We start from the raw sequence: 66,802 nt of genomic DNA, 5'->3' as shown, positions 1-66,802 counted from the left end.
TGAATACTGGGAATAATTATTACCCCCAACAATTGTTCATAATCCCTGTGGGATGTTCGAGATGATGAGGGGGCCGAGATGACTTTGGGAATGCCTGTTGTACGGAATTGTACGTCCAAAACTGGACTCAGGGACAAGGGACAAAACCACATTTCAAAGCCATGTTTCACAAATTGAAAATAATAATAGAGCCTTGACAAATGTCCTCAGCTCACCTAACTGAGGCAAATTTTGGAAATGAAAAACATATGAATACTCTTTCAGTTTTTGCTATTTCTGCTGTGGGCACACAGGAGAACATTTCTGCATTAAAACTGGGCTCATCATCATCATCATGTAGTAATCATCATCTGGAGAAGTGAGTCCTCAACTGAATCATGTTGGAACATTGTATGTTTCTTAATTCTTTGTCAATCCATTCAGTTGCTTATGAAATGTTCAGGAAAGATCTGTACGGGCAGGGTTAAAATGGTCATGTTGTGAACGTTGTGTGTGTGTGTGTGTGTGTGTGTGTGTGTGTGTGTGTGTGTGTGTGTGTGTGTGTGTGTGTGTGTGTGTGTGTGCGTGCGTGCGTGCGTGTGTGTGCGCGTGTGCGTGCGTACGTGTGTGTGTGTGTGTGTGTGTGTGTGTGCGTGTGTGTGCGTGCGTGTGTGCATGTGTGTGTGTGTGTATGTGTGTGTGTGTGTGTGTGCGTGTGTGTGTGCGCGCGTGTGTGTGTGTGTGTGTGCGTGGGGGTTCCTCTTGAGTAATGCCTTGCTGCTGTGGAAAAAAACATTTCCAAACATGAGTGAATACAGCTGTAGTTCTGACTTTGTCTTAGTCAGCAGCTTTGAAGAAGTTCATGACACCCATTGGGTGACACTGTTTCCAGCATCCTGAGGGAAAGTGAATGAGGGAAAAGGCACTAGTTCGCTGTGGCCTGGAGAGAGAGCCCTCAGAGAGAGTACTCAAAACTACACAGCTGACTCACGGTCAAAATATGCACACCATTGTCCCTGGCATGTTATTAGCTTTGGGGTTCAGCATTATTGTGTTTACTTGCTAGTCTTTCAATGTTAAGGTGTAACCTTTTCAGGTACTCCCACACATGTTTCCTAAATAAAAAGAGAAACATAGTAACCATGTGGTTACTCTACTGTTGTCACAAGAATGAGTTTAGAAAATCTTCAGATTTTTCGGAGAGTGAATTCATTTCTGAATCTACAGAATATGACGGACACATTGGTCACAGCATTTGTCCGTGCTTGGTTCCCGGTGGTGGGCCTCTAGGATATGACTGAACACACAAAGCTCCTGTGGTCTTACATAATAGGTGGAGGAATGCTGGAGCGGAGCCCTGTAATTCTGGACCATCTCACTTAAACACAGACAGCCTGCGGTATTAAGACTTTCCACAGTGTTATTGGTGCAAAGTGTCTTTTTCTAAACAGAATGCCAAGTTAAGTGAACTTCAGTAAACATTTATTTTGTTTATTTGTAATAAATTATTATTCAGTCATACAGCTTTATCACAAAACACATACATGTACCATTTTGTATCCATTACAGACACAACCGTGCCGTGAAGCAGTAACCAAGGACAACATGTCCATCTGTCATCTTTAAGAGGTGACCCTAAGAACAGGTTCCACCAATGGTGGTGTATTAGCCATAAACAGAGTGATGTTGAGAAGTGTTATGGTAACAAAACAAAGTCTTTTAGCAGCCTTCATAATATAGTGATAAAGACACAACATGAATCCAATCAGAACCGTAGCAACACATAGCCTACATATTAACACTTCTATTTGTATGTACATTTATTACAATACACGTGTGACTTCAAACTGTCTTATTAGATCTGAGGCATTACAATATTTCACTTTGGAATACTGACATCAAACCATGCAGCAGTGTTATTATACATTTCAGATATTGCACAAAATCCTTTTGAACTCAGATTAAACATTTGGCTGGCTCCATTCAAAAACAGTCCATTGTGGTCTAGGCGTAAGAGGCCACCACTACCAGGACCTGTACGGCCATCAGCAGGCAGGAGATCAGACCAATGCTGTAGCTGACGGACCGTGTGGGGGCCTTCAGGCCAAACAGGTAAGCTGCACTGTGAACCAGCCGCGCTAAAAAGAAGACCAGGAAGTGAAGGCGAGCCACAAATAATGAAGGTCCAGTCAGGGAATACACTGCACCAATGAACAGGAAGGGGCAGATGTTCTCCACATCATTCAGGTGAGCCCTGGAAAACATCAGGTCTGGAGGTTAAGACAGGAACACAACAGTGTACACATTGAGCTAATATTAGATTTATGTTGTTTTTTTTGAAAACCTGGATTTTCAAATATGTTTACTTTATACAAAAAGCCTCAATATTATTATATATATATATTTTTTTTTATAACACTCGCGTGTTCACAACAGAGGTTTTTCCCCCCTTGTCTTTCTGTTACGACAACCTGACAAGTTCTGACATAACCTCACGTGAGGCTATTCTTCAGGCAAGTTAAAACTGTAGCGTAATGATAGTCACCTCCGAGCCCTCTCCACGTCTGGGTCCTGTCTCACAAACTGCAGACCTCCATGTCTGAGTGCGTCTTCGGGGTTTGAAAAAGCCTGAAGGAAAGTTCAAGTTTAGTCTGCGGTCTTTCTAAACCATAGTTTTGACACTTCTTTTTAGCCGTACTCACTTTTCTGCGCAGCCGAAGTTGTCCCACTATGATCGAAATGATGAACATTTTTAACACAAGCAGCAACGCGTAAAACACAAAACAGGAAAAGACTTCGTTGTTCAACATCGTCTCGGTGAAAATCTCAGGTTCGAGCGTGCGTAACGAGCAGATGGTTTGGGAATGATGCGTGCGTAAAGGCTGAGGAGAGGGCGCCCAAGGAGAAGGTTTTGTATTGCACAGCCTCCGCCCACTCATGATCAGACTCTTAGTGAATTTCCAACTTTCCAATGTGGCTGCAACTCGGGGAAAAAAAGAAAAGAAAAACTTGTCAAAGGGAACAGTTTTGTTGTGCAATCTCGGGCGTTTTGTGATGGCCAGAGGTTCTGTTCACGCAGCCATAAGGCTCTTATATCGTATGTACCTCCAAACTACAAACACTGTACATATCATTCCAATGTATATAGGTACAAGTTATTACAGATTGTTACATAGTATTAAAGGGGTGGAAGCAGGGAAAGGCCTGGTGGATAAAACTGTTCTTCAGTCGACTGGACCTGGCTTGTGGATTCCGCTGTCTCCTCCCTGAAGGCCTGACCTTGAAGAGACTGCGGGATGGGTACGTAGGGTCCCTGGTGATTCTCACGGCTTTGCAGGAGAGACGGGTGGAGCACATGTCCCTTATAGAGGAGAGGGGCTCCACAGGAGGCAGCATTGGGCTGTACCATCCAGTGATGCGGCTGGTCAGGGCTCTCTATAGTCCCTATAGTCAGAGCTCTCTATAGTCAGGGCTCTCTATAGTCCCTATAGTCAGGGCTCTCTATAGTCCCTAAAGTCAGGGCTCTCTATAGTCCCTAGTCAGGGCTCTCTATAGTCCCTAGTCAGGGCTCTCTATAGTCCCTATAGTCAGGGCTCTCTATAGTCCCTATAGTGAGGGCTCTCTATAGTCCCTAAAGTCAGGGCTCTCTATAGTCCCTAGTCAGGGCTCTCTATAGTCCCTATAGTCAGGGCTCTCTATAGTCCCTATAGTCAGGGCTCTCTATAGTCCCTATAGTCAGGGCTCTCTCTAGACCCTATAGTCAGGGCTCTCTATAGTCCCTAGTCAGGGCTCTCTATAGTCCCTATAGTCAGGGCTCTCTATAGTGAGGGCTCTCTATAGTCCCTAAAGTCAGGGCTCTCTATAGTCCCTATAGTCAGGGCTCTCTATAGTCCCTATAGTCAGGGCTCTCTATAGTCCCTATAGTCAGGGCTCTCTATAGTACCTAGTCAGGGCTCTCTATAGTACCTAGTCAGGGCTCTCTATAGTCTCTATAGTCAGGGCTCTCTCTAGACCCTATAGTCAGGGCTCTCTATAGTCCCTAAAGTCAGGGCTCTCTATAGTCCCTAGTCAGGGCTCTCTATAGTCTCTATAGTCAGGGCTCTCTATAGTCCCTATAGTCCCTATAGTCAGGGCTCTCTATAGTCCCTATAGTCAGGGCTCTCTCTAGACCCTATAGTCAGGGCTCTCTATAGTCTCTATAGTCTCTATAGTCAGGGCTCTCTATAGTCCCTATAGTCAGGGCTCTCTATAGTCTCTATAGTCCCTAAAGTCAGGGCTGTCTATAGTCAGGGCTGTCTATAGTCCCTATAGTCAGGGCTCTCTATAGTCTCTATAGTCCCTATAGTCAGGGCTCTCTATAGTCCCTATAGTCAGGGCTCTCTCTAGACCCTATAGTCCCTAAAGTCAGGGCTGTCTATAGTCAGGGCTCTCTATAGTCTCTATAGTCCCTATAGTCAGGGCTCTCTATAGTCTCTATAGTCCCTATAGTCAGGGCTCTCTATAGTCCCTATAGTCAGGGCTCTCTCTAGACCCTATAGTCCCTAAAGTCAGGGCTGTCTATAGTCAGGGCTCTCTATAGTACCTAGTCAGGGCTCTCTATAGTCTCTATAGTCAGGGCTCTCTCTAGACCCTATAGTCAGGGCTCTCTATAGTCCCTAAAGTCAGGGCTCTCTATAGTCCCTAGTCAGGGCTCTCTATAGTCTCTATAGTCAGGGCTCTCTATAGTCCCTATAGTCCCTATAGTCAGGGCTCTCTATAGTCCCTATAGTCAGGGCTCTCTCTAGACCCTATAGTCAGGGCTCTCTATAGTCTCTATAGTCTCTATAGTCAGGGCTCTCTATAGTCCCTATAGTCAGGGCTCTCTATAGTCTCTATAGTCCCTAAAGTCAGGGCTGTCTATAGTCAGGGCTGTCTATAGTCCCTATAGTCAGGGCTCTCTATAGTCTCTATAGTCCCTATAGTCAGGGCTCTCTATAGTCCCTATAGTCAGGGCTCTCTATAGTCTCTATAGTCCCTAAAGTCAGGGCTGTCTATAGTCAGGGCTCTCTATAGTCTCTATAGTCAGGGCTCTCTATAGTCCCTATAGTCAGGGCTCTCTATAGTCTCTATAGTCCCTAAAGTCAGGGCTGTCTATAGTCAGGGCTGTCTATAGTCCCTATAGTCAGGGCTCTCTATAGTCCCTATAGTCAGGGCTGTCTATAGTCAGGGCTCTCTATAGTCCCTATAGTCAGGGCTCTCTATAGTCCCTATAGTCAGGGCTCTCTATAGTACCTATAGTCAGGGCTCTCTATAGTACCTATAGTCAGGGCTCTCTATAGTCCCTATAGTCAGGGCTCTCTATAGTCTCTATAGTCAGGGCTCTCTATAGTCAGGGCTCTCTATAGTCTCTATAGTCAGGGCTGTCTATAGTCAGGGCTGTCTATAGTCCCTATAGTCAGGGCTCTCTATAGTCCCTATAGTCAGGGCTCTCTATAGTCCCTATAGTCAGGGCTGTCTATAGTCAGGGCTCTCTATAGTCCCTATAGTCAGGGCTCTCTATAGTACCTATAGTCAGGGCTCTCTATAGTCTCTATAGTCAGGGCTCTCTATAGTACCTATAGTCAGGGCTCTCTATAGTACCTATAGTCAGGGCTCTCTATAGTACCTATAGTCAGGGCTCTCTATAGTACCTATAGTCAGGGCTCTCTATAGTACCTATAGTCAGGGCTCTCTATAGTACCTATAGTCAGGGCTCTCTATAGTACCTATAGTCAGGGTTCTCTATAGTCTCTATAGTCAGGGCTCTCTATAGTCTCTATAGTCAGGGCTCTCTATAGTCCCTATAGTCAGGGCTCTCTATAGTACCTATAGTCAGGGCTCTCTATAGTACCTATAGTCAGGGCTCTCTATAGTCTCTATAGTCAGGGCTCTCTATAGTACCTATAGTCAGGGCTCTCTATAGTCCCTATAGTCAGGGCTCTCTATAGTCTCTATAGTCAGGGCTCTCTATAGTACCTATAGTCAGGGCTCTCTATAGTCTCTATAGTCAGGGCTCTCTATAGTACCTATAGTCAGGGCTCTCTATAGTACCTATAGTCAGGGCTCTCTATAGTACCTATAGTCAGGGCTCTCTATAGTACCTATAGTCAGGGCTCTCTATAGTACCTATAGTCAGGGCTCTCTATAGTCCCTATAGTCAGGGCTCTCTATAGTCTCTATAGTCAGGGCTCTCTATAGTACCTATAGTCAGGGCTCTCTATAGTACCTATCGTCAGGGCTCTATAGTCACTATAGTCAGGGTTCTCTATAGTCACTATAGTCAGGGTTCTCTATAGTCCCTATAGTCAGGGCTCTCTATAGTACCTATAGTCAGGGCTCTCTATAGTCCCTATAGTCAGGGCTCTCTATAGTCTCTATAGTCAGGGCTCTCTATAGTCTCTATAGTCAGGGCTCTCTATAGTCTCTATAGTCAGGGCTCTCTATAGTCTCTATAGTGAGGGCTCTCTATAGTCTCTATAGTCAGGGCTCTCTATAGTCTCTATAGTCAGGGCTCTCTATAGTCTCTATAGTCAGGGCTCTCTATAGTCACTATAGTCAGGGTTCTCTATAGTCCCTATAGTCAGGGCTCTCTATAGTACCTATAGTCAGGGCTCTCTATAGTCTCTATAGTCAGGGCTCTCTATAGTACCTATAGTCAGGGCTCTCTATAGTCTCTATAGTCAGGGCTCTCTATAGTCTCTATAGTCAGGGCTCTCTATAGTCACTATAGTCAGGGCTCTCTATAGTACCTATAGTCAGGGCTCTCTATAGTCTCTATAGTCAGGGCTCTCTATAGTCTCTATAGTCAGGGCTCTCTATAGTCTCTATAGTCAGGGCTCTCTATAGTCACTATAGTCAGGGCTCTCTATAGTCACTATAGTCAGGGTTCTCTATAGTACCTATAGTCAGGGCTCTCTATAGTACCTATAGTCAGGGCTCTCTATAGTCTCTATAGTCAGGGCTCTCTATAGTCACTATAGTCAGGGTTCTCTATAGTACCTATAGTCAGGGCTCTCTATAGTACCTATAGTCAGGGCTCTCTATAGTACCTATAGTCAGGGCTCTCTATAGTACCTATAGTCAGGGCTCTCTATAGTCCCTATAGTCAGGGCTCTCTATAGTCTCTATAGTCAGGGCTCTCTATAGTACCTATAGTCAGGGCTCTCTATAGTACCTATCGTCAGGGCTCTATAGTCACTATAGTCAGGGTTCTCTATAGTCACTATAGTCAGGGTTCTCTATAGTCCCTATAGTCAGGGCTCTCTATAGTACCTATAGTCAGGGCTCTCTATAGTCCCTATAGTCAGGGCTCTCTATAGTCTCTATAGTCAGGGCTCTCTATAGTCTCTATAGTCAGGGCTCTCTATAGTCTCTATAGTCAGGGCTCTCTATAGTCTCTATAGTGAGGGCTCTCTATAGTCTCTATAGTCAGGGCTCTCTATAGTCTCTATAGTCAGGGCTCTCTATAGTCTCTATAGTCAGGGCTCTCTATAGTCACTATAGTCAGGGTTCTCTATAGTCCCTATAGTCAGGGCTCTCTATAGTACCTATAGTCAGGGCTCTCTATAGTCTCTATAGTCAGGGCTCTCTATAGTACCTATAGTCAGGGCTCTCTATAGTCTCTATAGTCAGGGCTCTCTATAGTCTCTATAGTCAGGGCTCTCTATAGTCACTATAGTCAGGGCTCTCTATAGTACCTATAGTCAGGGCTCTCTATAGTCTCTATAGTCAGGGCTCTCTATAGTACCTATAGTCAGGGCTCTCTATAGTCTCTATAGTCAGGGCTCTCTATAGTCTCTATAGTCAGGGCTCTCTATAGTCACTATAGTCAGGGCTCTCTATAGTCACTATAGTCAGGGTTCTCTATAGTACCTATAGTCAGGGCTCTCTATAGTACCTATAGTCAGGGCTCTCTATAGTCTCTATAGTCAGGGCTCTCTATAGTCACTATAGTCAGGGTTCTCTATAGTACCTATAGTCAGGGCTCTCTATAGTACCTATAGTCAGGGCTCTCTATAGTCTCTATAGTCAGGGCTCTCTATAGTACCTATAGTCAGGGCTCTCTATAGTCTCTATAGTCAGGGCTCTCTATAGTCTCTATAGTCAGGGCTCTCTATAGTCACTATAGTCAGGGTTCTCTATAGTCCCTATAGTCAGGGCTCTCTATAGTCTCTATAGTCAGGGCTCTCTATAGTCTCTATAGTCAGGGCTCTCTATAGTCTCTATAGTCAGGGCTCTCTATAGTCACTATAGTCAGGGTTCTCTATAGTCCCTATAGTCAGGGCTCTCTATAGTACCTATAGTCAGGGCTCTCTATAGTACCTATAGTCAGGGCTCTCTATAGTCTCTATAGTCAGGGCTCTCTATAGTCTCTATAGTCAGGGCTCTCTATAGTCTCTATAGTCAGGGCTCTCTATAGTCCCTATAGTCAGGGCTCTCTATAGTCTCTATAGTCAGGGCTCTCTATAGTCCCTATAGTCAGGGCTCTCTATAGTCTCTATAGTCAGGGCTCTCTATAGTACCTATCGTCAGGGCTCTATAGTCACTATAGTCAGGGTTCTCTATAGTCCCTATAGTCAGGGTTCTCTATAGTCACTATAGTCAGGGTTCTCTATAGTCCCTATAGTCAGGGCTCTCTATAGTCACTATAGTCAGGGCTCTCTATAGTACCTATAGTCAGGGCTCTCTATAGTCACTATAGTCAGGGTTCTCTATAGTCCCTATAGTCAGGGCTCTCTATTGTACCTATAGTCAGGGCTCTCTATAGTCTCTATAGTCAGGGCTCTCTATAGTCTCTATAGTCAGGGCTCTCTATAGTCACTATAGTCAGGGTTCTCTATAGTCACTATAGTCAAGGTTCTCTATAGTCCCTATAGTCAGGGTTCTCTATAGTCCCTATAGTCAGGGTTCTCTATAGTCCCTATAGTCAGGGTTCTCTATAGTCCCTATAGTCAGGGCTCTCTATAGTCCCTATAGTCAGGGTTCTCTATAGTCCCTATAGTCAGGGCTCTCTATAGTCCCTATAGTCAGGGCTCTCTATAGTCTCTATAGTCAGGGCTCTCTATAGTCCCTATAGTCAGGGTTCTCTATAGTCCCTATAGTCAGGGCTCTCTATAGTCTCTATAGTCAGGGCTCTCTATAGTCCCTAGTCAGGGCTCTCTATAGTCCCTAGTCAGGGCTCTCTATAGTCACTATAGTCAGGGCTCTCTATAGTCCCTATAGTCAGGGCTCTCTATAGTCACTATAGTCAGGGCTCTCTATAGTCACTATAGTCAGGGCTCTCTATAGTCACTATAGTCAGGGCTCTCTATAGTCCCTAGTCAGGGCTCTCTATAGTCACTATAGTCAGGGCTCTCTATAGTCCCTATAGTCAGGGCTCTCTATAGTCTCTATAGTCAGGGCTCTCTATAGTCCCTATAGTCAGGGTTCTCTATAGTCACTATAGTCAGGGTTCTCTATAGTCCCTATAGTCAGGGTTCTCTATAGTCACTATAGTCAGGGTTCTCTATAGTCCCTATAGTCAGGGCTCTCTATAGTCACTATAGTCAGGGCTCTCTATAGTACCTATAGTCAGGGCTCTCTATAGTCACTATAGTCAGGGTTCTCTATAGTCCCTATAGTCAGGGCTCTCTATTGTACCTATAGTCAGGGCTCTCTATAGTCTCTATAGTCAGGGCTCTCTATAGTCTCTATAGTCAGGGCTCTCTATAGTCACTATAGTCAGGGTTCTCTATAGTCACTATAGTCAAGGTTCTCTATAGTCCCTATAGTCAGGGTTCTCTATAGTCCCTATAGTCAGGGTTCTCTATAGTCCCTATAGTCAGGGCTCTCTATAGTCTCTATAGTCAGGGCTCTCTATAGTCCCTATAGTCAGGGTTCTCTATAGTCCCTATAGTCAGGGCTCTCTATAGTCTCTATAGTCAGGGCTCTCTATAGTCCCTAGTCAGGGCTCTCTATAGTCCCTAGTCAGGGCTCTCTATAGTCACTATAGTCAGGGCTCTCTATAGTCCCTATAGTCAGGGCTCTCTATAGTCACTATAGTCAGGGCTCTCTATAGTCACTATAGTCAGGGCTCTCTATAGTCACTATAGTCAGGGCTCTCTATAGTCCCTAGTCAGGGCTCTCTATAGTCACTATAGTCAGGGCTCTCTATAGTCCCTATAGTCAGGGCTCTCTATAGTCTCTATAGTCAGGGCTCTCTATAGTCCCTATAGTCAGGGTTCTCTATAGTCACTATAGTCAGGGTTCTCTATAGTCCCTATAGTCAGGGTTCTCTATAGTCACTATAGTCAGGGTTCTCTATAGTCCCTATAGTCAGGGCTCTCTATAGTCACTATAGTCAGGGCTCTCTATAGTACCTATAGTCAGGGCTCTCTATAGTCACTATAGTCAGGGTTCTCTATAGTCCCTATAGTCAGGGCTCTCTATTGTACCTATAGTCAGGGCTCTCTATAGTCTCTATAGTCAGGGCTCTCTATAGTCTCTATAGTCAGGGCTCTCTATAGTCACTATAGTCAGGGTTCTCTATAGTCACTATAGTCAAGGTTCTCTATAGTCCCTATAGTCAGGGTTCTCTATAGTCCCTATAGTCAGGGTTCTCTATAGTCCCTATAGTCAGGGTTCTCTATAGTCCCTATAGTCAGGGCTCTCTATAGTCTCTATAGTCAGGGCTCTCTATAGTCCCTATAGTCAGGGTTCTCTATAGTCCCTATAGTCAGGGCTCTCTATAGTCTCTATAGTCAGGGCTCTCTATAGTCCCTAGTCAGGGCTCTCTATAGTCCCTAGTCAGGGCTCTCTATAGTCACTATAGTCAGGGCTCTCTATAGTCCCTATAGTCAGGGCTCTCTATAGTCACTATAGTCAGGGCTCTCTATAGTCACTATAGTCAGGGCTCTCTATAGTCACTATAGTCAGGGCTCTCTATAGTCCCTAGTCAGGGCTCTCTATAGTCACTATAGTCAGGGCTCTCTATAGTCCCTATAGTCAGGGCTCTCTATAGTCTCTATAGTCAGGGCTCTCTATAGTCTCTATAGTCTCTATAGTCAGGGTTCTCTATAGTCCCTATAGTCAGGGCTCTCTATAGTCTCTATAGTCAGGGCTCTCTATAGTCTCTATAGTCAGGGCTCTCTATAGTCTCTATAGTCAGGGCTCTCTATAGTCTCTATAGTCAGGGCTCTCTATAGTCCCTATAGTCAGGGCTCTCTATAGTCCCTATAGTCAGGGCTCTCTATAGTCTCTATAGTCAGGGCTCTCTATAGTCACTATAGTCAGGGCTCTCTATAGTCCCTATAGTCAGGGCTCTCTATAGTCCCTATAGTCAGGGCTCTCTATAGTCCCTATAGTCAGGGCTCTCTATAGTCCCTATAGTCAGGGCTCTCTATAGTCTCTATAGTCATGGCTCTCTATAGTCTCTATAGTCTCTATAGTCAGGGTTCTCTATAGTCTCTATAGTCAGGGCTCTCTATAGTCTCTATAGTCAGGGCTCTCTATAGTCCCTATAGTCAGGGCTCTCTATAGTCTCTATAGTCAGGGCTCTCTATAGTCCCTATAGTCAGGGCTCTCTATAGTCTCTATAGTCTCTATAGTCAGGGCTCTCTATAGTCTCTATAGTCAGGGCTCTCTATAGTCCCTATAGTCAGGGCTCTCTATAGTCTCTATAGTCAGGGCTCTCTATAGTCCCTATAGTCAGGGCTCTCTATAGTCTCTATAGTCAGGGCTCTCTATAGTCTCTATAGTCAGGGCTCTCTATAGTCCCTATAGTCAGGGCTCTCTATTTGATGACATGAGACGACAAGTAGAACATTTAAATGTAAAGTTCATAAAGATCAGTACGAGCTACACCACTACTCAACTGAGGAAGGAAAATAACTCATGTAGTTGTTTCCCAATAGTTCTGCCTCCCAGTGAGTTATTGTCTATATTCCTATCAAACTGATCCAGCTCATGGAGGGTTACCAACATTTTACAGGTCACGGCCTGGAGACATCTCTCCCAATGTGTTCTTCATGTGGAACAGCTGCTCCTCCCAGACACCACTTACCGTAAATATTTACTCTGTACCATCATTTTGCAAATGCATGGGATTAGATTTATTTTATTTTCAAAATCATGTGGTGTTCCAGTTTTCTCTGCCATTGGCTCTTAGCTTGTGAAAAGAAACAGACAAATGCAATGTATGGTTCATTTTACGGGCTGTCAGTTGTCACATTATGTAAGTCTATATACTACAAATTCATACTGCCACCTTTTCACAACAGATACTTCTCAACTTAACAATTAAATCTTAATAGTGTGGTACATGGTTTCAACAGACAGAGAATAACCAATTTGGACATACAGTCTTCACTTCACTTTTTCCACATTTTGCTATGTTACAGCCTTATTCCAAAATATATAGAAAGAAAATTGTCCTCGCCGATATACACACAATACCCCATAAACAAAGTGAAAAAGTGTTTCCTTGTATTAAATCTTTGCAAATTAAGTTTTCACACCCTTTGCTATGACACAAAACTCAGGAGCATCCTGTTTCGACGGATTGTACTTGAGATGTTTCTACAACTGTTTATTTATTTTCTGGACTGGACTTGGAAAGGCACACACCTGCTAAATGCTAATAATAATAATCCATTGGCTTATATAGCGGACACTTTACATTGCATTATTCATTCACATCATACTTAGCCACAGCTGACCTGGGAAGTGGAAGTGAGGCTGCCAATCTGCGCCGCTCACACACTATTCACAAAGGCTTCCTGGTGTTCCCAATCCATAGAGGCGTAGCATGCCATTAGGCAAGGCAGGTAGCTGCTTGGGGCCCCCAGGCCAGCAGGAGCCCCTAGAGGGCACCTTCTGCTCGCTTCTCCCAGTTTGTGTTAATGACTACGTTCAACAGGGAATCCATGTTGAACTTACAGACTCCTCCTACCCAGCTCCGACCGAGCATGTTCCTAAAAAGGGCTTAAGGGCGGGATCTTTACTGTAAACTCAGCCCTCGCGGGGCGTGTAGTGCAGTCGTAACCACGCCTTTAGCTCTAATGCTAACGGCCTGTCACCCAAAGTTGACAGGTATAGTGTAAAGAGCAATGCTTTCCAGTCGAAAACTAACTTCTCTGCAGCCACTAGATACTGCAGCAATGTCGGGTAATGGCGGCCCCTGTGTCATAGTCACGAAACTGTGCAACCCCGTGGTCATTGGTCACTACAAACTACACAGCAGTGTAGTGAACAGTGCAATGTCACATATTCACTTTCAAGAGCCCCATGAGCCAAACTCGCCCCTCCCTCACCTGCCTCAGAGAGCGAGAGAGACCCCTCAGCACTAACCCACGTGATGCAACGCGTCTCCTCTCCTCCAAAAAAAATGAAGAAGTTATGCTTCTGGCATCAAAAAAATGTCCCCTCATAGGGAAGTTCTGGGCACTAGAAAATAGAAAAGACTAGTGCAGATGCAGCTGAAAACAAGACAAAGGGACAAACTGTCTACTGTAGTAAAAAATTGTAAGAAAAATAAGTGCAGACTTGTACAATGTGGTAAATAAACAGAAAACTTGGACCATCCAACCGACCACGGGCAGAGAGTTCATACATGTTGTAATCCAGAGCAGCAGATGTAAGATACTGAGAGAATAATTGATTGTGTCTCGTAGGAGAGGAGGGGAGGTAAGGACAGGCCGGCCTGGTGACCCGTCTGTGCTCTTCCACAATGGACATAAGGCCAGTCCGCCCCCAAATAAGTGAGTACTGAATGAATAGTTTCATACAAGGCATTTTATTTGCCAACATGAGTAATTACATCTATACAAACAGTAACACATCGTAATTCTGTGTGATCAAAACATCAATAATGTTAGACCACCACAGCCCTCTCACTGTTTTTTACTGTGGAGCTCACATGTACAATGACAGCCTCACAGGCAACTGCAGCATACAGAAGCAAGCACAGACCGGTGTTTTATTCAACCGGAGCATTTCACATTTTCTTCACACAAAAGGTGCCATAAGAATTACATGTTGTTTCATTGCACTTAACGCCCAAAGCCACTCATACGGACCATAATAGTAGGAGAAATATGTGTCTGTTCACTTTACTATATCAAAAGAAAGTCATTCAGTTGAATAGTATAGAGTAGTGATGGGCAGAGGACACATCATTGTCTCACACTGTATCACAGTGTTGGTGACTAATTTCTGACGGCGCGACCGGGTGATGAAAAAGCATTAGACCAGTGAGGCTGACTAAAGTTAACTCAACACTGACAGCTCATTTATTCTGGCTAATTTAATCGTCATGAATGAGCTGTTTAACAGCAGAGTGATCAGTAAAAGGAAAACTGCTCAGGATAATGAAAATAGAAACATATAAATTAGAAGTATCAGTGATACTGTCACGGCCCTGGCCCGTGTTCTGTGGGTTTTGAGAGGGGGCCTTGCTTTCCCCTATGATTGCTCCTCCCTCTGCCTTTTTGTCCAGGTGCGCTGGCTGCTCTGCTTTTTGGCGACAACACTAGGGGCCGCCATTGCTGTAGTCCCTCCATATCGCCGCTAGTCTCCCATTGAAATGCATTGGACTTTAGACACGTTAAAAACAACTTTAACTTAAAGGAATAGGCCACCGTTTTTATATACTAAGATATGTTCTTACCTCACTTTAGTCGAGTTAATATATCCCCGTCTGGTCATTGTCCGCGCGCTCTGTCACGCAAACGGAGCACATACGCAGCCTCTCCCATATGTGACATAGCTCCGAAAAAGCTCACGATAGAAGCTACCAAGCTCTTCCACGTGTTCCCTATTTAAATAAAGTTACGTGAAGTGTTTTCATGCGAAGTATATTTACACAGAAATGTAACGTGTCGATTTTATAAGCAAATAAAAAGGGGGACTATATTGTGAGGCGTAATGATACGAGGAGCACAGCGTCCGCGTAGTAACTCCTAAAGACTTCCCCCCGCTCACTTCCGTCAATAACCTTTAGGAGTTACTGCGCGGACGTTTTACTCCTCGTATCATTACGCCTCACAATATAGTCCCCCTTTTTATTTGCTTATAAAATCGACACGTTACATTTCTGTGTAAATATACTTCGCATGAAAACACTTCACGTAACTTTATTTAAATAGGGAACACGTGGAAGAGCTTGGTAGCTTCTATCGTGAGCTTTTTCGGAGCTATGTCACATATGGGAGAGGCTGCGTATGTGCTCCGTTTGCGTGACAGAGCGCGCGGACAATGACCAGACGGGGATATATTAACTCGACTAAAGTGAGGTAAGAACATATCTTAGTATATAAAAACGGTGGCCTATTCCTTTAAACTTTCTACAGCTGAAATTCTTCCTGTGATAACGTTGGGTTAGTTACATTTAAAGGGACCAGGCTGGTTTTCGTAAGAAATAATTTCGAAATCTCGTACTAATGAGGGTTGGACTGTTGGCATTGGAGCAGCGCGAACTACACGTCACGTATGGGCGAAGTCTACAGTGAAGATCCCGCCCTTATGCCCTTTTTAGGAACATCACCCACTGATTCACATGGAGCGAAAATACTTTGCTTTCTTTCGCTCAGCTTCTTCTACTTCATTCCTTTGTGCAGGAGCACAATGAGGCGGGGTTTAAGATGCAGCTGAAGTGTGTAAGCCAATTACGCACAGGCATCTGTCAGATCTTGTTCTGTGGTTGTGAACTGCTCTGCATTTGTATAGAGTTGGATTAATTTACACTCTAGGCAAATGCTGTCACCACTCCGGTCGCCCGTGTATTTCCGGTAGTCACTTTCCAGTTGCCAGCCAGCATAGGGAATGAATGGGAGCTGGTCGATCTTTTTGCTCCCACAGCTGTTGGTGTGAGTGCTCTGTTTGTCATATTGTATCATGTCATATCACACACGAGCAACAACAGACTCATTTTGTCATTTGGATTTATTATAATTTACTCAATTACTGTCATAAGCAGAAGCATACAGTGGGAGGAAAAAGTGTGTGAACCCTTTGGAATTTCTTACATTTCTGCCTAAATTGGTCATAATAAGTGGTCTGATCTTTACTAAAATCCCACGAATGGGTAAACCTTGTCTGCTTAAATCAATACCACCCAAACAATTACATGTTGTCATATTTTTATATGTAAATATTCACAGGACAGGGAGGATAAAGTAAGTGAACTCTTGGATTCAATGATGGTTGACCCTCCTTTGGCAGCGATAACTTCATCCAGACGTTTCCTGTAGTTACAGATTAGACGTGCACAACCATCAGGATGAATCTTGGACCTTTTCTCTTTACAAAACTTTCAGATATAGTTCAATGAGGTTCCTGGGATGTCTGGTGTGAATGACTTTCTTGAGGTCATGCCGCAGCATCTCAATCGTGTTTAGATCAGGACTTTGACGGGCTTTATTCTTCTGAAATCATTCTGAAGGGGCTTTTCTTTTGTGCTTTGGGTCATTGTCTTGTTGCAGCACCTTCCTCTTTTTAACTTCAGCGGTTGGACAGATGGCCTCAAGCTTTTCTGCAAAATATCTTGATAAACTTGTGATAAACATTTTTCCATATGACATCACATTGTCCAGGTCCTGAGGCAACAAAACAGCCCCGCACTATGATGCTCCTGCACCATATTCACAGTGAGGATAAGGTCTTGATGTTGATGTGCTTTTCCATGTTTCCCACACATGACACTGTGTGTTCCTCCCAAACAATTCAACTTTGGTTTTACCAGTCCACAGAATATTGGTTTTCTATCCATTTCCAGCTTTATACAAATCAATCATTCTTGATTGAGGCATGGTGCAAGGCAGACAATGCTTCTCAACAAGAGACAATTGTTAAGTTTTTTTGTTTAGTTTTTCAGTGAACAGGGCAGCTTTAAGCCACACATCAGTGATTGGACTTCAGGTTGGCTCACACCTGACTCTAAATGTCTGCATAAATTTGTCAGATTAGTTCTTGATCCTTACCCAGACGGTGTACTCACTTATTCTTCCCTGTCCTGTGAATGTCTACAGGTTATGGCCAATAAAAATATGATAAAATGTAAATGTTTGGGTTGTATTAGTTTAAGCAGACACTGTTTACTTATACCTGTGATTTAAATAAAGATCAGATCACATTTTATGACCAACTTAGGCAGAAATGTCAGAAATTCCAAAGGGTCATTTTCCTCCCACTGGATCTTGTTCCGTGTCTTCCTTTTGAGATCACTGAATCACTGATTCTTTAGTATAAGCTCATTCATTTGTTCCTATTCTCAAAATCCTGCAGTCAACCTCTCACTGAATCATCACTTTATTAGAATCTGATTAAACAAGCTTATTCATGAAAATTTGTGAGAATTCATGACAATGAATGAGGTCAGCCAGTGGTACGTTTTTTTTTGCGATTGGTGTCATGCATTTCCCACCACCAAACAGCGCCAATGCAATGTAGTACAAACACTGTGTGTGTGATATAATGTAGAACTGTGTCACACACACAACATGAGATATCATCTGCCTTTACAACTGTATACACGGCTTTATGTGTGATAAAACAACACGCCTGGGGTCCTTTTTGTGATGAACATTAGGGAATATGGAAGCCTGTAACCTGTTTGTCTCCTCTCATAAACAGGGAAATACAGTATATTGAGATGTAATAATGAAGAATATACACACGTGTAGGTTATCCCTCACATTTACTTAATACCTCATGGAGATTTGGGACTGATTAAGGTTTAAATTACCACAGTAAAATCAAAATAAACACTTTAATAAATCTGACCTCTGTCCAAATGAAAAGACATTTTAAGGGGCAGCTGAGACGAGAATTGTGATAGTGCTTAAAGGCACTGTAATAGTTCACTTGACAGTAACAGGAGTTAATTTATGTGGTAGACAGATTAGGTGCTAACAAATGTGTCTGTGCACAGAAAAACTAGAGTGCAAGTTTAAATTCTCTCTTCTCCTCTTCAAGATTGGTAGAATCATTAGTGAAGGCTAAGTGAAGCCATGTGACAGTTCCAAGGCTTTCCTTGCTTCAGAGCTGCTTCATTCTGTATGAACATTGACATCTTGTTGATGAACTTTACAACTGCAACTTCTTATAAACACCACTGAAGCACCAACTCGATCAAATCGATGTGTGCAATAGAGCAGGGGTCCCCAACCAAAACCAGGCCATAGGCTACCAGGCAACAAACCCACCCAGCCACCCATTCACGTTCTGTCCTAACCATTACCAGGGCGCATGAGCCCAACGGGAAATCACCCGTGCCGGTATCAAGGTGCTGCTCTCCATGCTTCAGGAACTTCACCCTTAGCCTAATAAAGCATGTTTCTCTAAGGGGCCGCCCTTCCCCGCAGACCGAGCCGTGGAAAGGTTTCAGGTCCGATACCGGCCCCTTGTAAGCCAAAGGTTGGGGAGCACTGAAATAGAGTATGATACGAGTAAATACTACTGTAATGTGGTTCTACGCTTTACGAAGCTCCAGTGGGCTGGGCCAACTCAGTCACCTGCCGCTCGGCTACTCCGAGGCAGGACATTATTGCGCAATCTTTTATTTTAATCAGTCAGAGCTAGTTTGCGCTCCTTACGTTTTTCCCCCGGCCAAATCAGAAGACTTGCACCACATGAACAGGGCTGAATGTAAAACCTGGAGGAAATGCAGCACATTTACGTGTCACTTATGGTTTACATCGCTAAAGGATGGACCAGAAAACATCAATGGTTTAGCGCCTCGCTGCTCAACGCTATCAACAACTGAAACGCTCTAAGCTAACGAGCAGCTCGCTGAGTGAAGCACTTTTCAAGACTTTAGTCACATGACCAGCTGTAGTGAAACAGCGTAGTGCTTCAGGAGGAGTGATACAACCTGCAGAGTGCCTGTATTTTACTGAAAATGTATTTAATTTATAAGATGTGGAAAATAGACCTAATCTTGAAGTAGTAGTAGTACAGCTTAATTGTTTTATGCAAGACCCTGTGCCCTTAAATTTTATTCCATGTTCCACATATCAAGTATCAGATGCACTTAGAGGGGTGTGAGTGTGCATGCCCCTGGAATTACCTTGACCTAATCTGAGTTTGTGCAAAGACAGAGTAAAAAATCTCAAAGCATTACTGTAAAACTTTTTTCTAAGACTTCCATGCTTTTTTTTCCTTTTAAATCTAGTTTGAAAATCTTTTTTTAATTTTTTTTTTTATGCATGTACATGTTGAGGAATATATGTCTATTTTCTAAGCCTCATGAAACAAACAGCCTTTTGATTCCTGAGGGTTTGCAAACTATTTAAGGTTTTGAGGTGCACAGCTTTAAATACAATCACTCCCAAGTAGCAATTAATTCATAGTTACATGACAATATGACGTCAAGTACATCTTTATAAATTTGATTTTATTCTCTCTGTGTTACTGCTGTACTTGGCAGCTGACTAAAAAGATTTTAATCATGTGACACTTTGTGGACCTGTATTGTCAATAAATAGTAATTTTATAATGCTCTACAATACATTGCTACATGAACAAGTGCTTACAACACAGCTTCGTCAAGAAGGTGCAAATTCCTCAGCGTCTTGTCAGGACAGGGGTGGAAAGCAAGCCAAGCAACCTAAGATCTGAAAAGAATTCATGTCATTCTAACATTTTACACCGTATACATGTATTACTTGGTAAAGCAGACAAAGCCCAAACCTCCTGCTCTCTCAGAGCGCTCTGGTCTCAGCCTCAATCTTCCTCTCCCCATGAAGACTCTCATTGTCAACTGGTGGGGCCACTGTCTGTCTGACGGCAATCTCAGGACCTCCACCATAAATACACAACAAATACTGCCAAGTCTCCTCTGAAATCTGACCATAGTCTGCCCCTAAGAAAAGACAAAATGCTGAGCATCTTTTTTCAAACAATTTAAACTTTATAGTCTACCTTGCTTGAGTTGTATGTGTCCTCCTTTCATGACACCAATTTTACTGTTGTCGATGGGACCAGGTGGCTCTGAAACATACAGTTGATATTTAGGGAAATTATACATAAATAAAAATAGCCCATTTCTTCTTGAATGTTTTTTTTTTTCTTTTGTTTGCATTTACAAGGGTGGATCATTTCCCAAAATGTCCTCAAAGTAATGTTGATTATAACTGTCCCGCCCCCCCCACCCCTATTTTCTTTTTAATGTGGATACAAATATAATTCACAACAGGATTTTGTTTAAATTAATCTTTCTTGACAGTTGTTGTCTCTTTCTTTCCAACTATTCAATACCACTTGCAGTATTTCACAGAACTAGCCTATATTTTGCAAGTCTCCAGAACTGTGCGTTTTCATCATTTGTCCTGATAGCCTGTGGTCTTAAGTGTGCTGCCGGCTTTATTATAACTCATTATAATTAACCTATGTCCTCTTTACGCTTGCAGAGGCCTACCGTTGTCTTTGCCTTTCACAAAGCTCTCCCACTCTCTAAACCACTGCATGCTGATGCACAAGATCACAGTCGGAGCCTCCTCAGCTTGGAACTCTTTGTTCAGCTGCAAACAAGAAAAAGATATGCACCGTCAGGGTCTGATGTGGAGAAAGTGCATACTCATAATATCGAGCTGTGCTGTATTACAGGGTGAAAGCAAAGTCACCTAAAGATGAAAAGTGGAACCCTATGATATTAATACAAGAAAATCCACTTAGGCACGTGATCCAGAACTAACTTTAAAAATAAAAGAGCAAACACAATGCTTACAATACAAGGATGACAAAATGTCCAAAATGTTACCTTAATGAAAGTGTCTATTTCTGTTTTTCTGCGTTTAGCCAAAGCTTCGATCTCAACTTGGCAAATGGCACACATGTACAAATGGTTTACAGCAGGGCCTCCACCAAAACTACAAATTAAAGAGTTAGGACCGTTAAACAGGCAAGTAAAAAGTCAACTAGGATTATAAGAATATTACCTTTTATAAACATATTCCCAAACATTCTGCGGGACTATAACCACCAGGTCATCAATGTAGTTGTATTTATGCGGGGGAATTCCTGCAATGATGAGAAAAAAGGCCTTGTTTCAGGTACACAAAATAGCCACAGCCAGACTCGACCAATAAAGTTTCTTAACCAACAGTAAAGGGATATTTCAGGATTTTTGACATAGGGCCTCATTTCCTATTAATCCATAATGTTGTTGATTTCTGGAGATTTTTTTTAATTTTTTTAAATTCATGCAGTCCTTATATTTGAGTTTAGTGGTGCGAGGCTAGTGCTAGGCTAGTGCTAGGCTAGTGCTAGGCTAGTGCTAGGCTAGTGCATGTCTATGGTAACTAGTAGCCTGCATTAGTCTGACCCAAGCACAGTGCACCTGAGGCAAATCACTTATAACGTCAGACTACCCACATAAATGTCTGTATTGACTGAATTATTTAAATATACATTTTTAAATATAACCATTTTGCATTTAAAAGAACTTTTGAGCAGCATCAGCTTCCTGCTTGTAGCTACGCAGCGGCGGAGTGATCTGCTAGTTTACCAGATCTACAGTAGTTTGTTTACCTGCGGCCGCCATTACTACACGTGGAATTCACAAAGGAGCTTTCTACAAATCAGATATGGCAACGTTTGGAGGACGACCCTATGATTTTGAAGAGGTTTGTAATGCAGGCTACTAGTTACCATAGACATGCGCTAGCCTAGCACTAGCCTAGCACTAGCCTAGCACCACTAAACTCTTCAAATATATGGACTGCATGAATAAAAAAATATACATATATATATCTCCAGAAATCAACAACACTCTGGATAACTAGGAAATGAGGCCCTATGTCAAAAATCCTGAAATATCCCTTTAAGCCTGAAGATAAAGCTCTAGTCCAGTGGTTCTCAAACTTTTAACTGAAACAACCCAGTTTTGAGTCTGCACTGGGTGTAAAACTTAGGTGTATTAAGTCTAAACCAGGTCTAGAATTGGGCTAAACTAAAAGTATCTCTAAACAAGGACTAAGACGAAAGAGGACCTCCTATTTAAACGAATCAATCATAATTTATTCCAGAAATGCAACGTGAAGCTGCCCTCATGCCACCAGTGGTCTCTGTCCCATAGTTCACATCTCTAGTCTGTTCGCCTCTTTACGTACCTCCGTGGTGGCAAAGGAATGTGTGGTTGCTGATTGGGCCAGGTTCAGCAAAAGTGTTGAACTTGTTAAGCCACTCTCTGGAGATGTAGAACTGGAGAAGACTTGGCTCCTTCATATTGGCCAGTGCCACCACCTTCTGCCGCTCTCTAATGGACTCTTCACTACTTTTCCTGTGACACAAGTCCATAAAAGAGCATTAATCATTGATTTGTAATGATTGTCTTTCGTATGGTTTCTGGTTGTGCTGCTCGTTTACCTATAAAACAACACATAGGCCTCTGCATTTTGTACCACAGTCTCATGGACCTCTGTCACATACTGATCATCAAACTCATACCATTGGCCATTGATCACATTCTGACAGTATGCTATGTAGTGTCCACCTGCAACAAACCAAATGCAAAAAGTTACAGTCTACGTTTGTGTAACAACAGGATTTGTCTGTGTTAATGGTAAATAACGTCATTCGTACTTCCTGCAGTGCCATGGTGACAGATAACTGACAGCAGATCATAAGTGCTGACTTGGGACGGACTCTCTTTGGCCAAGAAGGGACGCATGTCGAGCCCCTCCAATGGGAATGATACATGATTACCGATCTTATATGAATACATGACCTCGTGCCGGAAACGTTTGAGATGAATGCACAAAATCTACAAAAACAAAGAAGCAAAAAGCACATTTGTAATAGTGCAACAAATTGGAACAATAATAATAAAGACAGATATGTACCTCTGGAAGTTTGAGCACTTTGCAGTACTTAACTCCATTTCGCAACCTGGAGACAAACAAAATGCTATAAAAGGTTTGCACATTTAACATAGAAAAAGTATATGTTTGGTAAACTCCTACTTTTTACATCTTTCACAGCTGTACATGTTGTCTCCTAAAGAAAACACAAGTGTAAGGCATTAATTTGTCCACAGATGAAAAGCATGGAGTGATTAAATATGTTTACCTTTAAGCTCATCCGCAGCAAAAAAGGCAGCAAGGCAATCCTCAAGAGTTACCATAGGCCCCCAGAACCAAGTAGGAATGCACGACACTACAAATCTATTTAAGAAAAAGGTTTAGTTGATTGATCCACCACATTGCATATTGATGCAGATGTGTAAACTGCAGAATCCATCTTACAAAGTATACTATTCCTCCTGGTAACATGTGTCATATGAACATACACATTTGATTTCATACAATAACACAAACACAAACCTGCGTATGGAGTCCATTATGTAGGATATCCAGCCCTGGGACCCGTAGGTTTCGGGACACACTCCAGTCTTTACTGGCAGGTTTTGATGAATGGAAGAATGGAGCTTGGCCAAGTCTTCTTTGCCAGGAATAGGGAGGGACAGGTCCTGAAAAGTCTCCACTGTGGTTGAGACCTGATAGACCATATAAGAGAAGGAATATATATATATTAACTAAGTGTAGATTTTGGACAGACTAACATTTTACTTTACAGGGATTTAAATCTCCTGCATTGGCGAAACTTGCACAACATCAGTCACTTCAATTCAAACAAGAGGAACTTTACATCTCATGAACTCATGGCTAAAATGTATTTGTCTCCTTTATATTTGTCCAGCTGAATGTGCACTCTCTTTTGGCACAGTTGTCCAAGCAAAAGATGTAAGAATTCCTCTTTTAAAGAAGAACTAAGTAACTTGTAGACCTTAATAAATCCTTTTCGTAGTCCCTCTGGAGGTAAAACAAGTATTAATGGGATGATTGGGGGGTCTTTCATCTCCCCCTGGTGTCTTTGGCCAGAAAACCACAGTTTGTACATGTAATCACAAAGAAGAGGCAGAACAGGCTAACGGGAAAAGCTAACTGCAGGCTAGCACCACTTTAAAAGTAGCTACAGCCAAGTTTGAGTGAAAAAAATATCTCCATTATGTAATTGGATGTACAATATCCCTCTGTCCCTTTGTCTTTTCTGTCAGCGTAGTATTTACTCTCACGGATACTATGACACCTGCTGTGGCACTTATGGCCTCTAAGGGCATGAGTTACTTAGCACTGCTTTAAAGACTTTACTGGGACTTACCCGGTCACAGGTCAGACACTGGACCAGACTTAGAATGGAACCGTCGAAGATGTCAGAGATCACGCTGCGATAATGGGACTGTTTCCTTTTTCTGGAACTGAGCAGCAATTGGGCTGAAAGACATTGTGACAACGCGGTTATAAACATTTACCACTGAAAAGTCACAACAAGCCAAAATCATTAAAAGCATCAGTACCTCTTTTGAATGAATAGGCAGGTCCTACAGAGCGAACAGGGCTGGATCGGGGGGGACTACATGACAGTTTGGGATGCAGCTCTTGAATGGTTCGCACAGGGGTGCAGGGGATCGACTGTGGCTGCGTCATTGCAACTTCATTATCTGGCTCTGGAACACAGTAAAATACATGATGCATAATGTGGGACAGAGAAAAATTGGGATAAATATTTATAGAATGTTAATAAATACCAGATGTGATGTTGCTCTGGCTCAGCCCCTGTGCAGTATTTGACATTTGGTCGTTTTCTTCATTTTGGACCTCAGTGTTCGGGTTTGAAGTCGCCCCCTCTGTGTCCTCTCTGTCAGGAGTGTCATCCTCAGCTGCTGTATTAACATCTGCATCTTCATCCATCTCCTGAGAGCCTCCACGAAGAGGAGAGCCAGAAACCCTCCTCTCCTTCAGCCTCTCCTTCTCAGAGATCTCACCAGTCGGACTGAGAGCTACAGTGGGTGTTCTTACGCCATCACAGTCGTCCTGCAAAAGTGGTTCTCCATCGCACGCGCCCCCACATTCACCCCGGTCACTGCTGGAACCAGAGTCGCATGACAGGAACTCATCCTCAGACGGGGAGCGGTCTCCATCTCGTCTGTCTTCTACGTCACTGCTGTCTCCAATCAAGGTGCACTCCGTTAGCGGCTCCTTCAACTCTTCGTGTAGCTGATCCATCAAACAGCGCAAGAACTCTTGAGTGTCCTAGGGCAAAACATGACGGAAATGCTTTTTGACCCACAAAGACTAATGCTGTAGTAGCGAAGAATTTTCTTGGACATATACCTGCTGAGCGTAGCCACGAAACATGGGATTTACCAATTTTATTCCATGAGAGAGACTTGTAGGGACAACATAACTGAGCCTAAAAAATGTGCATTATGTGTACAAAAATAATAGGTTGTTTATTACTTAATTAAATGCAATTTGTAATGTTAAACAATTGCTTCAATTATGAATTACCGTTTTTTATGCCAAAGTTCGGAGATGAGTTTATGGTAGCTTTTGCAAAGAGCTGGCTTTTTATCTGTCCGCACTAAACCACTGCAGTCTATGAAAAACTGTGTGAGGGGTGGACTAAAAAGGAATAAAAAGAAAGCGTATTACAAACAAGCTCTTGAACATCTTATTAAAATCATGTGAATATAAAAGCCCTAAACTGAATTGCAGCTCTAGCAGAAATTTACCAGTTTGACAGAGCTTGAAGGGCCGCATTCATATAACAGGAGTTTCCAATGTTTTTCATTCCCGTGAGTCCTGCAAACAGAAGCAGCTCATTTCAACTGTTACATTGTGTTTTTATGTTTGTAATGTATTAAAAGTAATTCACCCCTGGGTTTAAGCTCATCCTCCTCTGATTCAGAACCTTCTTCTTCTGCCACGGCGATCGGTACAGCCTTTAGCGGATGACCGGCTGGATGATGTGCGGACTGCTGGAAACATTCAGATTGAAGCTATAACTAGTTTGCAGAGAATATAATGTTTTAACCATGAGTCTGTGACAACTGCATGATGCTACTAATACCAGAATACATTACTGCGGTGGAGTTACTCTACCTGTTCTGAAGCTTTACAGTGATGAGGGACCACTGGCACTGGCACCAAGGCAGGCCTCTGATCCAGAAACACCTCTCGTTCACACACATAACACCATATTCTGAACGTTGTCAGATTCACTGTCAGGTTGTGTTTCTTTGCCTGGAACGGGTTAGTCAGTCAACAGGTGAAAATGATTATTTTTTACATATTTATAGTTGTGACTAGTCAATCGCAAAACTAGAATGGACAGCATTGGAGCGTGGCAATATTTCACCTGGGCATGCAAAGTACTGTGATCAGAGAAGGATTCTCCACATCCAATATAGGAACAGTCATTCTGCAGAGGAAATAAAACAAAATGAGCGTTTAATTTGCAACAGCCCTGACAGTAAAAGAATGAATCAAATTGAATCAACCACAATGGCCATACCTGTAGACAAGCCCACAGATTTGGGCCACCTGCTCCACATGACTGGCACGTACCCTGAAGTAAAAAAAAATAAGGAGCATAGCACAGTCTTTAACACAACATTGTGGTTATTTTAAAATTAATAGGAAAAATATATGGAGAATAGTTGTCTGACACAAAAATAACTTTAAAACACGTGTTTTGTGTACATTTATTTTACATTGTTTGTTTCTGTATTTATTTACAATTATCATTATTATCTCCTCTAACAATAACAACCTTAGATTTCTGAAGAAGGTCATCCCTCGTCACCTCTCCAATGCAGTCCAGATGAGGGCAAACGTCCTGTTCAGCCATGGCTACTCGGTTTTTACTGTTTGTGCACTGTTAAGGCAAGAAGAGTGATGTACATCCCAAGCTAAGGCAGGCGGCTAACGCTAGCAAGAGGGTCTTTTGGTTACAAACTGGAAATGGGAACTGTGTTTGTATTTCATTTAGGGAAAATCACAAATTGACCAGCTGTTTTCACAGAGTAGATTCAACGTAACACCTTGAGAAATGATACAATAGAAGACCACTAAGTAGCTAAAATATTAACTAAAATGCAAATGAATAATGTGTTTTACCCGCAAACGGAGAGGTCACGTTGATTCTGCCATTCTCCATTCTGACACAGTAAATCTCACATATTGGAGAAGAATGAGCCTGATAGCAGGTTAATAAATAAAAAGGCAAAGGCAAAGACAGACGGTTTACATCAGCGGCCCGTCATCCCAAACAAACCCGCCCCTCCCCTCCCCATGCAAACACAGTCACGTCAAGCAAAACGCATGGCACGCAAATCTAACAAGATTTTTTTTTTTATTGCATTATTTGTTTACAAGATGAAGAATATACTGGGCAGACTGGATTTTGATAATAGTCACAACATATATTTGGTGTTTATTGAAGCCAAACTGATCCTGTGTCTGTTTCACACGTTTAACAACAGAGGGATTCCGCGGAATAAGCGCGGCAAGATCTGATCTCAGATCAGTTCCGGGCAACTTGGCACCTCCGGTTTGTCGAGTCTCGCGGTATTTTACGTGAGCCCCGGTGTACAGGACTTCCTTTCTGCCTGATCCGACATGGTGGGTGCATAGCGTTTTCTTACTGAGAGGTTTAAATCTAAAGTAATCTAATCTACTGTACCTTGTGTAATGGTTTAGAGTTTAACATGCAGTGTTATAAAGTCTGAACTGTTTTATCATGCGATTATTTTTGGCGTAAGTGGATTGATTGCCGAGAAAATAGTGATTTTTAAAGTGGTCGTTAGCCGGCATTGGACACCATAGTTGGTGAGTGAATTAAAGCTAACGCTGGACGGCCCTTACAATTGTATTATTCACTTAACTGTCTCTTCTTGGCAAACCAGAAACATTGCCTTTATTTTAAAGCATCATTTTGTAAAATGTATGGGTTTGGTATCGGTGGCGTATGGCCTGAAGTTGGTCTGTATACGAACGGCTAATGCTAACCCGTAGCAGGATGGCAAGTGGACGCCTGCATGTCTTTGGTATTAGCTGTTGAATGTGAATGAGTTCCTGTGACTCGTCATTAAAATAAGTTCTTTTTTTCCCTTTATAGCCTAAGGGAAAAAAGGCAAAGGGGAAGAAGGTGGCTCCTGCCCCTTCGGTGGCTAAAAAACATGAGGCCAAGAAGGTGGTGAACCCCCTGTTCGAGAAGAGGCCTAAGAACTACAGCATTGGTAGGTAAACAAAACACATTCATTATTTTATATTTTGTCGTGCAGATGATGACACTGAATATTTGCTATCTAAAACACACTGTTGACAATTTCCCACCAAGATCGCTGATTGCACCATTCATACCTTCAACCAATCTTTTTATACGCTTTTCATTTGCTAATAGTTATCAATTATTTTCCACAGGCCAGGATATTCAGCCAAAGCGTGATTTGACACGTTTTGTGAAATGGCCTCGCTACATTCGCCTGCAGAGGCAACGTTCAATCCTCTACAAGCGTCTGAAGGTCCCTCCTGCAATCAACCAGTTCACCCAAGCTCTGGACCGCCAAACTGGTACGTATCACATTGGTGCACCTAGATGATGGTATGTCTGGAGCGCTGATGTAATTCTTTGCTCTTAAACAGCCACACAGTTGTTTAAACTGGCCCACAAATACAGACCGGAAACAAAGCAGGAGAAGAGGCAGAGGCTACTGGCCCGTGCTGAGCAGAAGGCAGCTGGAAAGGGTGATACTCCAACCAAAAGGCCCCCTGTGCTCCGCGCTGGTAAGATTTGAAATGTGAAAATGGCATTTTAGACCTTGTTTTCCTATGGTCTTATGCAGTGATGACCTGAATTTCTTCACCTGACATATTGTGATGCTTTATGAGCTTTTTAACCCTGAGCAAAGACCAAAACATATTATTAATCTTTTCATTGCTCTTATGTATTGCTTATAAATGTAATGCTTTTACAGGCGTCAACACTGTCACTTCTCTGGTCGAGAGCAAGAAGGCCCAGCTTGTTGTGATTGCTCATGATGTGGATCCAATTGAGGTATGGTTGGATTAAGATGGAAACAAGAACTGGTCTTTAGCAATGATGCCTGAATTTCTTCACCTGAAAGTCTGTGTTGATTCAAATAGAGCTTTTTAACTCTGAGCAAAGACCATATGTGTAGCTTTTACTAGTGGCCTGTTAACTATACTGTTCTACTTCACTACTTTTTCATACTATTTTAATTTTTTTTTTTTTAGTTGGTCGTCTTTCTCCCAGCTCTTTGCCGCAAAATGGGAGTTCCATATTGCATTGTCAAGGGCAAGGCTAGACTGGGCAGACTGGTGCACAGAAAGACTTGCACTTCAGTCGCTTTCACACAGATAAACCCGTAAGTTACATTTTGTATCTTTGTTTTCAAACGCCTGTCAATTTTGTATTTTTTTTTTTTCCTTTTTGACCATTCACTAATTGCAACCTTCTTTCCCTCAAGTGAGGACAAGGGTGCACTTGCGAAACTTGTAGAAGCCATCAAGACAAACTACAATGACAGATATGAAGAGGTGAGTCACTTGTTTATTTACATCCCACTTGAAGTAAACGAATGGCTAATTTTTGCCCTCCTTTTCAGATCCGTCGCCACTGGGGTGGTGGAATTATGGGACCCAAGTCTACAGCCCGTATTGCGAAATTGGAGAAGGCAAAGGCCAAGGAGCTTGCTACAAAGCTTGGTTAAACTGATTTTCAATAAAGTGTATGTCCTTATTGGTACTTCTGCTTTGTGTTGTGTTTAAAGAAATGGGCTTGTACACCAGAGTTGGTATGTTATCCAGTCCATCTTACATTTTTATGCAGCTAATGGTCCTTAATACATGCAAATAATTTTCTTTTAAACCTTCTAAAAGAGGTCAATTTGACACCCCCTCAAAGGGTTCGCCATAGGCTTCTGGATAACCCTAGCTGCAGGTGACATGTTAGGTTTAGGCACATCGCTTGGAGTTGAATCAGAATACTTCCACATGGGAAATACATCGGTTGCTGCTGCTTTCCAATAAACACCATACAAACCCATGATTAATGAAAGCCAAAAAGTGCTACTGGGACCGTATACGTTTAAAAGGATAATTGAGTTGATGTGTTAATAGTTCATGGTATCAGGAGTTGTACATTCTAATAGCTGTTGGAAAGAGCTTTAGTGCATTTGGGCAGGAATGGTCTGTCGCTGAATGTGCTCCTCAGACCATTCATCTTGCTGTGAAGTGATTTCCCCAGGATCCTCCTATCCCTCAGTTTTAAGAGTCCATCTCCTCCCCCACATCAATGGCCTTCCAAATAAGTTTATTGAGCCCGTTCTGCTTCCTTCAACTTACTCCCCCAGCATGTGACAGCATACAGTAGAGCACTGGTAACGACTGACTCAAACATTTGGAGCATGGTCCTGCAAATGTTAAGAGCACAGTCTCGTCAGGAGATACAGCCGGCTTTGACCTATTTTTTTAATATAGTTTGTATTTGTCTAGCCCAGTTTATTGTCAATGTGCACCCCCAAATATTTGTAGTCCTGCACCACCTCCGCGTCCACCCCGAGAATGTTCACAGGAGTCCCTGGGACTTTCTTCCTCCACGACCAGCTCTTTCGTTTGTCACATTTAGCTGCAGATGTTTTTTCAGACACCATGTGACAAGATTTTCCACCACTGACCTGAATTCAGCCATGTCCCTATTCTTGATGTACCGGACTACAGCAGGATCGTCCAAAAAATGTGTGTAAAAGTGATGGAGAAAATCTGAGATTAAACAAATTTGGGTCATGCTGCCACTGGCTGCTGAAAGCAAGTTTTAATAAGGTCGGACCTGTGTTCTGCATCACGCCTTTCATACTGCAAGCGCCTCAGAAGTGTACATGATTTTGCTATGACGTGAAGGATTCATTGACAAACTGCTGGATCATATCCAAACAGCCTGAAGGTTTAAATTGAGTAGCTGCAGAAATAGACCCAATCACACAAGAGCTGATAATGAGTTGGCTTGGGTTTCCTGCTTGAGCTGTACTGGCTAATCCCTCATAAATCATCCCAGTGTGACCGTAATGTACAGAAGTAAATATGTGAATGAATGTAATTTTGAATTAAGTTGCACAGAGAATACATAACATATACATTGTGCTTCAGAAATCAAGTCCCAGCATTACTATAATGACAATTTTAATTTATATTACTTTACACAAGCTATATTTTAATCTTCTTCACAAACTTGGCATACCACATGTAAGATGTTGCTGCACAGAGGCCATACCTAAATAGGTGTAGAAGAAGAACATTGTTAAGGGTCCTGCAGAACAGACATAAAGGACATTTAGGTTTCTACCTACCATGTCATGATATATTGCATATGCTCGTTTCGAAGTGTTACTCTCGTCTGCCCTCCGATTGGTCCTCCAGGAATAGTACTGGCTGCAATATAAGTTTGCACACTGTAAAAATTAATTCCCAGAAACTGAGGAAGTGATTATGTTGTAAACAAATATTACCAAAGTCTGCATCAATGAAGATTGGCTCAGCACCAGTAATCTGAGCCATTGCATCCAAGTCGCGATAATGCCATCTGTTATTCTGGGTATCATTATTTGGGACAAAAGGTTTGCGGTTCTCGGTCTGTCTGACTATTCCAACCACCTCAACCTCCCCATCCACCTGCACACAAACAGTTCAAACTCTGTCCAGCAAGCTTTCAGCTCTTTTTTGCAAGAGTGTGTTATACCTGTCCCTTCATCCTGGTCTCTGGTTTCATCTTCTGCCTTGGGACATATCCACGGTTAACGAGGATTGTGATGCTAAACAAACAAAAGTATAAAATTAGCAATACAGTTTGCAGACAACAATGTCGGACGTTGGTAGAATGTCTTACCCAAGATCAACGCAGTGGAATGGGGTGATAACATTTGCACCAATCTCTCCACTGGACGATAAACTGCCTGCCTCTCTGGCTTCCCTCTCTGGGTCAACTGGTGACCGTGGCATGATGTACAACTCTCGAGAGTGGTCATAACGTCCACGAACCTTTACCCTTCTATACTCCAAAGTGTTCAGCTCATGGGGACTGTGGAAAGTGTAGGGGGAAAACTGATTTTCATCATGAAATATAATTTCTGAGCATACATTTGTTCATATGTCAAACATTTTGTCTATTTGTAATGGTCCATACAGTAAGTAAGTTATGATGGTATGATTATGCACTCACTCTGTAGGTAAAGCAACAGGCTCAGCAGTAGTCAGTCTTCTTAGGTCATCAATTAACTCTAATTTCCATTGACGTCGCTTAACCTTTGAGAAATATACCCCAAATGTCATTCATACATAACAATACCCTGCTTGTGCCACTTTGCAAAGTACTGGTTAACACTAGGAGGATAAACTTCTCTCTTCCTACCTGCCATGTACCAAGACCAAAGGTAGCGACAGGAATGAGTGTCAGAAACCATTTGAAAAAAGAGTCCTCTCCTTTTTCTGCTCCTGCTGCTGCGGAACTAGACTGTCGACCAGCGTTCACCAGCTTTCCTAATAACAGAGTTAAAAATACATAAATTAAATAAAGTAGAAAAGCTAATCCAGATTCAGAGTCATTCATCAGTGCATAACATGTACCTCCTGTATGCTGGAAGAACTGAAGTCTGGACAGTGCATGGGACCTTCTGATGCAGACAGCATAAACCTGCAACACAAGTGTTCAATAAACTGGAGCAGTAACACGTAAACAAACTCTGGCACATTAGGACTTACGTGTTGTTTTAGAGAGATGACTGTCTTACTGTAGAAAACAAACAGAGACTTCATACCTGCGTCAGAAAATGTAGTCGTACATCTACAACACCGTAGGAGGTTCACATACATAACAAGCCAAGAACACAAGGGGGAGTGAGTTTGCTGTTACTACTTCCGGTGCACGTTCTCCGCTGTTTTTCTCCCCACGTGTGCTTTCCGTGGGATTTAGGTGTATTCATAATTTTAATCTATAGCTGAGCCGTGTCGCTTTACTGGAACAGACATGGATCTTGTCTCTAAGGATTTATATTTTCAGAAAATTGCTAGTCAAGTGTTTACCCAGCGACCCCAACAGGAGCCGAGGAAGAGACCCTCTGGTAAAAATGCGTCGTATGCTCTTACGTTTTATGATATTACAGATTAATCTATTACAGTCTTTTTGAATAACATCTAATTTTTCTGAGGAAAAAATGCGTGTTTTGAATGATTGATGATGATTGTAAATATCGCAATGTGTTACGTGGCCTACAACTTTTGTTTGGAAAGTTGTATTCTGCATATTTTATATTACATCAAATCAAACCGCGTGTCTTCTATTACAGGGAATTTGAAGGGGACAACAGATAATGACTTCCTGAAGAAGAGGAAAAAGTTAAATAATAAACATGTGAATGGAAACAAAACAAGAAAACAGAAAACAAGTACTAAGCCCCAACAGACGTCTGCAGCCAGTCCTGCATCACAGAAGGGTCTCTCCAAAGCAGCACCTGATGACATTAAAGCTAAGGCCAAAGGTCCAGCGCTATTAAACAAAGGTGTGTATTGTGTAATATGCTCCTATAGTGTCTCACAAAATGATTCTATGACTAATCACTTCTGTGTGTTGTTTCTCATAGATAAGGTGGAAATAAAGTTTTCTGGAGTAGATCTGCTGCGTAAGAGACTTCATGAAAAGATTGAGGAGTCCCGGGGTCAGGTGCGGCTTTTACCAGTGCAACACACACATGTGTCTGTTCTTTAGTTTATTTATCTAATTGATATCCTCAAGTACATCATTGCAGATACCCAAACGGTGTAATTGTAATTATGCACTTCTCAGTCACATTGAGGTTTTTTTTTTAACCACATTTGACTTGGGGCTGACAGTCAAACCCAGGCTACCTAGCAATCTACAGATTTATGCAACAAGCAAGTGAGTCAAGTGTCTTTCCTAGATAAACAATGACGGTACAAACAGCATAAATTCGAGCTAATAACCAAGATATGACTGCATTACGTTGTCCAACCAACTCCCCAGAGCTGAACCCTTAAAGGAACAGGCCACCGTTTTTACATACTGAGATATGTTCTTACCTTAGCTTTGACGAGTTCTTTAGGACCTGTCTGATCTTCACCCGTGCCTTCAGTCACGTAAACACAGCGCAGACGGCGTTAGCATTTAGCCTCTCCCTCTCTCCACTATAGCTCCAAAACAGGTCAAGATAGAAGCTACCGAGCTCTTCCACGTTTAACAATGTGGATTTTCTAAGCAGATAAAAGGGGGAACTATATTGTAAGGCGTAATAATACCAGGAGTAATTCGAAATCAGCGCCGTAATCTTCACTTTACTGTGCGGATGCCAAACTACTCCTGGTATTACTACGCCTTACATTATAGTTCCCCCTTTTATCCACTTAGAAAATCCACATTGTTTAATTTTGTGTAATTATACTTTGTAGTGTAACACTTCACGTAACCATATTTAAATAGGGAAAACGTGGAAGAGGTTGGTAGCTTCTATCTTGACCTGTTTTGGAGCTATAGAGGAGAGAGGGAGAGGCTAAATGCTAACGCCGTCTGCGCTGTGTTTACGTGACTGAAGGCACGAGTGAAAACCAGACAGGTCCTAAAGAACTCGTCAAAGCTAAGGTAAGAACATATCTCAGTATTTAAAAACGGTGGCCTATTCCTTTAAGAGAATCTATGGATATCTATCTATTTACACTCACAGATGGGCTACAAGCAATTATCATAGCAACTTGAGCCAATAAAAGAGAAAGAAAATGCACGCTCAAAACAAATCAAAAATACTTGTCATAAACGTAATAAGCGGCTTTGTGAAATTTTATTTTAGATACTAGAATTTTGGTATTTTTTAAACATTGTATCCACACTCATTTTCACAATAGTGACACTAACCTTTTTGACTTATTCTTTTGAGTCGCACCTGTAATATTTCAAAATCCCAGCTAAATACTCAGTGTTTAACAAATACTTTCTTTGCCTTCAAGGGTCCCCCAAAGGATGCGTTGTCTCCCGAAGTACAAGCGAAGAGGGCGAAGCGAAAGCTGGAGCGGGAGCGCAAAAAAAGGAAGAGAAAAGAGATTCGGATGAAAAAACTGGCCGAAAAAAGTGAGCAAAAAGCAACACCAGAGATTAAACAGGAGGTTGACATTGCCCCGTCTGCCAGTAAGAGGGATGAAACTGCTATTGTATTTAACAAAGTAGAGACGGTAGACGAGGGATACGAGGACAAGATGATTGAAAAGAAAAACAAAAAGAAGAGCTTGAAGGGCCAGATCACACCACTAACTGGGAAGAACTACAAGCAGCTACTGAGTCGTGTGGAAGCTCGCAAAGCTAAACTGGAGCAGCTGAGAGAGACGGATGCAGACAAGGCGCAAGAGATGGAGAAAAAGATAAAATGGACGAACTTATTATACAAAGCTGAGGGTATTAAGATCAAAGATGATGAAAATATGCTGCGTGTGGCATTAAAAAGGAAGGAGAAAAAGCGAACTCAACGGAAGAAGAAGTGGGACCAGCGCAGTGAGAATGTGATCGAAAAAATGCAACATAGGCAGGACAAGAGAAAGAAAAACATCCAAAGGCGCAAGAATGTCAAATTGGAGAAGAAGAAAAACAAGGCACGCAAAAGAGGCAGAGTGCTTCCAGAGGACTTAAAAAAGGCTGGCATTTAGAGTGATTGTAAGTGTTCTTTATATCTATCTGTACATAAAGCTTGAAAGAAATTAAAAATGTGATTTAATCTAATCATTTGTCATACATTATTGGGCAACAAGATGAATCACTCCCCAGTGATTGATCTCAATGTTGAATTAAGTATATTATTTTTGAATCATACATGTATTCATATGGTTAGTGACATATAGAGACAGTGGTGGAAGAAGTACTCAATATTCCTAAGTAAAAGTACAGATACAGGGCCAAAAATGTACATAAGTAAAAGTATCTGATAAAATGTTTACTTAAGCAAAAGGATATATTGTACAATGTAATTTATAAGTTAAAAGTTTAACGTGCAAGATTTTTTTTTTAATAATTTGAATCAAACCAGGTCTTAAAGAGTAAACGACTAACTCGGGTCAAACACAGGAACTAAATCAGTTCTTAACCCAGACTAAGCTAGATCTAAACCAGGTCTTAACCAGAGCTAAACAAGGTCTAAAGGAGTAAACCACAAAACCAAGTCTAAACTGGGACTAAACCACTTCATCATAGAGAGGTCAATCTGAAAATAAAATACTTTTAACCCAATTTAAAAATGTAGTGGAGTAGAAAGTACAGATACAGGCTCATAAAATGTAGTGAAGTAACAGTAAAAAAGTATTCATCATAAAATGTACTTAAGTAAAAGTACCTATAATTTGTACTTTTTACTTGTACTTTTTATTTACTTTCCACCACTGATGCCTCAAATTAAACCTCATCTTAAACACAAAGTAGTTTTTCCAAAGTCCATTCTAAACAATAAGCTGTTACTGCCACAGGATAACTTGTCTTCCTACTCGTCCAATCATCTCTCTCGCTCCGCCCATACCGGAAGTAGATGTGTTTGGAGTTTGGAGTTTTATGGTTTTATTATTGGCCTCCACAGCCGCCAGTCAAATCAAATCTGCTAATGCAATTGTTTAAGTTGACCTTTACCACTTGAACGCGGTTGTCGATATATAGTTGTGCTATAATGAGCGCAGGAACTAAAATCGATGGGAATTCCGCGGAATATATTGCAGCTTTGGAGTGTTGTTCGCCCGAGACCCCCCACAGCATTTAATAATAATACGGTTCGTACTTATTTTTCTTCTGTCACTCCGTGCACGCTCTCAAAAACACAACACATCAAATTGTACTTTTATTTTAGATCATGTCTCGACAAATCCACGCTCGCAGAGTCGAAGGTGTGGATAAAAATGTGTGGTAAGTTATTTCGGTTCTAAACAAGGTTGTGGGCTGGAGTTGATCAATTGTGATTTCATGATTGGAGACGTGTTTATTATGACATGGACTAAACATCTTGTAACTGCAATGACAGGGTTGAATTCACGCAACTGGCTGCAGAATACAAAGCCGTGAACCTTGGCCAGGGGTTTCCTGACTTCTCTCCCCCTAAGTTCGTCCAAGAGGCTTTCTGTGCAGCCGTGATGGGAGGACCCTCAATGCACCAGTACACCCGTGCATTTGTAAGTGACTGGCAAAACATAAATGCAGAGATTTTTCTAAGTTAATGCATCTGTTTGTTTGGTCTTTTCTCTTTTCGCTCTATAGGGACACCCCCATCTGGTTAAAAGCTTAGCCACATTCTTTAGTAGGATTGTGGGTCTTGAAATCAACCCTTTTGAAGACATCCTGGTCACAGTCGGAGCTTATCAGGCACTTTTTTGTGCATTTCAAGCACTGATAGATGAAGGCGATGAAGTAAGAGCCACATTATTTTACAATGATAAACATTCAGTTGTAACGATATATTATTTAACATTTTTTAAGGTCATCATTGTTGAGCCATTCTTTGATTGCTATCAGCCAATGGTCCACATGGCTGGTGGAAAACCTGTGTATGTACCTCTGCGGCCCGTAAGTCGTTTGCAAATATTCAACTTTTTTTTTAACCTTTGAACATTTTTTAACTAGCATAATGTTTGTGCACAGAGGAATAAAGATGGAGTGTTTTCCAGTGGGGATTGGGTTCTTTCAGCTGAAGAACTAGCAAGTAAAATTACTCCACGTACAAAAGCCATTGTTATTAATACACCCAATAATCCTCTGGGAAAGGTAAGACTTTATTTATATGCTGCATCAAAGAAACTGTCTCTAAATCCGTTATGATGATCCTTTGATGTTTCGAAAACAGGTGTATAAGACTGAGGAGCTCCAGGTCATTGCTGACCTTTGCATCAAAAATGACCTTTTGTGTATTAGTGATGAGGTGTATGAGTGGCTGACGTATGATGGAGCTAAGCATGTAAAGATTGGTAAGTTGGTACAGTATTTTAAAAATGTAAAATCAAGTGTTAAACCATCATTATGTTTTTAATAGCTAGTCTTCCCGGTATGTGGGAAAGGACTATTACTGTGGGCAGTGCTGGAAAAACATTCAGTGCAACAGGGTGGAAGGTACATGTTTATGTTCAACAAAAGAGGAGAAGCTTCTGACTTGCCTGGAGCTTAAATACACGGTTTTCATGACACTTTTCGTGTACAGGTTGGGTGGGCTATTAGTTCAAGTCGTATCATCAAACACATGCAAACTCTGCATCAGAACTCTGTTTATCACTGTGCCACTGCTGCCCAGGTAAATGCCATCGATTTATTTCAAGTTTTTCTTAAAGTTATCACAGAAAATTGACACCAAAATAAAATGTATTTATAAAAACATGATAATCTGATGTGTGAAATGCTTATACGCTTGTTCCAGGAGGCTGTAGCTTGTGGATTTGACAGAGAATACGATGTCTTTGGGACCGCAGAAAGCTATTTTCAGCAGCTGCCTGCAATGCTGCATCACAAGAGACAAAAGATGGCCACATACCTTGAGAGTGTGGGTTTGAAGCCGATCATGCCAGAGGGAGGTTACTTTATGGTGGTTGACATTTCTACTCTTAGTAAGTGAACTCGTCTATTCATTGGCTAATAACATTATCCTACTACAAAACACATCTGGTTTCATTAGTTTGTCTAATTTCTTGCTCATTAGCACTAACACACACAAACACTGAGGCCTAAGGACAGCAGTATGCATGGTCATCATCGCCACTGCCAAACTTACAACTAATATTGACTCTGTGTTCATTGTTTAGGTGTAGACTTCAAGGATCAAGACACAAAAGATGAAGAATATGACTTTAAATTTGTCAAATGGTTAATACGAGAAAAGGTAATCATATTTTTGTACATGTGTTGTTATTGCAATGCATCATAATACAAGCTACAGCTATTTCAGATTGGAAGTATACCAAAGTGATATCATTCTTTCTTTTTAGGGTTTAGCTACAATCCCTGTGTCAGCATTTTACAGCCCAGAACATCAAAAAGACTTCAACAAATATATACGATTTTGTTTTGTCAAGGTAAAAATCATTGCGCGTATATGTGAACCACTGTGTTCTATTTGATGTGTTGTTATTGTTCTTTTAGGAGGATTTGACTCTAGACGCAGCAGGAGATATCTTGAGAAAGTGGAGCGCTGAAAGTAAATGATTTGATTTGTTCTTATAAAATGGAAGTCGATGTTCTCTAAATCGAAACATTGTGGATCATGTTTTCAACTCGTATTCTGTATAAATAATTAATAAAGGTAAAAGATTGTTTTTTTGCACAATTTTTAAAAACGTTATATTTTTGATGAGAAATGTGCTGCTCTGTACTGTGAACAAATTAAAGTAAAGGAATTTATTTAGGTCCTGTATGTGTATGCTGCAGAAAGCTATTACTGGATTGTTAAATTGTAAAAAATAAAATGAAAAAAAATAAAAATAAAAAAATCATCGTGGGGCCTGGGCGCTTTTATTTTGAATGGCGATAACCTGGAAGTGAAAGAATCTCACGTTGTGTTGTGATCGAAAAATGTCGACTTCCAAAAAACCCTCTCCAAATCAGGTATGCATTGATCTGATTTAGTAGAATGTAGAGTTGATTTTGTTTAACACATGTTTCTCTCCTCGTGCTGCTTTGCGCAGCGGGACGGCCACGTGGACTGGAAGAAACGAAAAACTGAACGTGAGTAAGGCGAACATGGCCCCATAGTAGTTCACATGTAAATATCAGAGGGGGAAAGATTGAATGACTACTGAAATACTTTTAATTGGAGAAACTAAACAAAGCGATGACCTTGTGGGTATTTGTAACTGATAACTGTAGTAGTGCTCAGGTGTATTTGCTCAAGCATAGGCTATTCGACTATTTTTTAAGTCTTCGAGTGGTTAAACACAGTTCCGTACTTGAGTAATATTATTTGGTTTCTCTTTTCTCTGAGTAAATCAACTTATCTTACGAATTCCCATTATCGATATGTATTTGTTTTGTGACGTCATATCGCTAAGAATCATGGGATTAGCAGCAATGATAAACTAATGGTTTTAAAAAATATAAAATACTGGGGTAATTGTTCTCTTTAAAACACCACAGTGTGTTAATGACTCGGCAGATAACGGAGTTGCTCCACGGCTTTTTTCTTTCTTCTTTTCTTACTGTTTTTAACAGCTGCAAACATGGCGGATCTCCATGGTAACAGTGGATTTTCCCAAACTCTATTACTTTAACTATAAAATCTAAAATAAACTCGAGTAGTATTTTCCCTATTTTATTATGTGTATTTACACTATTGCTGTATTACTGCATAGTAAATTATATATTTTTTTATATTTTAATTTTAATGTTTTTCAATTAGGCCTTAGCATTATCAGGGCTGGCGAAGAGGCTCTTACGTTGTCTACATGTAAACACAGTACAGGCCATTCTCAGGACTTTTGGTTGGTATAACGCTGTTTGGAACTGCTTGGAACCTCAAATGAATGGACAAATCAAATAACAGACACTCTGTAGTGGTGGGCGGAGGTCCAATCAGCTGATTGCCAGCCAAAATGACAGAGACTGGATTGCAGACCAATTACAAAGTTAATTTTCTCAAATACACACAAGCAGATCGAGCTCTCATTAACGCACTCCTCGCTATGCACGTCACATGCATGTAATGCAAAAATCAACATTGTAGTTGTACAGAGCCCATAAAAGTCAATGGCGACAGAGACCCAGGGCCCATACCGTGATTTAGGTTTCCGAAAATGTATAGTTTATGGTGCTTGTTTTCGTAAGGAATCACTCACTGTGTCAAACAGTAACCATGTGGTATGGGCCCCATATACATGTTATTGCAGGAAAATGTATGGGAGTTTATGGAGGATGACCAGCGCAAAGCGGGCGTGTCAACACACCCTCTGTAAGGTGGTGTTGACAGTGTTCATGGAGGTACGTTAGGGCTGTTCAGTGCTGCTTGTGAAATAAAAAAGATCTTGGGCGCAATAGTGCCCTCTGCAGTGAAACAAATACTTGGACCATGGGAAGAATAGTGACAGTTTGCCTGTCACATAAACATACATACATGGAGAGGCTAAAATGACGTTTTGATGATTACTAAGAAGGGTATAATGCGCACACCGGCAATAAAAAAATTATTTTGTGTCATTTCTATCCATTGTAGTTAAAGATGCTCTCAAACTAAAGAAACAGGCCAAGATTATTAAGAAGTTGGAGAAGGAACAACAGAAAGAAGTTCAAAAAGAAAGCTCTGAGCAGAACCAGAACAAAGGTAACATTTTTTGCTTAGCAGTTTGTGAATGTATGCCATGGATGCAGAAGTCATACAAGTATGTCATGTGTCTTTGATAGGTCGGGAATACACTGTGAGTGTAGCCTTGCCTGGATCGGTTCTAGACAATGCACAGTCTACAGAGCTGCGCACGTATCTGGCCGGACAGATTGCTCGGGCCTGTGTGGTCTTTTGTGTGGATGAAATAGTTGTCTTTGATGAACAAGGGGAAGATGTAAAGTAAGTAGTCAGACAGAAAATAAAGAATGATTCTTAAATACCAATGACCGCTCCTTTTTCAGAAGTGTGGAAGGTGAATTTAAAGGTGTTGGGAAGAAAGGACATGCCTGTATTCAGCTTGCCAGAATACTTCAGTACCTGGAATGCCCTCAGTAAGGATCCAGTCTATTTACTCATTATATTATTTAATTAATTTTGACCACAAATGCTTAATTTTGGTCCCTTGCAGATACCTTCGTAAGTGGTTCTTTCCAAAACACCAAGATTTACAGTATGCAGGTAATTCATGACGTCACTGAGCTCTTAAACCTGGAAAGTTGCTCTGTTATTCCCCAATTCAGAAATATTGTTCTTGCAATTGCTAGGTTTACTTAACCCTCTCGACAGCCCTCACCACATGAGGATAGATGAAGAATCTGAATACAGGGAAGGAATAGTTCTTGACCGACCAACCAAACCAGGAAAGGGCTCATTCGTTAACTGTGGAATGAGAAAAGTAAGTGTACAGGTCACGTTTGAGTATCTATAGATGGGTTGCAGGTTCTAGAATATGATGATGTCACTGGATCCAGCGGGGGGGGCAGGAGCCAGTTTGTCCTACTAGCAACATTACATTTTCACAAGTCGTAGCTAAAAAGAAAATATATGAATTTAAAAAAATATATATATATCCGTCACTGGGTCCATGATCTCTCTGTACAAGACCAAAAATTTCCTCAAAACCAAAATAATTTTCCTCTATATAATAGTATAGGCCTTTAGAACACTGTGATGTCACCTGCAACCCAGCAATTTAACTTGAAAAATGTGAAAGTGATCAATTATGTATTTTATAGGATGTTCGTATTGATAAACCACTGCAGTCAGGTCTTCGAGTTACAGTGCAGCTCAACAAAACCCAGAGTGATGGTAATTGTCGCAAATTTTCCTCTAAACATTAACTGTACTGTATAATTAAATGTTTGTTACCCTTTGTTAGACAGCAAAGTGTGTAAAGGCATAGTGGTGGCTCCTCATGTGCCAAGGACAAAAGGAGGACTCTACTGGGGATATACAGTTCGTCTTGCATCTTGTCTGAGTAAGTGGCATGTCGGCTTATTAGGTACAGTGAAATTTGCCTTGACTCACTTTTTTCTTTTGGTCCATACAGGTGCTGTATTTACAGAGAGTCCATATAAGGATGGATATGATCGTACTATTGGTACATCGGAAAAAGGCTGTAACTTGGATCAGACATCGATAACACCTTTCAAGTATGTTCACTGCAGCGTAAGTGTTTATTTTTAGTTGTACATATTTTTAATTCTTCCACTGCTGGTACGATTTCCAGACATCTTTTGGTAGTTTTTGGTGGCCTACAAGGATTAGAAGCAAGTTTAGATGCTGACCAGAACTTAGAAGTGACTGACCCCAGTGTTTTATTTGATCTATACCTCAACACATGTCCCGGTCAGGGCAGCAGGACCATTCGAACAGAGGTGAGTATGGAGAAATGGAAACTAAGCCAGCATGCTCTAAATATGTGTATGAATTGTTTTGTTGTCAACAGGAGGCTATGTTGATTTCAATGGCAGGTCTGAGACCGAAGATAATTGCAGCTTTTGTTTCTAATGATTCATAATGTTACATAGACAAATGAAAACCCATTGCACATTCATGTTTTTCATCCAAAAAATGATTATTCATGTTTATTAGTACATTATTAAATTTTGACACAAACTTGAACAAATTAAATGAGTGATTAATTTGCTGTAATGTTTTTTTTTATTGGGTATGACATGTTTTTTTTTTATCAGCGACTTGATTTGGTGAGCATATCTGTTTTAACTCTTGTATGTTTTAATCAAACTGTGTGAACAGTCAACAATACATTCTATGACTGCTTTGAGATTCATGTGTGCAGAAATTTGCAAGTGTAATAACATTCCATTTCACTCGTGCATTCGAAATTTATGAGTAATTGGAATACATACATTAATAGGGTTAATTGACTGGCAACATGCATTAGACAAAAAAGATAAACAATACATATTTTATTATGTACATTGCATCTTGCCCATAATATATAATTCTTGTTAAGTTGGGTTTTGCTTCTGTTGATTTATTTTTGAGTGAGTATACTAAATTTTACATATTACATTGCGCTGTGGTGAAAGTGCCTGAGGAGATTGATAATCATACATCATCTTAAAGCTGAGACAATTGTATTAAATGTCTGGCTGGTAAAATAAATTTAAAAAAAGAAAGAAAAAAACAAGTAAGGAATAGGCCCCCAATGTAGAGCAACAGGAGCCACTAAAAACAATTTCCATGTTGATGAGAGCTGCTTCATGTATGTCACAAAAACCTTAATTATTTTCAATCCAACTTTTTTACAGAGGTTACATGCAAATAAAATACTATTAACATTCATAAAAATCATTTAAAATGTATCTTCGTATTTACAATAAACCCTTGAAACAGAAGTCCACTTGACAGAAGTGTGAGGAACAAAGCATAATGTAGGATCCATAATCTAAACAATTAAAAGCAGAAAGCATCCTCTAAAAGTTATGCCGGTTCATACTTTTGTTACAGTCTAAAAGTTGGAATTCATGTTTAGCTTTTGTGACATTGTGACATTATTGTTTTATTAAAAAGAAAAGGTTTAGAGTCCCACTTCCTTCTCTGTAAACGTCTTCTCACCAGGTTGGATGATTGAAGCTGATGTTGTAACGCTTTGCCCAACGTGCAAATACCTGTTTCTCTGTAATAAAGCGATGGTGGTTGCCTCTTTTGCCACTTTCATTCTGTACATAAGTTACACATTCATCTGGTCCACGGGGTTTGTAGTAATGATAGGGCATCTTTTTGGATCCTGGTTTCTTCCTAGAAAATAAATATTCAGTAAACGATAATGCTACCAATTTATATGGCTTAATTCACACCCTACACTTACCCACAATGACTGGGTGAAACCATTCCATAAACTTCGATATTATCACATATTTCTATAGCTATGACCATGGTAAACCAGCCAGTGCTCAACCACGAATGAGATTTTTGCCTGAGAGGTAAAGAACAGCGTAGTGTAGAAGCAATAGATTTAGGAAAGACAGTTTATTATTCATGTAGCAATTTACTCACCTGTCCCGTCCAGTTTCTCTGAGAAAAAGGCTATCAAATTTTCGCATTTTACTTGGTGCAATACTAAAGCAAGAAAGGTTTCTGTATGTCATGCTGACTCTCTGGATCAATCTATATAAGGTTCCCTTGGAATCTTTCCCAAGCTTGTTTGGTGGCCCCCAGAAAATGATCATAGGATTGCTGTCGGCATGATGTAGGAACTCGTTAGGCCTTCGGATCACCCTGAAAACACTAGAGTGAGCCACCACCCTCAGTGTGGTCCGATTCCCCACATCCTCGTCATATCCCAGTGTGGGAGCATCATTCATGCGGATTACACACTCAGTGTGGTCAATGTCATGTCCTGCCTTTTTTCCCAATACATGACTTGAGCTGGTTACCAGGGCACACGTATGGCAATGAAGGTTCATGGTCTGAAAAATAGGGAACAAAAGATGCATTATAGCCTACTACACGGAACAGTTAGTACAACAAAATGGTGTTCAATGTAGTAGGAGGCTACACAATACATTGTTGGGCAATCGATTGAAACTGTCATCATCTGTCTCATGGTAACGGAGGATGCTGTTGCCAAACTAGTTCAGATTTTCCAGTATGTGCACGATGTGTTCATGAATTGAGAAAGCTTCAGCAAGCTTAACATATTTCAGCCCCTTGACCACCTCCTCATCCCCCTGCACAGTTCTGTTTAGTCATGCTGTCAAATCCAGTTTCTTTCACCTCAGATCCATCGCAAAACAAAAGCCAACTTTAACCTAAAGGATAACCTTGAAATTGTGATTCATTCACAAACTGACTGGATTACTGTAACTCCCTTTACACTGGACTTCTACAGTAACGCATCACAACAGTAGCATTTTGCAAACTACCAGTTGCACTAGTTGAAACTCCATTTAACATGATTAAATGTAGAATTTATGTAAAAATGTGACTGTTTTTATAATGGCCCTTGCTCCAGTACGTCACTGATCTGATATTATCTCGCTTGCTCACGTCCTCCCGGTGTTTAATTCTTCCTCCATCGCACCTCAAAAATCAAAGGCGATTGGGCCTTTTCTGTTGCTGCCCCGAAAACACAAAGATCCTCCCAGCTCATATTAAGACCTCCTCCTCCATTGAACAATTCAGATCTCGTTCAAAAACAAGTTTTCAACTTGGCTTTTATCAGAACGTTCTTTATTATGTTCTACTTAGACTTGTTCTCGCTTCTTTCATTGGAGGAGGAAATCTTTCTTGTAAAGCGCTTTTCACGTGACACTAGTCACCCACTCCAGAGCCAGTGGTGGTCGGTACCGTATCCACAGTTTCCCTTTAGGGAGGCTGGACACATCTGCGCCAATGGACCCTCTGACCACCACCAACCACTCACACCTGCTTCTTGGTATTTCCCACCAGTCTTCCATCAGGTACTAACCAGGCCCTGCTTCACTTCTAATATCTGACAGGAACAGGCCAAGGCGGTATGGCCAAGTTAATATAGATTGTTTCTTTTCTTGTGACTCAGTATTTGTTTAAAAGTGTGACTTTGTGACATATGTATAACTTTTTTTCTTTGGTGTATTTTGATCTGGTATCCCTAATCACCTAAATGCTTTTGAAGAAGCCTCAATGGTTTTAAACGTAGAGTGTGTTATCTTGAGGACCACACCTCATGTACGTCCTTTCAGTTTCCGCCCTATAAATACCTCCTGGCCCTCTCCTCAATGTTTCCTGTTTACGTGCTCCCTCCCACCCTTTTTTCACACTTTTCATGGTTTCTGTCTTTTAGGTCAGTGTGGATAAAAGCCCAAGAGCTCGTCGTTGTCTCCTGCCCCAAAACGGCAACATAACATTTTTCGCCTTCGTCATCTGGCTTGTTCAGTAAAGTTGTGTCTCTTTAATTTGAGGTTGTGGTCCTTGTGAGTGAGATTTTGATGCCCAAACATACAAAAATATACATGTACCTTGTTTCCATAAAAAGGCACATAACCCTCTCTCCCTGCCCATTTCTTCAAATCTGCAGTCTTGAGAGCTTGATGTGTTGACACATGGAAATGAGAGTAACCAGCATCGTTGACATTATTGGAGCCATACAGAATGAGGAGAGTCATCAGGACAAGGACAGCTGCACAGATGACCATTCTGTGGCTCTGAGCTCTACTCTGTTGAGGCAATCATATAGACTTACAAGAACATGGTCACACTTATGGCTAATTGTGGCCGGAACTTTCTTACCTTGGTAGTGAGCCCCATACTGTTGGATTTGGCTTTGGATGAGGTCGTTTGGCATCATACCTGAAAGGACACAATATTAAGAACCATTTTAGCTGTCCACGAGACTAAAAAGACAAAGCAACGCAGTCTGGGCTCAGTGTTAAACATTTACTCTGTGTAACCTAGAGCAGTGGTTCTCAACATCAGGGCGCAAGAGATTGCAGGGGGTCCCCAGAACTGTCTGCAGGGAGGGTGTCAGTAGGGTACCCACCTGCCCCTCTTTAGGTTGCACTGCACAGCCATAGAGCTTTGTCCCACTTCTTTAGATACTGTCACACTTTTTCAATAATTCATTTAGAGAACTACAAATGATAAACCAGCGTTTTCTGAGTCATTAAAGGAATTGTGCCAAAATGAGGCTTTAAATGTTAGTGAAAAGCATCATCGTTGTTTCCACTACTTGATCTTTTATGCCACAACAACACAACAAGATTGGTTCTACAATTATTTTTTGGAATATCTAAATGTTTCGAAATGTTAAGAAATGATAAAGGAATGCAACACTACACTGATTTGTTGCATTTAAGGCATTAAAAAAAAAAAATGCATAAAATGTACAATGTGTCCTAACTTTCCAGATTGTATCGTTTTGTGGCTTATTCTATCTGTCTGTGTGATTTTTGGGCCAGAAAAGAAACTGTCCCTCTGTATCACAGTCCCACTTTCACCACTGATGTTGAGCGGGTCACCCCAGATATCAGGCCTACTGGAACAAATTCAACTGCAAATGTTTTACAGAGATTACAGAAAAGGGAGATCAGGTGCAGAAAACACTTCTTCTCTGACGTGATTTTTTTTTACGAACGCTGTTTTGGACTGAGGGGGTGGGCGGCCTGTCTTCGGCACGAGCAGGGGTGCATGGGTTGGGAACCACTGGCCTAGAGCATAACGTGACCGTACATGCATGATAGAATACAATTCAAACTACAAACTCCTTACATCCATGTATTTTTTTTGTGTGTGGCTTATCGTGCATTGAACAGATCCACTTAGCCATTGGCCAATTATTTTAGTCCAATCGTCAAGCATTCAGCATCCTCCCACCCCCACTGCCCACTTGCCCTACCTTCACAGAGGCAAAGCAGCATGGCGAACATCTCCAGACATGACTGCGATCCCCCGTGGTGATGTGAAACTGCGCTGTTGCCATTCTCAGGTGGTGCAAAGTGCCCTGGGTCTGTCAGCGCTGTGGATCAGGTCTGTTGTCTTCCTCTTCAGAGCCCCGATCTCGCAACGCCACTGTTGACGTCACGCTCACGTTCGTCTGCCACAGAGATGTTTACAGCCAGTGTTGAGATTGCATTTAGTTACGGTATACTGAATACTCGCCCAAAAGTGTATTTTGTAACGTGTATTCCGTTACGTTGTCCAATCAACTGGATTCTGATACTTTCACGTTGATTTGCATTTCATTCATGCATAAAAGGGGCGTATACAGTGTTGGGTTAACGGTTGACAAAAGTAACGAGTTACAAAAATAGGCTAGAAATACATATATTACTTTCACAAAAATACCAGAATATAATAGTAGCCTAATTACAATTCAAGTACGTCGAGTGGCAAGTAAATGTATGAACGAAAAAGAGAAGAAGAAAAAAACTCCCCCAAAATATCGGACATGGTGTATCTGCTGTTGCGTGAAGGAAAATGAAATCTTTGACTGCAGTTTTGCTCGGTGGCATTATTACTATTTTCGGTTTCTTTGACCGAAATACCTCAAAGTAGGCCTAACTGTAAGTAGTGTAATGATAAATAGGGCTTTTCTTCGGCTGTTTTGCCGTTATGAATTATGAATTGTTATGAATATGAAACTGAAATTTAAAGCATGGGTTACCTGATTTGCGTTCACGTGACATCACAGCATTAAAATTGAGGTGGCGGGTAACTGACGGTAACTATGGTAACTGTGGTAAATGACTAAATGCATATTGTTATGTCTTTGTTTTTTTTGGCTCATATCTCAGTCATTACAGGAGGAATCCACATGAAACAAAAACTGTCACAAAGTTCATTCTCTCCTCTGTCAGCTCATATGAACTAATGTCCATTTATTTTCTCAGAATAACGTCAAAAAGTGGTGACAATATGCGAAAACATGACCGTGATGTTGTCCAGTAGAAAGGACTTTCAGACATAAAAATACATTCACAGGTTTGTGAATCCAATCACGATCAAATACTAATGAGAAAAAATATTTGTCCGTTTTCGTTTTGGAGATTTCTTACAAAAACTGCATTTGTCCCATATAGAGTTCGGGAATGTGACATCATATTTATATATATTTATATATATATATATATATATATATATGTATAAAAAACCTATTGTGGTTTCAGTTTTGGCCCGAACTCGTTTGTAGCTCTTTCAAGCCTTCCTGCATATCATATTTAAAGCCACACCGCATAGAATTTTACCAAATACATAAAATTGAACTACAAGTATATATTTAATGTCAGATATTTTCATCATTGGAAAATACCTCACAAATTTAGGCTACAAGCAAACATTTATGAGGCTCCCAAGATATGACTGTCAACTTTACTGGGAGTGGGTACGTCTCCAGCTCGTCTCCATGTGACTAAAGTCAGTAGAATTTGAGATTTAAACAGGTTAGTTTCTCATCCAAATCCATTCTTTTATTACACACTGCACTAACAGCATTTTCTGTGTTGAGCTGATCATTAGGAGCATGATTTGTTTTTCCGCAACAGTGTAGTCCAAAATGTTACACAGTGTACCTGATTTATATGCAAGTTTCACGCCCGTTACACCTTTGAGCTGGCAAGATGAAGCAGGGGGGCGGGGCCATCCCCAAAATAATTGCACTAATTTAGATCACTCAATAAATATTTAGTTGAAGACATTGCAACAAGGTCTGTTTTGTATAGTGTTAACAACATACTGGCGAAATAAATGCATTACTACTACTACTGCATGTCAGGAGGGCTAGCCCAGCGTTAAGAGCTATACCTGATTATTTTTTTTCAAGTTATGGAATGAAATCTGCTTTGTCCTCCTTCAGTATATACTGTAAACTCAGACATCTGTGGGGGAAAACTGTAGATCTAATTATAAAGCCTTTGTGTCAATGTCATGAACTTGCAGGATTGGTTGAGCATTTTTGTGAAAGTGAACCTGCAAGTTGTGCCTATAAGCATGTCCCTGTGACCAATTTGGATTCTAAACATATGGTAGGAAGATTAGGGATGAGTTTGTGCCCCCACCAACATTTCTATTTAATGGTTTCCTCTTTCATTGTTTGAAATGAAAAAAACAAACAAATCAGGGCCTTTAATGATTGAGTACTGCAATGTATTCCTTTGATTTTAGAAAAGTTTCATATTTTAAATACCCTGAATTTAAATACAGTCGCAACTTTTCCGGAATACAGTGACTCAAAATGAGTATTCTAAATTCATGTATTAAATTTTACCCATTTTGTATGGATTTAAGCATATCGTAGTGAAGCTTAAATAACTGAGGACTGGGTTAGGAGTTGAGGATGTTTCTCTTCTATTCACAGATCCAGTTTATGTGATCTTCAACATCTGAAGTCTGCCTTTATGTTTTTGTGTAAACATCTAAGAGAAAAAGCATGAGTTACGGACGGCCTTACTATATCGACTCGTCCATTGTGAAAACATATTTATTTTACTATTTACTGTACAAAAAAATATGTTCACATTTGTATTTGAATTGTATAAGTGACCGCTAAAAATATTACTAACAATACTTTTACTCTAGTTGAAGGAAATAATTACTCAAGTAAACCGGATGAAATGAAGCTAAAGTGGAACATTTTTATATAACTGAACATAACAACACCATAACAATTGAGAAAGAAATCTGAAGATAATATAAAAAACACAAACTTTTCAACTTTATTAAGCTTGTCTCCCACAGTAGTTTTAAAAACTCACTTATTACGCAGCTCTATATTTCACAACAGCTGCCAAGGCCAAGCAGTTACTTTTTGTGGCTAACTGTAGTGCAATAAAACTAAAAAACTAAAACTAGTTTGCAAAAACACCTCCCACCCACAGCACAGGACTGTAGAGGAGCTGAGCAGCTCTTTCAGTGGCAGACTGAAACACACTCAGTGCAATAAGGAGCAGGTCCTTCATCCCCAATACTGTCAGACTGTACACCCCTGTAAAGTAACATGTGCAATAACCTCTTAGCAACGTGCAATAATCCCTATATCTGTGTCACTTTATCAACAACTTGTACTATGACTGTAAGCCTGCACTGCCAATGCTGACATTTTGTATTATTATTATAGTCATAGTTTATTTCATGTTTTATTGTTTATACGTTTTGCCCCCTGCAGGTTTTGGTATTCATTGTATATCAGATACTTCTATTTACTATTTAATTGTTTGCACATTTCCAATCTTATCTGCACGCCCTGAGTGTTGTTCTTGAGAGCTGAATGTAACAAGTGAATTTCTCCATTGTAAGATCAATAAAGCTTATCTTATCTTATTAATATAATAACAGCGATCAATTTTGGTTTGGGCTACCAACATTCAAGCCCAATAAAGCTTTTGTTCATAAACATTCCATACATAATAGGTGAAATTGTTTCTAAACTTACTGAAGCAATGGTTCTCAACCTTTTCTTTACGTGATCCTATTTCAGCAGTTTGGGTATGTTGTCTTATAGTGTATAAACCTGAACAATAAAGCATTCACTACATAGAAAATCTATGTAAATGTTTTAGAATTGATAGACAATAGATTTAAAAATGCCTTGATAGTGTGCTGTTATTATAAAGTGTCATCTTGCATGTAAGAAAATTATTACAAAATGCATCATATTATTACAAAATAAGTTTTTATTACATAATTACGTAAATTGTTTCTTATCTTGAACTGTTATTACATAATGCAGTATTATTACAAAATACAGCTCTAAAACCCCTGTGAAATGAGTGCAGAATCACTGTTCCAATGGCTTCCTGTGTCAAGTAATGGCAATCATAATAAATAAGCAAAGTAGACCTACAAATCTATGTTGAAATGCTGCTCGTCATCACAGTGGTTGACAAATAAGTTAAAAAAAACAATACAAAAATACTTCGGGTCTGGGACTGCAGAACAAAGTACAGTAAATGTGCAACAATAGCCTTCAATGTCCCTTTGAGGACATTCACATAATAGTTAAGTTAATAATAAGAAGCAACAGTCTGCATCGGTTTGTTAAGTGTGGCATTACACACAGTAATAAGATACTTCCAGGTCCAAACTATTGAGCTCCATAAATAAACACAGCAAAAAAAAAAAAACTTTATCTGAATCTCCTCCTGAAATAACAGATAAAAGGCCAAAAACGGGTTTGCACCTAATTAGAGTCATATAGCTCACCATTTCTCCAGGAAAAGTGAATATATTTTTGTGTTTAACATTGTGTATGGGAAAAAATAATTTGATAATTAATGTCAGAAAAGCGTTACTGAAGAAACTCCAGAGTAAAAGTAATATTTCTTTAAGATCAGATGTTTAAAAAGAGCCTTGTGGTCGGCTCTACAGCAGGTTAAAATCAGCCAATCCCATTATAGTAAATAGGACTAAAGTTCCACTGGACCTGGAAGTGGAGCGATGACATCGTCACATAACAAGCGCTGGTTCACATTTGTTTATCTTTCAAATAAAGTCAGTGTTTTGCCACCTCCTTTAAGGCCTCCATGATGGATGTGTAAACTCCATCTTATGACGAGTTGCCCATCTGGCATAGATGGCTTTTTCAGTGATGAAGCGATGCCCTCCTCGCTTGGTGTTTTCATGAACGTTGTACATGCGGCATTCATTGATCCGTTTGCCCCCATAGTAGTGGTATGGAACAACGCTGTGATTGGCTCGACTGTGACAAAAGAAACCAGCAGCACGAGGTTTAAGATTAATAACATACTAATAACAAACGCAGAATTGTTGATAATTAAGTCAATTCAATTTGAGCACCTGCAATAATTATTATCAATCATTCCATACACATGAATGCTGTCACACACATCCAAGGCCAGAATCATTGTGAAAAATCCAGTGCTCAAAAAAGCCCCCGTCTTCATTCTGTAAAATACAAAACATCACTTGCATAGGCGTTGTATACATTAAAGGCAATTCTGTTGTCCTACCGGTTCTTTCCTGTCTCATTCTGAAAGATATTATCACAATATTGAATCTTCTCTCTTGTCACAGAATAGATATTGGCATCTGGATACTTCCTTGCCATTTTCAAAAGAGCATTAAAAATCCTTCCTTTGCCATCTTGTCTCATGTTTCTTTCAGGACCCCAAAAGACATAAGTGGTATTTCTGGATTGTGTAAAATAGTAGATCTCATTTTTAATCAATAAAGGTACACTTGTGTGAGACACAACCCGGATTGTTGTGCGGCTCCCGACATCCTTCTCATATCCTGCTGTGGGGGCATTGTTCATCCTGATCACACATTCTGATTTATCAATTTCTTCCCCAACATCAGCTCCAAGCATCTGTCCTGAGCTAGAGACCAAGGCACACTGGTTGCAGTGCATGTCCAGGAACTGTATAGGAAGAATGAGGTGATACATTAGCATTCACAATTTAATAATCTGAACAATAATTTAAGGAGGAAATTAAATGTGTGGCCTGTGGACTTCAATGAGTAGGCTACGCCAAGAAAGGGGAGATATTTGTATATTATAGAGGCCATCCGTATAATGACCAGTTAGTCCATACCTGGTCCATCCGACCCTCTGTGATCCGAACATAGTCTTTGAGTCCAGTGATGTGCACAGCAACATGGAAGGTGTCTCGTTTTACCACATGCCCGATCCAAAACAAAGTAAGACTTAGGCTAAGCAGACTTAGCCAGCGGAAGTACTGCATCGGGAAAGACAAATAAAGACAAGGCAAGTTGAGTTACAGTATTACTGACTCCAATTTATAATGTGAGTCGATCGACCGGCCTACCTTTGATCGCATGAGGCATTTTAAAGTGCCATGGCTCAGATAACCCATGTTCAGTAATTTCAAACAAAGAACAAGATGATGCCACAGTTGCGATTTCAGTGTCCCCATTGTTGTCTATAGACGTTTTCTTCTTGAAACATGACATAATTGTAGTGAAGTTTTACCTCGTTCATCCATGGTATGTTAAAGTTACACAGGTCCTCATATCCTTCCTAACGGGATCATACACGAGCTGTTGATTTCACGTCAACACCACAATGTCGACACAGACAAGCCTGTGTTTCACACAATAAAACATCCACTGTTTGTTCAAAATGTGCATGTCTTTATTTTGAAAGAGAAACAGGAAAAGCTGCTGCCTTGTCATGTTGTGAAACGACCGTTTACATTTCACATCAAATGAATATTAGTGATTAATCTGTGGCATTATTAATTTGGTCTTTTCACTTATTTTTTTCTCGGAACTGTCTATTTTTATCTAAATGTTTTTGTCCTGCGGTCACTGTAATATGTCTATGGCATGACCATGGATGACCAAAACATATCTTGCGTCGCCTTGCGTGCCTTGTTCACGTTTGGGTCACCCCCCCGCCCCGCCCCTCACCGGCGCCCCTGAATCTGAATGTCCTTTGATTTCATCGCTTCTTGGCTTGTGGATCCCCATGGTACGTTTCTCATCGTACTGGTTCAGTGATCTTTACTATCTGCGGGGTTTGGGGCCTTCTCAGTCTGTGTATTCATACGGGTTATTACATTTACAGTGCCGTGCGGAAAAGCTGATGTTGTGACGGATAAATGGGGAGAGCTAGGCTAACACTGTGCTACTGCTAAAGTCAACCTGTTCTGCTACTGTGCAAGAGCTGCGCATAAAACATGTGTACTGTATCCATTAAGTGTGATTACAATATCTAAATAGCACAAAAAATATAATTCTCCTTTCAATCTGAAGGGCAATAACTGACTATGTTTAATCTTATAGGCTAATGTACTTAGTAATAATATGATATGATATTATTTTACTGGGTAAAATGTTTGTATAAATATACAAATATACGTATTCACCGGGGATAACACATAATGTATACAATTTCCAATGTGGTCCTAATAATAATAATAACAACCATAATGATGATGATGATAATGATGATGATGATGATGATGATGTATTTGTCCTGTGGTGATAGCTACAGACTTTTGTATGATTGCTCTATATGACGATAATAAGCAACAACATGTTTTGTTTTATCTCATACTCCTTCTCTGACTAACTTGACTAACTTGACGAACTTGACTAACTTGCTTCACTATATGCAGAGAAAGAATATACATTTCACTTGTTTTCAATGTAATATGTCATGAAAAGTATTCATAAATAATCAGGTAACCTTATTCTCTACTTCAGCATGTAGTAGTGTGACACATTTGTTTTTATTTTTACAGGATGTGAAAAACTAATCCAATGTGGATCGCCGTACACTCACAAGTTCACCAGCCCTATGGCTGATTTCTGAAAGGGAAAAGTAAAAACGCCAAATTAAATGTGAGCTGTTTGGATTGAAATACTTTGCAACATGTCGCTCCAACGTGCAGATGGGATGTCCATCGCCCATGCTTTGGCCATGACTGTTGCAGAGATCCCTGTGTTTCTGTACTCCACATTTGGACAGGTCAGTTACTCCGCACACACTATGTATTCTACACTAAAACATGTACAATACGGTGACCTCACCACTGGGGCCAGGATGAATGAGAGTGTCGAACACATTGCTATAATACAGTGTGGCCTGTTCACTTGTATTAGTCTTATATGTTTATGAACATTCACTTTCCAACACACAAATCAACAACTTTGACTTGAGTGTAAATCACCAATTATTATAATATACTGTATATATTATATATATATATATATTCTCCCCTCCCTCCTCTAGTCTGTATTTTCACAACTTAAGCTGACGCCAAGCCTAAAGAAGGTGCTGTTTGCCACTGCACTTGGAAGTGTGGCCTTGGCACTCACTGCTCACCAACTTAAACGACGGGGCAGAAAAAGAAAACAGGCAGCCCAAGCAAGAGAGGCCCCGAAGACAGTTGGAATCCCAGAAGCACTGATGAAAACAGGCCGGCCCTCATCACTTAAGAGAGGTTTGTATGACTATCAGGAGGAGATGGCACCGTTTCTTAAGATTTAGTGCATTGACAAAACCTGCACACTCAGGTCCACCCACAGGAAGACAAATGATGAGTCCCAGCACAAGAAGCAATGACACGATGAGTGGGATTTCTTCTCTTGCTCCCAGTAAACATTCAAGTTCCTCACATAGCTTGGCATCTGTAAGTTTTGCACTCAAGCTTGCATCACATTTGTATTTAAACCTAAATAGTGCTTTTGTTTCAGATGCGGGTACCTAGCTCTCCGAATCAATCCGCAAACCCGATTTTGGGAGATGAGCTACTTGTAGAAGAAAGAGGAATATTAGAAGATGCAAATGCGGAGAATCTTTATTTAATGGGTATATCCTAGATCTAACCCAGGTTTTCTTCTGACTTGTTAAATACTATGTTGCTGTGTTACAAACCCTTGTTATGCTTTAGGAATGGAGTTGTTTGAAGAGGCGCTACGGAAATGGGAACAGGCATTGAACATACGTCACAGCACAAACTCCACCTCTAGCAGCAACAGCCTTGCAATACAAGGGGCAATGTGTGAACATCCAGCTCTGGTATATAATCTACTTAATTTACAGTCATTTAAGCCATCCCAAGTAATAGTGGACATTTATATGGAAATGTGAATTTGTCTGTTACAGAATGAAACTCAAAACAAAGTGTTTGCAGAGAAGCTAGAAACGCTACTACACAGGGCGTACCATCTACAAGAAGATTTTGGCAGCAGTATCCCACCAGACAGTGTACTGGCAGACTTTGGTAAGTAAGGAGGATTATCTTAATATACTGACTGAAGAGTAAGGATTTGCACCAAGCACAAGACACAATGTTTCTGCGGTCCTCTTTGCAGAAAGTGAAGGCACTCTAATCTTGCCTCGAGTGGAAAGTTTTCATAGACTCCAAGACGATGATGCAACGACTGTTTCCTCGGATGATTCTTTCTTCTCAGCTGCAGAGGTCCTTTTACCTTTTTTTTTTTATAGATGCCATACACTTACAAAATTAGACACACATTAATTAAACCATATACATTTTTCTTACAGATTTTTGATGCCTTGTCACTAGAAGAAGTTTATCAACCACTGAGGCTAGCAGAACTTTATGAGGAAGCTCTTTCTCTGGTGCGAGAGGGCAAAATAGCGTTCAGATCTTTACGGTAATGTAATCTTCATAATTATGTAATAAAACACCCATTCCAGACATTTTATCATGGATATTCTTTTGAGGAAAAAAGGGTTTACGGTGTGAATCCAATCGTTTTTTGTAAAATGTATTATTACTTTCTACAACTTTAAAGTTTTGTATTTGCATTACAGAACGGAAATACTTGAATGTTTTAGTGACCAAGATTTTCTAGCCAAACTTCACTGTGTGAGACAAGCATTCCAGGTCTGCTCTGTTGCTTCATATCAGCGCAATTATTGTCCCATTTGATTCGACACTAAATTTAGTATTTTAATAGATTCTCCTGTTGGATGAAACCCATAGAACATTTTTCATGGAGACTGGAAAACAAATGGTTGCTGGCTTGATGGTTAAAGCAAACAAAGTAAGGGTACCTCTATTCAAAACACGTTTTCTTATGTACTGTCTAACAGCATGTCTTGTTTTATTCAGAGTCCTAAAGCATTTCTAGAAAGCTATGAGGATATGCTGCTTTACACTAAACGAGAGGAAACATGGCCAACTACCAAGATGGAGTTGGAGGGTCGAGGGGTGAGGATCGTTTACCCAAGTTGCTTGCACTTACAGACATAACCAGCGACTTCATGCTTCAGATTGCTCGACTAGTATTATTATTATTACTACTACAAAACCCTTGTTGAATCTAAATGTGCCCCTTAGGTGGTGTGCATGAACTTCTTTGATGTAGTGTTGGACTTTATCCTGATGGATGCCTTTGAAGACCTGGAAAACCCTCCGTCCTCTGTAGTGGCTGTGTTGAGGAACCGCTGGTTGTCTGACAGCTTTAAAGAAACTGTAATGTCTTTTGTGATTGTTATTATGCACTTTTCCACTCTCTACTGAGCTGACATTTTTCTTTCTTAGGCTTTGGCCACTGCCTGCTGGTCTGTCTTAAAAGCTAAAAGACGACTTCTCATGGCGAGTTAAAGCAAATGTTGTTTTCCTTTTTTCAATTTTTATACCTGTCTTTTCATGTACTTCATCTGTGTTGCTCCTTAGGTTCCCGATGGGTTCATCTCACATTTCTATGCCATATCAGAACACGTAAGCCCGGTTTTGGCATTTGGATTTTTAGGGCCAAGGCAGCATCTAAGTGAAGTGTGCACTGTTTTTAAGGTAAGTGACCCCAACAGAAATTCAGGACCTAACGAATGAATCTTCTCTTATTGAAGTACAACAATTTTCCCTATTCACAGCAACAAATTGTTCAATACCTTAAGGATATGTTTGATCATGACAAAGTCCGCTTCACCTCTGCCAACTGTTTGGCTGAGGACATACTGAACCTCTCTCACCGCCGTAGTGAAATCTTACTTGGGTTTCTGGGAATCGATAGCCTACTCGAGCTCAATGGTGCCCTGCCCCCAGAAACACAGGAAACTCCAGGCCTTCTCTGAAACCGGTACCTTTCCCATTGCTACACCTGACACGTACTGGCCATAAACAAGGAGACCACCAAGAATGAACTAAGAGCTTCCAAAGTTAGATCTCTCATCTACTCCTGCAATGGTATAAGGCAACCGTCTTTACTTTTTTTAAACCACAGTAAACAGAAAATCATAAACTGCTGTATTCAGAGTACAATATACAAGCGTCATAACATTTTTAACAGGGTCATGTTTTAGGAAATTCAAGAAAAAATAAATAGGTTTTGATTATTTGCTTAAGGCATTTTATGCTACTGTTTGACAATGAACTCACTGAAAGCAGCACAGCCATCGCGCTAAGGTTATCACACAGTAAATATATTTATGTTTATGCCATGGAACTCAAAAGACAGTATAATGATATTTTGTGATACATCTACCTCTGAACAGATATTTAGGCTCATTTCATACGGTTAAAAAATAATTTAAACAAAAAATGGTAATAACAGAGTATTATGATTGCAACACTTGAGTCGCTCGAGTGTGTTTAAAAGTATCATCAGTCGACCTTGTGATTTTAGTAACATTAATGGGCTGTGTGTCACGATAAAGGGGCGCTTTTCCACTCAACCCTCACTGAGGACTGAGTGGAAGCGGGTGGGGGAAGGGAGTGGTTTCGGAAAGACCCAGGTAGACCCATATATTGCACCCCTCCCCGCTGTTCACTCTGTTTCTGTCCTTCGAGTAGACTGTTGTTATTAGATGTGAGCCAAGACAGCTGACTTTGTTCAAGAAGCCCCACAATTGAGCGTTACCATGGAGCTCCTGTCACTCACCAAAACCACTCCAATAATATTTAAAGATCAAGAAATGAAGAGATAATAAGTCTCAATTTACCTTTGTTTTTGGGATAATTATGACCCATCTTTGATATTTAATCCAGGTCCAACAATCCATCAAAAAATCAGCTGCATTAATGGCAATTGATGACCGAATATAACGTTTTGTCGCTTTGTCACAAACAATTGTCAATAATTTATCAAGTTAAGTACTGTTCTCCATTTATTATGCTGTATTATACATTATAGATGCATTTTATTGAAGAGCTAAATTCAAAAGGCTTCAGGCCTGCAGAGAAATCTATCGGTAGATATCCGGGCCTTGCTGACTTTGAATGTAAGATGAAGTTTAATTAACAACTGTATGTGATAACGCTTGAAATTCTAATCATCATTGTTGCACTTTATTGAATACACCAAGGCCTTCAGTAGTTGCATAACTCTACAATCAATCACTGCTATCAACCTTTTCAGTTCATTCTTACCTGACAACTTTGCAGAGCATGACAGAAAAAGGAATGGTGTATGTTATAGCCCAGTTTTTTTTTTAAATACCACTGCATGTGTTTAAAAAGATGTGTTTGCATTAGTCGGGGTGACAGTGGTTCAGATGGTGGAGTGGGTCATCTTATAGCTGGAAGGTTAGTGGTTCAGATTCTGGCTCCCGCTGGTGCAGTGTCATTGTGTCCACTCACCTTCTTGCAGTATCTGTGCACAGGTGTATGAATGACAAACATTTAATGGTTTGGCAGAATAGAGATGCAAATGAGATCAGATGTATCCAGATCATTTCCAGCAGGCAGAGGTGTTTCCTCAACTAAATTTACAGAAAAATCACAAGCCACACCACCAAGCGAAAATGTATAAATAAAAGTCTAGTTTCAATTGACTTACTCAGGGTGAGACCTGGGCCTGTTTATTTGAATACCAAGCTGATGTTCTTGCAGGAATTGAAGAAAAGTGCACATGACATTCAAACGTGTACATTGGATGATCTTCCACAGCACACTCGGTGCTTTCTCGAGGCACACATGTGCCACTGCACATTGGTGTGGAAAGACTGCAATAGGACATATCTATAGTATCTTCCTCAATAACATTTTGGTGCGAGAAAGACTTGAAATATTCCAAGCCTGAATAAAGGTCCACAGTAAAACCGGCTAAATGCATCTTATGAATTCATTATACTGACCACTGACACCAAGGAAATGCCAAGTCGGACATTCTGTGATATGAGATCTATTCAGCCTGTGGGCGTCCACTTGCTTAATGTCATTTTAATATCCAGCCCAATGAGCTGATGATTAAAATCTATGGACCACTTAGATTGCCATTGCCTTGTTTATTCATGATTTCATGGTCTTATATGAAGAACTAATTACAAATTCCCCACTTTTGCCTTTGTTGTCATGTTTTGCCAGTACAAAGTGTATATTCTCCATATGAAATCCTATTTTTTGTTACTAAAATATTTATGATTTTTCTATTGTTCCGTCTTTGAAATGTTCAAATCAACAATAAAATGTTCAGCAATAACCCTAGCATTTTCTTTCTATTGAATATCCTTGTTATAGCAACATTCCCCATGACATGACTTGCACGTAAGTTGCAAGAAATGTAGCCCTTCGGTTTTGATTGGTCAAGACATCGTCTGGAAACCAATAACTCTCCCCAAATAGTGCATTTGTTATATTTATATATATATATATATGTATGTATATATTTATATATAAATATAAAATATATATATATATGTATATGTATATATATGTATATATATATGTATATGTACATTTGCACATTTGCACGAGTCCATCGTCTGAGGGTGATTCTGTCTCGCACTGGACATGTTTAATTCATTCAATATTTCTTGTCTATGGGCCACACGGAGATGAGAGGCTGCCTCTGCTATTGGACAGCAGCCCCGGGGCAGGGGTTCGTTTGAACACCAGATTCACTATCCATTGGCCGTACACGTGTCTGGGGCGGGGCGCACTACCCGGGTTGTGTCCGGGTAAGATGGCGTTGGAAGAACAGTGCTCGGCACCACCTCGATGGCGGTCCATATCCTTGACGCATATCGAGTTTGCTGATGGTAAGTAAACATGACGAATTCCCCTGGTCGTTGCTCCGCTCGCTATTACGTGTTTGGTTGAATCAAATAACGAGTCTATTTTCCTGGTGCTGAATGAAACCAGCCGTCGGACGGTTGCTAAATAGTGTGATCGTACAGAGACGCAGCATGCAGGGAATGCACGCGCACTGCCAGATAGTGAGACGACGTTCGCGCATGCGCAGTCGGCATGTTAGACCACGAAATGGACTTGCTAACGCACTAATTTCTCTAATGTTAGTAATAGTAGTTAATTCTCCTCGATCTTTATTGTCCCAATAACACGCGTGTCTCACAACACGACTGCCCAAGTTTGAGTACACACAGTGGACTCTTACTGATCTATGCACTAAATAAACCAAAGTTACACTGCACACACTTGGTTAAGGCTAACCGCGGTGCTAACTGTTGTCTTTATTAAGATATTAATTTATAAAAACAAAACTGCAAATTACGAAGCAAATGAAGTCATTGTTTCGAATGTTAAACATACCATTAATGAATGAGAAGCATGTGTGAGAGATGAGTAACTGTGTCGCCATGAGAGTCTCGTGTGTGAAGTTTCCCTGTCTTCTCTGTAGGTGATCTGACAGGACAAGTGTTGGCCTACATCAGCCTGCTGCCCATAGCAATTCTTGTGGGCTTTGTTACTCTTATTGTGTTCAAAAGGGAACTGCACACGGTGAGGTTTTATTTTTTTGCGTAACAATATTACTTGCATGTAGTAAATGTTCTTTTCATAACAAAAAATATGAATGAACCTGTATGCCAACAGATTTCTTTCTTCACTGGGATCCTCTTTAATGAAGGGGTGAACTGGTTGCTCAAGCACATCTTCAGAGAGCCTCGCCCATGTGCAGGTGAGACCTGGGATGGATGCTTTACATTGCATTTGTACACTGCAAAATTCAGTCTCCAAGTTAATAAGCGTAGACTTATGATGTAGCTTTGTGATTGCAATAGTTCATATAGGCCAGGCATTTCCAGCCTGTAGCTCAGGAGCTGCCTGTAGCAAAACACTTTCTACATTTCCACATACGCCTGATGACTCACATTTTGGATGCATTTATTTTTTGTTCTTAAAATGTTCAACACAATCAGCAAACATTTGGCTTATATCGTAAATTATACAAACAAAATTACAGTAATTAAATATCATCTAATGACTACTAATTCTCCAGGGTGAACTCCACCGAAGTTACATTTTGCAATCTGAAGCATAAGTTGCTCTCTGACATTTCTGTTGCGTAAAAGTAGCTTGGAGTTGGTGGGTTTAAAAAATCACTAAAATAGATACGGGATCTGCAAAAGCAATAACAATGTGTTTACATTTCACATAAAGCAGTTGTGTTATTATTTTTTTCTTGCAGGAGCTCATTCAAATGTGCCCTCAGAATATGGAATGCCTTCCAGTCATTCTCAACTCATCTGGTTCTTTGTTGTTTACTTCTTCCTGTTCCTTTATTTCAGGTAGATGGGTCAAAGATCATGTATATGCTCGCTGTCTGCACTCTGTACTTTAATGTGTGTTTATTTATTTATTTAGAATGCATCAAACAAACAATGCTCGATGTGTGGATCTGCTATGGAGGCACATATTGTCAATCATTTTGCTGGGCATTGCTTTATCAGTGTCCTACAGCAGGTATGTAACTGAACCCACTAAATATAATACACATTAGTTTTTTAATATAATCAATTGAGAAAGACATTTGTCTAATTGTGTTGCAGATGCATCCCTGAATGAATAATTGTTCCCTTTGCTTGCACCTTTTCAGGGTTTATCTGCTTTATCACACGTGGGGTCAGGTTTTCTATGGTGGATTAACTGGTAGTACTATTGGTATCGTATGGTTCTTCTTTACACAAGAGGTGCTGACACCGTTATTCCCCAAAATAGCAGCCTGGTATGAAGTGTCCTAATTTCTGATCATTTTCTGTGTCACCAGAGTAGTCTGTCTGATCTGTCATTCTTATCACTTTTCACTTAGGCCCTTATCAGAATACTTCTTGGTGCGAGACACAAGCCTAATCCCCAACATTCTCTGGTTCGAGTATACAGTAACACGATCAGAAGCGAGGTATTGCATAGCTTTCTACTTGCAGTACTATTTGCTGTTAATGTAAATAATCTACCCTTTTTTTTTCTCTCCTTTTCAGAAACAGACAACGAAAGCTTGGAACAAAACTTCAGTGATAAACTCAAGCGTCTTTGTGACTCTGGATTAAACAATACACGTAAACACAGTTACTTAACGAGACACCGTAATTAATTTAAAAGAAGTTCACACTGGACAGTCATGGTTTGGACTGGCGAGATGAGACACAACTGTTTACAGGTTGCTTAAGAGTGCCTCAGTCTAGCAGAGAGTCGAGTCCGTCCACAGACACCTCTCTTTCTTGTACAACTTGCGCAACATGCTCTAAATGACAAGACTGTGTGAGACGTATCCTATTTAATGATAAATTAATATATATTTTAACTAGGCGCACGCAGACAGTTAAGGTACACTGTACGAATTCAAAGGGCCAAAAACAAAAGTCTTGTTTGATGATGAAAAAGGTGGGTGTATTTGCAGCATGTATTTAATGATTCCTTTTTTTAAATATCATTTTATTGGTTAGCTGATGGGAACATGCGGGAGTGGGGAAATGGTAACTCTAGTTGGTTGAGGTTTGTTGAATTAATACCATTGTTATATATAGAATTTCTATGATTGGTTATGTATTTTAAGTAAAATTTTGCACTTTGTGAAATGTGCTAGTATGACAACAAGTAACACTAGTTCAATGTTAAGACCGGTCCCATTCCTTACATTTGCTACGTGACTTTGACTATGTCCTATAATACTGTATAAGGCTTAAAGCGAACCTGAAACCCGTCTCAATGTCATGTTTTATGGAGCTGCTTTTTCTTGTGTTCATTATTATGAATACATAAAGTAGACTTTGCAGCTGTACGTTTCTATTTTTGCAGTCAAACACACTACGGACTGAAATATTTTCTTATTCCCATACAGTAGCAGACAGAACATTTCAGAGAAAGGTTTTACACTTTTCTTTTGCAGTTTTGTTTCTTGTTCTTTTGGTGTTACGGTAAAAAGTTTTTTTAATGTTTATTCAACACATTCCATATTTTAGTGGCTAATACCCAGTTACCACAGAGGGACTATGTTTTCTTTATATGTTGTGAAGAAAAGGAAAATAAATTCTCAGGTCATCTGTAGCATTAATCTTCATTGTCAACAACTGCAGATAGATAAGCTGAGGACCCCAAGCTGATGTAAAAATGTCATATCTTAGAGGGAACTAGTTCTCTTTTTTTCATGTGTAACCAATATCAGGATTAATTAAATAAGTGTTTATGTAAAATACATGTTCCATCTTTCTTTTGCATGGTTTCAAATGTGTGCTAGCATATCAATAGTCTGATAAGGGTCATTTGGTCTAAAATTGCAAGTCATGTATTCAGAATTATTATATTTGAGATGATTTGTAGTATCATTTATGATTTTTCTATTTTCGCCTATAGCAATGGTGTGGATAACTTTAGTGTGAATGTGTCTGCCAAGTTAAAGAACATATAGGCTCATTGAGTTGCCTTGTGTACAAATGCACAGTATAAATAAACTTGCCTTGCCCAATGCCCAGGTTACTAGTGTTAACAGTATAGCTATGAATTTTGACTAAGATGATTTAAGTCACAGGGTGATCTCCAATCCGTGTGGTCATGATGCATTCCAGTCTTGTTTCTAACTAGGAGTCTTAAAGCTGCACTGTGTAACTTTTATGCTCCAGGACCAATTGCTTTTGGGGTTTCTGGTAGCTTTCCACAGCTGATGGAACCATCTACATTGTTGCGTACATTTCATACAGAAAACTGGCTGGTCATGAATCTAATTAAAAAGCTAATGGTATAGTGGTGTCAAAGATGTGCTGATCCTGTCAGTACTCAAATGGTCTTAGAAACACAAGTCTGACCATGGTAGGAGTGACCAAGCGATGCGTTGAGCTCAGCTCTGGAAATGTAATGTTAGGGTCTCTCTCATCAAGAGCAGTCCCTCTGATCTCATCAGTCCATTAAACCTTAGCAATGTCTCTTGAGCACCTTGTATTTCTGGACACTTCAGGTCCGTTACAGCTGCTGAAAATGACAGCGCGGGTAGATAAAAATCCTGATGGTTTGAACTTATTTTAGACAGTTACATTTGTGTTTTTTCCTCATATCTATTCAAACGACCCTGTTGGCAACACAAATGGCAAACAATGGTGCCGTTCTTCATCACATTTTTTCCCCCTTACCTAATTGTTATATTTCAGTGAAGCAGCAATTTTAATGGAGAAATGCTGGGCTGAAAAGGTTTTATTTTTATTTTTTTAGCTACTGACAAGAAGTGACATAGACAAAGGTAAAGTTCCATAGCAGTTTGACACACTCATTTTCCAATGACTTAAAAAGATTCAAAGATTTTATTTGTCAATTCATTTCTCAATGAATCGAAATAGTTCATTCTCTCGTCCTTGTTGTGGAGCAGGGGGTGGGGAGTAAGGGGTGGAAGCACAGATAGGGCAGGGATGGGAGAGAGTTCAGCTTCCCGATAGCCTGCATTAAACTGTTCTTCAGTTGGGCCCTGAGTCGACTGGACCTGGCCGTGGATGCCGCACTCTCCTCCCAGAAGGCATTACTTTGAAGAGACTGTGATGGGTGCGTCGGGCCCCTGGTGATTCTGACGGCTTTGCGGGTGAGGCGAGTCGAGTACATGTCCTTCTCCACTGCTCTCATGATGTGCTGGAGGCTCCTTCAGCAGGAGGCAGTGCGCCGTCCCACAGGAGGCTCTATCGTCCCTCTGGAGAAGTTGCACATAACGGAGGCTGGGACTCTGGCTCTTCTTAACTTGTGGATAGTAGAGACGCTGATTACTTCTCTTGACCATGGTTAATTCTATATACTATATCTATGTCACTTCCTGTGAGTGTCCAATAAGGAAGTGAAACTTAAACATCACAAAAATGGCAGTCGACACTGGGGATGTAAGTGGCAGATACTAAAACCATGATGTACTGGATAAAGAGAAGAGCAAGTAAAGCCCATTTTAGGCCAACATGTATTCAATACTGGAAAATCCTAGTAAATGGGACAGAATCTTGTACTGGATACTTTAGAATGAGCTTAAGCATAATGGGACTACAAATAATCATTACTGGCATCATATTAAGATAGTAAATAGTTGCAAAGCCCTGTTTTTGGAATTGAAACATGTTGCTGTTAAATGGAAAAGCAATTAATCAAAATTTTATCTTGAAAATGTACTTCTTACATAAAATAGACTGTAATTGCAGATTTATGGTCTCCTAGTTATTATTACACTTGATTTCATTTAGGGGGTCCCGACCCTTGTTTTGGG

The 66,802-nt window shown here is 40.6% G+C and overlaps 11 protein-coding genes and 1 long non-coding RNA gene across 13 annotated transcripts; 7 read left to right on the top strand and 5 right to left on the bottom strand.

The window, feature by feature from the left end:
* Positions 1-1,474: 1,474 nt before the first annotated feature.
* On the bottom strand, positions 1,475-3,006 carry ptges (prostaglandin E synthase). Its single transcript, XM_079552336.1, has 3 exons — positions 2,682-3,006; positions 2,525-2,607; positions 1,475-2,233 (listed from the first exon to the last, which is right to left on the bottom strand). The coding sequence occupies exons 1-3, from the start codon at positions 2,916-2,918 to the stop codon at positions 1,984-1,986; spliced, it is 570 nt and encodes a 189-aa protein (XP_079408462.1). The 5' UTR covers positions 2,919-3,006; the 3' UTR covers positions 1,475-1,983.
* Positions 3,007-18,560: 15,554 nt separating this feature from the next.
* On the bottom strand, positions 18,561-27,084 carry usp20 (ubiquitin specific peptidase 20). 2 transcript variants are annotated; one of them, XM_079582982.1, is made up of 26 exons: positions 26,934-27,084; positions 26,587-26,691; positions 26,329-26,382; positions 26,173-26,235; positions 25,917-26,057; positions 25,690-25,792; positions 25,547-25,616; positions 25,323-25,436; positions 25,146-25,224; positions 24,560-25,064; positions 24,329-24,478; positions 24,133-24,245; positions 23,295-23,467; positions 23,041-23,135; positions 22,935-22,968; positions 22,815-22,860; positions 22,555-22,735; positions 22,339-22,465; positions 22,083-22,252; positions 20,910-20,991; positions 20,732-20,840; positions 20,390-20,492; positions 19,894-19,962; positions 19,663-19,834; positions 18,776-19,586; positions 18,561-18,742 (listed from the first exon to the last, which is right to left on the bottom strand). In XM_079582982.1, the coding sequence occupies exons 2-24, from the start codon at positions 26,662-26,664 to the stop codon at positions 19,674-19,676; spliced, it is 2,820 nt and encodes a 939-aa protein (XP_079439108.1). In that variant the 5' UTR covers positions 26,665-26,691; positions 26,934-27,084; the 3' UTR covers positions 18,561-18,742; positions 18,776-19,586; positions 19,663-19,673. The 2 variants fall into 2 exon arrangements, with proteins under 2 accessions (XP_079439108.1, XP_079439109.1); XM_079582983.1 differs by having other exon boundaries at positions 25,690-25,789.
* A 327-nt stretch (positions 27,085-27,411) lies between these two features.
* Positions 27,412-29,577, top strand: rpl7a (ribosomal protein L7a). The gene is made up of 8 exons (XM_079551491.1): positions 27,412-27,437; positions 27,934-28,054; positions 28,239-28,388; positions 28,461-28,601; positions 28,793-28,872; positions 29,073-29,203; positions 29,306-29,375; positions 29,444-29,577. The coding sequence occupies exons 1-8, from the start codon at positions 27,435-27,437 to the stop codon at positions 29,546-29,548; spliced, it is 801 nt and encodes a 266-aa protein (XP_079407617.1). The 5' UTR covers positions 27,412-27,434; the 3' UTR covers positions 29,549-29,577.
* A 1,399-nt stretch (positions 29,578-30,976) lies between these two features.
* Positions 30,977-32,744, bottom strand: surf1 (SURF1 cytochrome c oxidase assembly factor). Its single transcript, XM_079551926.1, has 9 exons — positions 32,592-32,744; positions 32,457-32,523; positions 32,242-32,369; positions 32,053-32,135; positions 31,720-31,911; positions 31,573-31,645; positions 31,343-31,505; positions 31,184-31,265; positions 30,977-31,107 (listed from the first exon to the last, which is right to left on the bottom strand). The coding sequence occupies exons 1-9, from the start codon at positions 32,700-32,702 to the stop codon at positions 31,041-31,043; spliced, it is 966 nt and encodes a 321-aa protein (XP_079408052.1). The 5' UTR covers positions 32,703-32,744; the 3' UTR covers positions 30,977-31,040.
* Positions 32,744-35,585, top strand: surf6 (surfeit 6). Its single transcript, XM_079552282.1, has 4 exons — positions 32,744-32,950; positions 33,176-33,367; positions 33,470-33,549; positions 34,845-35,585. Exons 1-4 carry the CDS (start codon positions 32,857-32,859, stop codon positions 35,532-35,534), a joined length of 1,056 nt encoding a protein of 351 aa, XP_079408408.1. The 5' UTR covers positions 32,744-32,856; the 3' UTR covers positions 35,535-35,585.
* Positions 35,586-36,678: 1,093 nt separating this feature from the next.
* On the top strand, positions 36,679-39,226 carry kyat1 (kynurenine aminotransferase 1). Its single transcript, XM_079551556.1, has 12 exons — positions 36,679-36,771; positions 36,887-37,034; positions 37,120-37,269; positions 37,339-37,425; positions 37,501-37,623; positions 37,703-37,823; positions 37,889-37,965; positions 38,054-38,143; positions 38,267-38,453; positions 38,649-38,725; positions 38,832-38,918; positions 38,986-39,226. The coding sequence occupies exons 1-12, from the start codon at positions 36,719-36,721 to the stop codon at positions 39,046-39,048; spliced, it is 1,263 nt and encodes a 420-aa protein (XP_079407682.1). The 5' UTR covers positions 36,679-36,718; the 3' UTR covers positions 39,049-39,226.
* A 147-nt stretch (positions 39,227-39,373) lies between these two features.
* Positions 39,374-41,153, top strand: LOC306959446. The gene is made up of 3 exons (XR_013792618.1): positions 39,374-39,447; positions 39,528-39,567; positions 41,048-41,153. It is a non-coding gene; the product is annotated as an uncharacterized lncRNA (long non-coding RNA).
* Positions 41,154-41,192: 39 nt separating this feature from the next.
* Positions 41,193-43,120, top strand: spout1 (SPOUT domain containing methyltransferase 1; the record flags this gene model as incomplete). The annotated part of the gene is made up of 9 exons (XM_079552281.1): positions 41,193-41,395; positions 41,458-41,547; positions 41,625-41,674; positions 41,761-41,891; positions 42,232-42,304; positions 42,375-42,473; positions 42,546-42,648; positions 42,726-42,873; positions 42,945-43,120. 9 exons carry the CDS (start codon positions 41,193-41,195, stop codon positions 43,014-43,016), a joined length of 969 nt encoding a protein of 322 aa, XP_079408407.1. The 3' UTR covers positions 43,017-43,120.
* Positions 43,121-44,031: 911 nt separating this feature from the next.
* On the bottom strand, positions 44,032-46,653 carry st6galnac6 (ST6 (alpha-N-acetyl-neuraminyl-2,3-beta-galactosyl-1,3)-N-acetylgalactosaminide alpha-2,6-sialyltransferase 6). Its single transcript, XM_079551557.1, has 4 exons — positions 46,465-46,653; positions 44,522-44,934; positions 44,334-44,441; positions 44,032-44,263 (listed from the first exon to the last, which is right to left on the bottom strand). The coding sequence occupies exons 1-4, from the start codon at positions 46,639-46,641 to the stop codon at positions 44,077-44,079; spliced, it is 885 nt and encodes a 294-aa protein (XP_079407683.1). The 5' UTR covers positions 46,642-46,653; the 3' UTR covers positions 44,032-44,076.
* Positions 46,654-52,198: 5,545 nt separating this feature from the next.
* On the bottom strand, positions 52,199-53,995 carry st6galnac4 (ST6 (alpha-N-acetyl-neuraminyl-2,3-beta-galactosyl-1,3)-N-acetylgalactosaminide alpha-2,6-sialyltransferase 4). The gene is made up of 5 exons (XM_079551783.1): positions 53,728-53,995; positions 53,494-53,637; positions 52,909-53,318; positions 52,736-52,843; positions 52,199-52,637 (listed from the first exon to the last, which is right to left on the bottom strand). Exons 1-5 carry the CDS (start codon positions 53,833-53,835, stop codon positions 52,451-52,453), a joined length of 957 nt encoding a protein of 318 aa, XP_079407909.1. The 5' UTR covers positions 53,836-53,995; the 3' UTR covers positions 52,199-52,450.
* A 268-nt stretch (positions 53,996-54,263) lies between these two features.
* Positions 54,264-59,390, top strand: miga2 (mitoguardin 2). Its single transcript, XM_079582682.1, has 16 exons — positions 54,264-54,392; positions 55,168-55,394; positions 55,659-55,869; positions 55,943-56,058; positions 56,123-56,237; positions 56,320-56,447; positions 56,535-56,652; positions 56,744-56,850; positions 56,937-57,049; positions 57,210-57,282; positions 57,356-57,442; positions 57,511-57,609; positions 57,739-57,873; positions 57,943-57,996; positions 58,078-58,194; positions 58,275-59,390. The coding sequence occupies exons 2-16, from the start codon at positions 55,299-55,301 to the stop codon at positions 58,473-58,475; spliced, it is 1,770 nt and encodes a 589-aa protein (XP_079438808.1). The 5' UTR covers positions 54,264-54,392; positions 55,168-55,298; the 3' UTR covers positions 58,476-59,390.
* Positions 59,391-61,136: 1,746 nt separating this feature from the next.
* On the top strand, positions 61,137-64,883 carry dolpp1 (dolichyldiphosphatase 1). Its single transcript, XM_079551745.1, has 8 exons — positions 61,137-61,379; positions 61,979-62,079; positions 62,173-62,257; positions 62,768-62,867; positions 62,944-63,042; positions 63,176-63,304; positions 63,389-63,478; positions 63,558-64,883. Exons 1-8 carry the CDS (start codon positions 61,304-61,306, stop codon positions 63,592-63,594), a joined length of 717 nt encoding a protein of 238 aa, XP_079407871.1. The 5' UTR covers positions 61,137-61,303; the 3' UTR covers positions 63,595-64,883.
* Positions 64,884-66,802: the final 1,919 nt, after the last annotated feature.

Source organism: Gobius niger, assembly GCF_951799975.1.
Source record: "Gobius niger genome assembly, chromosome: 2".
Taxonomy (NCBI): Eukaryota; Metazoa; Chordata; class Actinopteri; order Gobiiformes; family Gobiidae; genus Gobius; species Gobius niger.
Note: the sequence above shows the minus strand (reverse complement) of the source record. Positions and strands in the feature narration are given on the sequence as shown.

Coding starts and splice junctions, on each gene's coding strand:
- surf6 (XM_079552282.1), top strand. CDS start 32,857: ATGGATCTTGTCTCTAAGGATTTATATTTTCAGAAAATTGCTAGTCAA. Junction 32,951..33,175: donor GCCGAGGAAGAGACCCTCTG/GTAAAAATGCGT, acceptor CTTCTATTACAG/GGAATTTGAAGGGGACAACA. Junction 33,550..34,844: donor TTGAGGAGTCCCGGGGTCAG/GTGCGGCTTTTA, acceptor TTTGCCTTCAAG/GGTCCCCCAAAGGATGCGTT.
- miga2 (XM_079582682.1), top strand. CDS start 55,299: ATGTCGCTCCAACGTGCAGATGGGATGTCCATCGCCCATGCTTTGGCC. Junction 57,283..57,355: donor GTGTGAGACAAGCATTCCAG/GTCTGCTCTGTT, acceptor GTATTTTAATAG/ATTCTCCTGTTGGATGAAAC. Junction 57,997..58,077: donor CTAAAAGACGACTTCTCATG/GCGAGTTAAAGC, acceptor GTTGCTCCTTAG/GTTCCCGATGGGTTCATCTC.
- ptges (XM_079552336.1), bottom strand. CDS start 2,918: ATGAGTGGGCGGAGGCTGTGCAATACAAAACCTTCTCCTTGGGCGCCC. Junction 2,608..2,681: donor AACTTCGGCTGCGCAGAAAA/GTGAGTACGGCT, acceptor ACTTTCCTTCAG/GCTTTTTCAAACCCCGAAGA. Junction 2,234..2,524: donor GACGTGGAGAGGGCTCGGAG/GTGACTATCATT, acceptor GATGTTTTCCAG/GGCTCACCTGAATGATGTGG.
- dolpp1 (XM_079551745.1), top strand. CDS start 61,304: ATGGCGTTGGAAGAACAGTGCTCGGCACCACCTCGATGGCGGTCCATA. Junction 62,258..62,767: donor AGAGCCTCGCCCATGTGCAG/GTGAGACCTGGG, acceptor TTTTTCTTGCAG/GAGCTCATTCAAATGTGCCC. Junction 62,868..62,943: donor TTCCTGTTCCTTTATTTCAG/GTAGATGGGTCA, acceptor TTATTTATTTAG/AATGCATCAAACAAACAATG.
- usp20 (XM_079582982.1), bottom strand. CDS start 26,664: ATGGCTGAACAGGACGTTTGCCCTCATCTGGACTGCATTGGAGAGGTG. Junction 26,383..26,586: donor ACCTTCTTCAGAAATCTAAG/GTTGTTATTGTT, acceptor TTTTTACTTCAG/GGTACGTGCCAGTCATGTGG. Junction 22,861..22,934: donor AGCTGTGAAAGATGTAAAAA/GTAGGAGTTTAC, acceptor GTTTGTCTCCAG/GTTGCGAAATGGAGTTAAGT.
- surf1 (XM_079551926.1), bottom strand. CDS start 32,702: ATGTATGTGAACCTCCTACGGTGTTGTAGATGTACGACTACATTTTCT. Junction 32,136..32,241: donor TTGGTCTTGGTACATGGCAG/GTAGGAAGAGAG, acceptor TATTTCTCAAAG/GTTAAGCGACGTCAATGGAA. Junction 31,108..31,183: donor ATGCAATATATCATGACATG/GTAGGTAGAAAC, acceptor ACACCTATTTAG/GTATGGCCTCTGTGCAGCAA.
- st6galnac4 (XM_079551783.1), bottom strand. CDS start 53,835: ATGGGGACACTGAAATCGCAACTGTGGCATCATCTTGTTCTTTGTTTG. Junction 53,319..53,493: donor CAGAGGGTCGGATGGACCAG/GTATGGACTAAC, acceptor CTTCCTATACAG/TTCCTGGACATGCACTGCAA. Junction 52,638..52,735: donor ATTGATAATAATTATTGCAG/GTGCTCAAATTG, acceptor CTTTTGTCACAG/TCGAGCCAATCACAGCGTTG.
- kyat1 (XM_079551556.1), top strand. CDS start 36,719: ATGTCTCGACAAATCCACGCTCGCAGAGTCGAAGGTGTGGATAAAAAT. Junction 38,454..38,648: donor GGTTGACATTTCTACTCTTA/GTAAGTGAACTC, acceptor TTCATTGTTTAG/GTGTAGACTTCAAGGATCAA. Junction 38,726..38,831: donor AATGGTTAATACGAGAAAAG/GTAATCATATTT, acceptor CTTTCTTTTTAG/GGTTTAGCTACAATCCCTGT.
- rpl7a (XM_079551491.1), top strand. Junction 28,602..28,792: donor GCCCCCTGTGCTCCGCGCTG/GTAAGATTTGAA, acceptor ATGCTTTTACAG/GCGTCAACACTGTCACTTCT. Junction 28,873..29,072: donor ATGATGTGGATCCAATTGAG/GTATGGTTGGAT, acceptor TTTTTTTTTTAG/TTGGTCGTCTTTCTCCCAGC.
- st6galnac6 (XM_079551557.1), bottom strand. CDS start 46,641: ATGGTCATCTGTGCAGCTGTCCTTGTCCTGATGACTCTCCTCATTCTG. Junction 44,935..46,464: donor TGCCTTTTTATGGAAACAAG/GTACATGTATAT, acceptor CCTATTTTTCAG/ACCATGAACCTTCATTGCCA. Junction 44,442..44,521: donor AGAGAAACTGGACGGGACAG/GTGAGTAAATTG, acceptor TTTACCTCTCAG/GCAAAAATCTCATTCGTGGT.